The sequence below is a fragment of the Rosa chinensis genome, chromosome 1, assembly GCF_002994745.2.
Source record: "Rosa chinensis cultivar Old Blush chromosome 1, RchiOBHm-V2, whole genome shotgun sequence".
NCBI classification, from domain to species: domain Eukaryota; kingdom Viridiplantae; phylum Streptophyta; class Magnoliopsida; order Rosales; family Rosaceae; genus Rosa; species Rosa chinensis.
In genome coordinates this window covers 59881052-59950947 of record NC_037088.1, presented here as the reverse complement: position 1 = coordinate 59950947, position 69896 = coordinate 59881052, and the positions used below count along the sequence as shown (strand labels likewise).

At 38.1% G+C, this 69896-nt stretch overlaps 8 protein-coding genes across 11 annotated transcripts in view; 4 read left to right on the top strand and 4 right to left on the bottom strand.

Annotated features, from left to right (window-relative positions):
* LOC112182999 (anaphase-promoting complex subunit 1) overlaps positions 1-8231 on the top strand; it is a 14436-nt gene extending 6205 nt beyond the window's left edge. Inside the window, exons 17-37 of the mRNA XM_024321589.2 lie at positions 274-414; positions 585-665; positions 1154-1225; positions 1491-1562; positions 1876-1969; positions 2049-2128; positions 2263-2316; positions 2453-2530; positions 2630-2751; positions 2831-2991; positions 3688-3764; positions 3841-3951; positions 4029-4130; positions 4595-4735; positions 5073-5246; positions 5629-5692; positions 5825-5964; positions 6044-6201; positions 7032-7110; positions 7307-7405; positions 7589-8231. Coding sequence (XP_024177357.1) covers positions 274-414; positions 585-665; positions 1154-1225; positions 1491-1562; positions 1876-1969; positions 2049-2128; positions 2263-2316; positions 2453-2530; positions 2630-2751; positions 2831-2991; positions 3688-3764; positions 3841-3951; positions 4029-4130; positions 4595-4735; positions 5073-5246; positions 5629-5692; positions 5825-5964; positions 6044-6201; positions 7032-7110; positions 7307-7405; positions 7589-7990 — 2502 coding nt within the window. The 3' untranslated portion in view covers positions 7991-8231. The remainder of the gene's footprint in view (positions 1-273; positions 415-584; positions 666-1153; positions 1226-1490; positions 1563-1875; positions 1970-2048; positions 2129-2262; positions 2317-2452; positions 2531-2629; positions 2752-2830; positions 2992-3687; positions 3765-3840; positions 3952-4028; positions 4131-4594; positions 4736-5072; positions 5247-5628; positions 5693-5824; positions 5965-6043; positions 6202-7031; positions 7111-7306; positions 7406-7588) is intronic.
* Positions 8232-8369: 138 nt separating this feature from the next.
* LOC112183000 (protein ESKIMO 1) lies at positions 8370-12011 on the bottom strand. Its single transcript, XM_024321590.2, has 5 exons — positions 11232-12011; positions 10971-11142; positions 10384-10583; positions 10128-10286; positions 8370-9039 (listed from the first exon to the last, which is right to left on the bottom strand). The coding sequence occupies exons 1-5, from the start codon at positions 11831-11833 to the stop codon at positions 8691-8693; spliced, it is 1482 nt and encodes a 493-aa protein (XP_024177358.1). The 5' UTR covers positions 11834-12011; the 3' UTR covers positions 8370-8690.
* A 2913-nt stretch (positions 12012-14924) lies between these two features.
* On the bottom strand, positions 14925-16887 carry LOC112182998 (1-aminocyclopropane-1-carboxylate oxidase). Of its 2 annotated transcripts, XM_040510058.1 has the most exons (3): positions 16055-16887; positions 15254-15624; positions 14925-15164 (listed from the first exon to the last, which is right to left on the bottom strand). In XM_040510058.1, exons 1-3 carry the CDS (start codon positions 16835-16837, stop codon positions 15155-15157), a joined length of 1164 nt encoding a protein of 387 aa, XP_040365992.1. In that variant the 5' UTR covers positions 16838-16887; the 3' UTR covers positions 14925-15154. The 2 variants fall into 2 exon arrangements, with proteins under 2 accessions (XP_040365992.1, XP_024177356.1); XM_024321588.2 differs by having other exon boundaries at positions 14925-15624.
* A 9430-nt stretch (positions 16888-26317) lies between these two features.
* On the top strand, positions 26318-34774 carry LOC112189069. Of its 3 annotated transcripts, none has more exons than XM_024328341.2 (24): positions 26318-26566; positions 26851-26966; positions 27251-27335; positions 27484-27537; positions 27679-27770; positions 27885-27988; positions 28325-28400; positions 28885-29344; positions 29630-29965; positions 30161-30370; positions 30508-30606; positions 30697-30769; positions 31202-31329; positions 31438-32086; positions 32223-32464; positions 32545-32669; positions 32854-32971; positions 33158-33213; positions 33335-33422; positions 33513-33702; positions 33779-33847; positions 33923-34029; positions 34117-34179; positions 34341-34774. In XM_024328341.2, the coding sequence occupies exons 1-24, from the start codon at positions 26516-26518 to the stop codon at positions 34446-34448; spliced, it is 3699 nt and encodes a 1232-aa protein (XP_024184109.1). In that variant the 5' UTR covers positions 26318-26515; the 3' UTR covers positions 34449-34774. The 3 variants fall into 3 exon arrangements, with proteins under 3 accessions (XP_024184109.1, XP_040364673.1, XP_040364692.1); XM_040508739.1 differs by having other exon boundaries at positions 26319-26566; positions 33926-34029; XM_040508758.1 differs by lacking the exons at positions 26318-26566; positions 26851-26966 and having other exon boundaries at positions 27263-27335; positions 27662-27770.
* A 1315-nt stretch (positions 34775-36089) lies between these two features.
* Positions 36090-38793, top strand: LOC112182995 (omega-3 fatty acid desaturase, chloroplastic). The gene is made up of 8 exons (XM_024321584.2): positions 36090-36805; positions 36904-36993; positions 37094-37160; positions 37280-37372; positions 37491-37676; positions 37771-37851; positions 38069-38206; positions 38296-38793. The coding sequence occupies exons 1-8, from the start codon at positions 36324-36326 to the stop codon at positions 38467-38469; spliced, it is 1311 nt and encodes a 436-aa protein (XP_024177352.1). The 5' UTR covers positions 36090-36323; the 3' UTR covers positions 38470-38793.
* LOC112182996 (N-(5'-phosphoribosyl)anthranilate isomerase 1, chloroplastic) lies at positions 38689-40379 on the bottom strand. The gene is made up of 5 exons (XM_024321585.2): positions 40208-40379; positions 39858-39923; positions 39415-39770; positions 39159-39322; positions 38689-39048 (listed from the first exon to the last, which is right to left on the bottom strand). The coding sequence occupies exons 1-5, from the start codon at positions 40215-40217 to the stop codon at positions 38823-38825; spliced, it is 822 nt and encodes a 273-aa protein (XP_024177353.1). The 5' UTR covers positions 40218-40379; the 3' UTR covers positions 38689-38822.
* A 2375-nt stretch (positions 40380-42754) lies between these two features.
* Positions 42755-45770, bottom strand: LOC112182990 (zinc finger CCCH domain-containing protein 29). The gene is made up of 2 exons (XM_024321582.2): positions 45519-45770; positions 42755-45090 (listed from the first exon to the last, which is right to left on the bottom strand). Exon 2 carries the CDS (start codon positions 45078-45080, stop codon positions 43059-43061), a length of 2022 nt encoding a protein of 673 aa, XP_024177350.1. The 5' UTR covers positions 45081-45090; positions 45519-45770; the 3' UTR covers positions 42755-43058.
* A 20395-nt stretch (positions 45771-66165) lies between these two features.
* Positions 66166-68932, top strand: LOC112182989 (probable 2-oxoglutarate-dependent dioxygenase At5g05600). Its single transcript, XM_024321581.2, has 3 exons — positions 66166-66761; positions 67245-67575; positions 68552-68932. The coding sequence occupies exons 1-3, from the start codon at positions 66271-66273 to the stop codon at positions 68801-68803; spliced, it is 1074 nt and encodes a 357-aa protein (XP_024177349.1). The 5' UTR covers positions 66166-66270; the 3' UTR covers positions 68804-68932.
* The last annotated feature ends 964 nt before the right edge of the window (positions 68933-69896 follow it).

Genomic DNA, 69896 nt, shown 5'->3' with positions numbered 1-69896 from the left:
AAATGTTCTTATTACTTCATATAGTACTTATAAATCCAGAGGCATATGTTACGAGATGTGTTCTGTTTTTGAATACTAGCATTTGTACATGTACTTTTTACCTTGGGACTATACATAAACGATAGACATGTTTGCCTGCTTATGGTTACAACATCTAATTTCATGCTTCTGTTCATTACCCCACATAACATAACCGATACACATACATACAGTCTTATTATTTATATTTTATTTCTCAAGTTTCCTCTCATATTCCTGGCTTATTATTTCCAGGGAAAGATGTCAAAGACGTGGATCAAATATAATAAACCAGAGGAGCCAAATGCTGTTCATGCTGGACTACTCTTTGCTTTAGGATTACATGGTTACCTACGTGTTTTGAATATTACTGACATATTTCAGTATTTTCGACAGGTGCTGTATTCCATGACTTCCAATTCTTTCTTATTCCGTTTTCACTGCTTTTCAGTTCCTTGAGTTGCCTGCAGTTGCATTTGATTCCTCCTGATAAAGTTGAATACCTAGCCTTTTGTTTGTACTTTTGTATATAGTTAAGTGTCTGATTCCACACTACAATTTCTTAGGAACATGAAATCACAACTCTAGGACTAATGCTTGGCCTGGCAGCTACCTATAGAGGGACTATGCAACCAGAAATATCTAAGGTATGACATATGCTTGCGAATTATTTTCTTGCTCCACAATTAAAGCGCTGGGTGCTATTATTTGTGCCTTATCAGTTGAACATCGAATTATGTATTGAAAGGTTTCAATATGATGTCTATAAACTGTTTTTTGCTTGACATTATAGTTGGGTGAGTTGGCTCAATTCCTTTTTTGCTGTTTTCTCAAACTGCATTGTGTTTGTTGTCTTTCAATATACTTTCAATTATTGAGTATTAGTAGTCGGAGCATCACTATTTTTTAATCTACTTGGGAGGGAAGGTGGGAGGGAAGGGGGGTGCATTTGAATGAGCTAATTGAACCTGATTAGATCTGAAGGTTGTGTGGATATTATTTCCATCGAATCTGTAGGCACGGATTAGTCATTCATCAATGTAGCTAGGTTTTTCTTAGCTTCCTTCTCTTCATGCTCTATTGATATGCCTATAATCCTGTGGTATAACCTTATCTTGTTACAATTCCATGACAGTGTCTTTTTGTTCATATACCTGCTCGACATCCATCTTCATTTCCAGAATTGGAGTTACCAACGCTTCTGCAGGTATTTTGTCGTGCAATTATAATTATGGTACACACAGAATATGCCTCGTACGTATCCTGGGATATTTTTTAACCAATCATAACTCATAAGTATATGTAAACTCATCCCTTCCATTGGCAAACATACATTTGCTAATTTTGCTTTCCTCAGCTTCTTATCTTGTTTCACATGATGATGATGCTTTGCTTATTAGTGTGTCAGGATAATTTGGTATTCCTTCAGGATTTTATTCTAACACTGAACTCTTTTCTCTTGTTGTTAACAGTCAGCAGCTCTAATGTCAGTTGGGCTTCTTTATGAAGGATCAGCGCACGCACAAACAATGCAGATTCTCTTGGTTTAATTCTTGTTGCTTCACTAGTTTGATTTATTTTAATTTAATTTAATTTAATTTTATAAATTTTCATACTGTTCTTTTACTTGTATGGTGAAAAGCATATAGTATGACAATATGTTGTTGGTGTCTCTGCAGTTAAATGTCTATAACTTTAAAATCTAGTGAATGTATGTGCGTTCTACAAGATGTGTTCCTGCTTTGCATGTCATTGTGCTTTTTTGTTACAGTCTCTTTCTCAGTGATTGATTGTAATTCTATTGTTGTATCCTGCTTCAACTTTCCTTGGTGCTGACTTTTGTACATTACATTGCAGGGGGAAATAGGACGTAGAACTGCAGGTGATAATGTACTAGAAAGGGAAGGTTATGCTGTTTCTGCAGGATTTTCCCTGGGTCTTCTTGCATTGGGTATGCACAGTTAGATAATTGAATCAATTATTATGAAATGTGGTCATGAGTCATGACTAACTATGGATGTTTAATATAGGTCGGGGAGAAGATGCTCTCGGTTTCATGGAGACAGTGGTCGACAAATTGTTCCATTATATTGGTGGAAAAGAAGTTAATGTATGTTGGTAAATGGATCTTTTTATTTATTTATTATTTTTATGTGAATTTTATTTAGTTGTGTATAATCTGGAATTTCCTAATGTTAGTGCCATTTGATTCTAACTTGGGATTTAACTTTTCACCTGGAGCAGGATAGATCTATTTCATCAACACTATCAGTAGATGACAATCGTGCTGCTGTGCAGGTTGATTTCTTCCCACTAGCTTCACTAAACTCCAATATATAGCAATGTTTCTTTTAACATACTTGTATACTGTTCCTCCCCCCCTCTCTGTAGCAGCTTATATGATCCTCTTTCCCATGTTAATATTGTCTTGTAGATGATGGAAGGGACTGCAGTGAATGTTGATGTCACAGCACCTGGAGCCACAATTGCTCTTGCTTTAATGTTTTTAAGGGTAACTTCCACTAGATATGATACTCGTATGAATACTATATACTTCCACTAAATGACCTGTCTGCATGAAGAATTTTCTCACCTAGCTTTATTTTTGTAGACCGAATCACAGGCAATTGTGTCTAAGCTCTCCATTCCTCGAACACAATTTGAGCTGCAATATGTGAGGCCTGATTTCATTATGCTTCGCGTCATTGCTCGAAATTTGATAATGTGGAGCAGGTACCGCTGGACCACTGTTTTTTAAATCCAGATGTATATAGCTAGTCTTCAGACAAAATTTGACAACCTTTTGTTATAGGATTCATCCTTCCCAAGATTGGGTACAGTCTCAGATTCCGGATATTATCAAAAATGGCGTTAAATTCCTTGGGGATGATACTGATGATATTGATGAAATGGATGCTGAATCATTTGTTCAGGCATATGTCAATATAGTGGCTGGAGCCAGCATTTCTCTTGGTAAGATGTCTAGATAGGTTTTAATTGGTCTAAGATAACTTCTTCATCCTTATTTTTTTTTAATTTTAATTTTTATACTTTATAATTTATATATTAAGCCAATTCCCCTTAACATGGTTAAATTTTTGAAACGCCAATAATACCCTCACATAATAATTAGCTATGTGATAAAAAGGATTTAATAATCAGGATGCAATAGTAAAATAATAAAAAATTACAACATCTCCTACAAAATATGGAGAAGTCCCCTCATATAGGATTGGGAAAGACTATATAAACATGGTTTTCAGTTTTTTATTTTTTATTTATAAAGGCAAAAGCCAATTGACATGTGCGGAGCACTTGTTAAGGGGCTAGTTTATATATGATTGTATCAAAATTGGAGGCATATTGATCAGATTTTTTACTTTTATTTAGCGGGAAGTAATTTGTCTAATGCAGCTTTTTTGGGAAGGCTAGAAAGAATATTGCCTCCTGCAGATTTTGGTTCAAATTGTTCAATGATAAGATATCTGGGCACATTTAACTTTTTGTATACTATTACTTTTTTTGTTTTTCATGAAAATATAATATTGCCTTTAATTGGTACTTTATTTATACTTGTATATTCCTGCAAAAAATTTATAAAATGTAAACTTCTATACAGAAATGGCCATGTATCTTATCTGGAATTCCATTATCTTTTATCATGGGCAGGTTTGAGATTCGCTGGTACAAAGGATGGGCACGCACAGGAGTTACTTTACAACTATGCTGTTTACTTTTTAAACGAGGTTGGACAAAGCAAGACTGGTCAAAGTTAGAATTAAACGTGAATTAGTAGTGACTAGTTTATTTATGTGTTTGCAGATCAAGCCAGTTTCTGCTACAAGTGGAAGCTTCCCAAAGGGATTGTCTCGCTATGTTGATCGGGGGACTCTGGAAATATGCCTGCATCTCATTGTTCTTTCCTTGTGTGTGGTAAATGGATTTTGGTCATCTTCTGTCTTCCATTAGATATGTGAAAAATGTCTGGCGCTAATGCTTTGAGTGAACAGGTAATGGCTGGTTCTGGGCATCTACAAACCTTTAAGCTGTTGAGATTTCTCCGCAGCAGAAATTCTGCTGATGGGCATGTTAACTATGGCGTTCAGATGGCTGTAAGTTTTTGCACTCCATATAAACATAAATATTCTTGTTCTTCTTTCACTTCATATAATTACACACTGCAAAGGGACAAGCAATGCAATCTATGATGTTTACATACTTTTCCTCTTAAAAATGATGCAAAGTTCATTAAGCCACAGTAAATAAGGAATTTTTTGTCTTTTCATTTTTTATCAACAGAACATACGTTGATAAGAAAAGCTGCTTAGTTTTATCCTGTAATGTGTAACAAATTCTTATCATTTTTGATGAGGGATTCTCCATAGTAGAATAATGTGAAATGCATTGGAAGTTATCCTATTTGTCACCTTGACTTGCTGAATGCATGACATTGGTTACTTGAGATGAAATCAAGATTTATGTGGTTGCAAGTATACGTTTTGATTTTTGAAAGTCAACTGTGTTCCGCTGTATTCTCTACTAAGTATTGTTTCCTTTGTGACTCCGGTGACTCTAGGTAAGCCTAGCAATTGGTTTCTTGTTCCTTGGTGGAGGAATGCAGACATTTTCAACAAGCAACAGTTCAGTTGCCGCTTTGCTGATTACTCTTTACCCACGCTTGCCAACTGGACCAAATGATAATAGATGCCATTTCCAGGTACAGTAAAGCTGAAAGGGTTGGTCAGGCTTCACATACGTCTATAGTTGGCTCTGATTTGATAAGTGCAGTCAACTGGCTTTTATTAATCCTATGCAACAATGCTTATGTTGGAACATTTGGACAGTCCTGAAAATATGAAGATTTTCCCTTATAAGGTTTTGAATAGAATGTCTAGAACTAAATAGATTTTTTTTGTTGGTCAAATAACTTTGCTCCACAGCTTCAAGTCTTTCTTATTGGTCATGCCAATAGCAATAGATTGCTCCTTCACCCCTTGATATCTGATTGTCTGTTCATTTAGTATTATGAATTCTGAGGGGAGTGTACTTTTCAGGCATTTCGACATTTGTACGTACTGGCAACGGAAGCTCGCTGGATCCAGACTGTTGATGTTGACACTGGTCTACCAGTGTATGCCCCCCTTGAAGTTACTATAAGGGAAACTGAGCATTATGCAGAAACAAGTTTTTGTGAGGTTACACCGTGCCTTCTGCCAGAGCGTGCCATTGTAAGCTTCAAAAGTTCGGGAATAAGGAAATCAATAGTTGTTCATCTTCCTTCTCTCTCCGATATTTATTGAAATGAACCTGAGACATTCAGAAGATAAATCCGCTGCTGGCTCTGCATGAAAATTTTCCACACCTATTGGAGTTCTCAAGAAAAATATTTGAAACAAAATATAATATATAAAATTTGGATTATATTTTTTCATCTTTTAACTAAATGATGTTTTTTAGTAGAGCTTTTACGGATATGTAACTTAAACTTTCCTGTGAGACTTCTATGGTCGAGTTCATCCTGGAATGAATTTGCCTGCCTTTTGCATATGTCAAGTAGAGAACTTACAGTTTTGGGGATTCACTGATAACTTGAGATGCTGCTGTTTGCAGTTGAAGACACTACGTATTTGTGGTCCTCGGTACTGGCCTCAAGTCATAGACCTCGTCCCTGAAGGTATAGACTTGTTCAGTGACTTATCTTTGCTAAGCTATGATGTTTCAATTAATTTAATATAGTCTTTGCTCTCATTGATAGTTAATTCATAGAGTTGTAATGTTTGACTTAATCCACATTGTGTTTAAACAGATAAACCTTGGTGGACCTCTGGGGACAAGAATAGCCCATTTAATTCTGGTGTTTTGTATATCAAGAGAAAGGTTGGAGCTTGTTCATATATTGATGATCCCGTAGGGTGTCAGTCGTTGCTGTCACGTGCAATGCATAAGGTTAATAGTTCTCTACAGCTGGTTATGTTTGTAATTTTCCTTGGATGATACTGTGGTTATCAAATTATTCTTGATCCAGGTGTTTGGTTTGACAAGTTTAAAAGCACCTAGCCCATCCTCTAGTGGCCAAAATGGACTTGGTTCAGTTACAGTTGATCAGTTGGTTGGTACCTTCTCCTCCGATCCTAGCTTAATTGCATTTGCACAACTCTGCTGTGACCCTTCCTGGAAGAGCAGGCAAGTTTACAGATTTTATTTATTTATTTATTTATTTTCCGGTTTTTATCTTCACATTTTGCTCTGTGGTTTTGACTATGTTTAGAATATGTGTCTGGTATTGAAGTTAGGTTCAGACATTATCCATCTATTCTCATTGTCAACCATCCCTTAATGTACCATAACCTTAAATCCTCTCTTTGTCAACATTGAAACCTTTTTGGTAAGATTGCATTAATATTTACTATGATGTGCCCTGCCCTGTTTGGTAGATTTGGAAAAAAAAAATTATTCTACCCAAAGAAACAAAAAAAAAAGTACTTATTATCCCTTTGGCATACTCTGGTGCCATGACAAAATATCTCACATCCCCGTCTATATACCTTAAAGTTGAAAGAATTATTCCATTTTAAAATGGTTGGAAATTAATTTTTCTTGATATACAGTAATGGTCACTACTCACTAGATTTATTCAGGGAAACTGAATTTTACTTTTCTTGAATACAGGAAATGGTAGCTTTATATGTTGATGGCTAAATATTATATTATGTTTTCCAATCCTTACTCCAGTGATGCATTTGATGATAAATAAGTAAAGAGATGCTAGTCATACTTGGTTATTATACTGAATTGGAAGAGTTAAGCATATAGTCCTGTACAGGGTTGTTTACTGTTACGTATGTTTGAGCATAGATAATCCTTTTTTCTTTTGTTTTTCCTTCTGATAATCAGTTTTCAATGATGGTCGTTTTTTGTTTAATAAAAAAAAATATATGCGAAGTGGTTTTGTTTCCTTTGTAATTTTCCATACTCTGGTCTGTGAAATAATCAGTTTCAAAATGTATATGCAGATCTGATATTGACTTCCAGGAATTTTGCTTGCAAGTGTTATTTGAGTGTGTGAGCAAGGACAGGCCTGCTCTTTTACAGGTACCCACAAAGTCTGTTTTCTGTTTTTTGTTTTGTTGTTTTTTTTGGGTACCATAGATGTATAGATTGACAGGTTTACAAGTGACACTTTCCAATGCAAGTGGATATGCTTTTCATCTTGATCCAAAAATTATTTGATGTTCCATTTATGTACTCTGAATACTAAACTCATTGTCATCTCCCGACACTTATGCAGGTCTATTTGTCATTATACACGACAATGGGGTCAATGGCAGGTCAAGTAACTAGTGATACTGTTGTTTTATGTGACTCGTTATCTATCTCCAATCTTAAGGTAGTTTGTTGACCTTTACTTTTGTTCTACCGATAACTTCCAATGCAATATAATCAGATTACAATAACCTTATTGTATTAATTGCTTTAGAGTTCAGAGTCAGTATCCATGTTACCTGCATAGCACATGACACTTAACTCATAAGCCATTTCATAAGAATTCAATTACTTCCTCTACTTACAGCTTGCACTAGCGTACAATGAGGCTTTGTTGAGTGGAATATTGACCTCTTCGAGAGGTGGCATTGTTCAATCCAACTTTATAGCATGTCTTCGGAAGCAGGTGGAAGCACTTCTAGATTGTTCTCAGGACTTGAAGGATGATTTTTGTAATTATATGTATTCTGGGAAGTGGCCAAATGCGGAAGAATCCCAGGGAAATAAACGTTCAATACTTCTTTCTTGGTACCTTCAATGGTTTTGTGTACCAGTACCATCTGCAATTAAGACAGCTGTGGACAAAGTCAAGCCCAAGCTCAAGTCATCCTCATCTTTGGTCCCTTTTCTGCGGTTATTATTTCCGAAAGCTCATGTCAATGCTATTGCTGAGATAGATAAGCTCTTCTCATCCACTAACGGTAGATAAGGCATAGATGGTATGCTGGAGATTTGTTCAGAGATTTTGATGTCCAGATTCCAGGTAGGATCTGTTCTATTCTGTTTGTATAACCAATGTAACATCTACATTGTTCAAGCTATATATGCAAAATGACAACTAAAATAGGAATTCTTATTTATCTTGGTAATCATTGGCTGTGTCTTTAGAAGTTCTGGCACCAATTTTACAAATAGCTTCTAGATAGAATAGATATTCAGATATAAGTAATATAACTGAAATACTCGGCAGTATGAGAGCTTTGTTGTCAGTTGCCGTAGCTATTAAATTGTTTTCGAATTGGTTCAATTAATGGTTATTCTTGGTTATTACCATATGAATACTTGGGGAAATAAGATTTAACATTTATCATACAATTTTCTATTTTCATTATTTTCCTTTCCACATGAATTATACAATTCAAACTGTTGTATCAAACTGCCCCCTTTTCGGCCTTGGCAAGTATTGAGGTTTTGCAGGAATGTGGGTGTTCTCACTTAGCTCTCACCCTCAGTCAATTTGGCTGAGCAAAGAACCAAAAAATAAAAAGGTCCAGTCCTAGGTTTGAAGCTATAAAACAGTGAAAGAAGAAACTGAACAGAAATTACATGAGATGAGGTAGTGATTATGGAACCCCAAAAAATTAAAACAAAAATTATACAACAAGACTTGTATGATGATCTACTAGGTGTCAAGACCGCGAGATGATACGCGTGTAAAGAAACTCGTTCCATGTGTCCGGCAGCCCGGGGAGGCACCAGTGGATGCAATCGGCGTAATTCTCCGGGTCAGCTTGCTGCTCCGGCGTCAACATCTTGCCTTGCCTGATGGTATGGACCGAGGTATGTGCATCTTTACGAAACTCTGATAGAGTAGTAATGTTGAGAAAGTAAACAGGCACTTTCATTGCTTTCACTATGTCGCTTGAAATCACAAAGAGCCTTCTGTCTGTGCCCACTTCCAACGGTGTCGTTCTGTTCAGGATTGGAGTGGTCTCTTTGGCACATTTTATGCCATCTGGGTTGTCCCAATCCAAGCTCCTACATGCACAACAACAGTACGTTATTTCATTAATGTTACATTGGATGTGAAAAAGCACCAAGGTACATATGATAGTGCCATTTGGAAAATGTGTAGTGGTTACCGACCAAATATTAGTGTCAAAGCAAGCTTTGAGGTTCATGGTTCATACACCCACTTTCAACCACCAAGGCTCATCCTCACCTAATGGGATGTCGTTATATTCTTTTTTACACTTTCCCTTAATTTATGTCAAAAATTTATACATAAAATAAATCGTAAAGTATCGTGTATGTATGAAGGAATGCTTAAATTTCTAAAATTGATTTAAATTAAGTTTAATGTTAAAGGAAAAATAGATTATGTGCATTCGTCAAAGCAACTGACGGAGAGTGAATCAAGGAATCAACGATTACCATCAATCAGCACAATTAAAGATTAATCAGCATTCAATGTATTTAATGTAATGCATACTTCCGTTGTAATCCTCTCCCTATATAAAGGGACTATGAAATAAAATGAGTAGACCAATTCCAATTGTTATCTTTACTTTAACATTCAAAGAATTTTTTCATGTGCAATTTGTGCTTAAACATTGATTTGATAGAAATTAAGCGAATAATAATTATAGAATAATTGAAGAAACAAATTGAATCGGTGATGTAGGCATGAGTTCTTTTTACCTAAAACACATTGACCAATAGTAATTAAATCCTTAAAAAAGTGATCATTAGCTAAGCAAAAGGCACTTTTTCAACGAATGTACTAGGCCTACAGTCTGCAATGATTTTGGGCCATTTGGCTGTGAGAACAACTGGATGTGCTTAATCTAATACTAATACAAATCAAGACATAAAAAAGCCAACAAGAACGACTAAACTAACCTGTGCACAATCCATGTTGTGTACACATATACTTCCAATTGTTCTTGTTACTGTCTTAACCAATGAGACAATGACTTGTTTATACAAAATCCCTAGTGGCAGAAACGTCATGATTTCCATCGATGCTTTTGTTTTACGTTTTCTTTTTGAAAAAATTGCAAATTATGGCTAAACTTTGAAGCATTATAAGAAAATTGACTTATATGGTATGGTGTGAAGTTTACTTGATATGGAGAGGAGACATGCTGGTGAAGAAGACAGTGGTACGATTGGGGTCAATATTTTTGTCCACCCATTTCGCCCATGTTGTCACAACTTTCCGGTAAGCCAACGGCCGGTCGATCTCATCGTACTCCGTTGCTCCTTGATCGAACGATCCTCGTCTTTTCGAGTAAACCCAACAAAGAAAAAATGAGATCAATTTCCATGGCGTTGATGTTTAACTAATGAAATTATTCAGCAAGTTAGGTAGCTACTTACAGAACTTTCATGTTGAAAGTGTTCATCCACCATATGTATGTGTTGAAAATGAGGTAGTCCACACCTATCCAATTTTTACCATGCTTCTTAATCGATTTGGGCATGATTATACGGTTTTGTATGCTGTGCATCAATGGATCATCTGAATTTGACTCCACCAGAAATGGTGCCCAGTAGAACTCCACCGTAGCATTATAATCCTAAAACGAAGGTATTAAATATCAATATTAGTCGAAATTTTTTTGATCCATATATTATTGGTACATGTAAAAAATGAAAATTTATCAAATTATTACCTATTTACCCAAACCCCATTAGTAATCTATGCCAATTTCCTATACCTCATGTTTAGTCAATTTCTTGTGATTAGTACTTGAATACAAACTACAAGCATGCAGGACATGAAAATACCTGCACCTCATTTCTAAATTTATTTACAATAAAATGGGATTTCATTTGCTGACATAGTTATATAATGTAGTTGATTACAAAGTTTGGTGGGTCATGCTTGAATAAGTTTGCTCTCCAAGTCAAAACAATCAAGAACAAATTGGAAAAAAAAGGCATAGAAGAAAATGATTATGTACCTCAATTCTGAAAACAGAGAGGGATCCATTCTTCACCAAGGTCTTTCTCCCAGGAGGAATTACAGACTGCGCAAAACATATCATTGATTCCCACTGGTTTCTATTCAATGAATCCCCCACAAACATGAGCCTCTTGTTTCTTAGTTTCTCTAGCAACAATCTTGCATTGAACCTAAAAAGGAAATTAAGATGAAACTAATTAACAGCAAAATTTAGGATGAATTTAGTTGTGGGATTTGATTAATTTAACTAATTGCTTACTTTGGAAGATTACAATCTCTGGGCTGCCATCTCCAATGTTGATACAGAGAGTCCTTTCTTCCATTCCTCATACAAGTCACTTGGGCCGTCAAGAACTCACATTCGTCTTCTTTATACAAAGGATGAGTCACAGGATCGAAAACCCAGTCCCCATTAAACAAGTCACAATCTTCAGGAGGCAATTCAATCTCTTCCATATCATCTTCTTCATTCACCTCAATCTTCTTGTCCAGGTCTTCATCTTTCTCGGTCTCTTCAGAAACCGGATTCTCCAACTGGATTTCCTGAATTTCCTCCAATTGGGTTCTTGAAGTGGCGCTGTGAGAAACCCTGTTCGGGATTTCGGAAACAGAGTCGCTCTGTTTCGAAACAGGGGTGCTCTGTTTCGTTTCTTGCTCTTCTCGGAGTTCTTGCGCTTTTGGGCTCGAAGAGAATGGGAATTCGGCGATGGATTTGACGTCCTCATTGTACATGAAAATCCCAAACAGAAAAATCGAGAAGACGACGACGAAGATTGGTAGATTATTGTTCTTGCGGCTCTTCATAATTGCGAAAGCTTCAGGTGAAGAAGAGAAGGGTGTTTTTCTGCGAGGTATCTGCATGAATCAGAGAGAGAGAGAGAGAGAGAGAGAGAGAAGAACAAGAAAGAGAGTTGGAGATGATTGAAATGAACTGAGGGAGAGAAAGAAAGAAGATGAAATATAACAGCAGCAACAAACATGAAAGCTAGCTTAAAGAGAGCTTTGTGAATTTGGTGCATTAGGTTAAGTTTGTTTCTGATTTTAATTAATTGAGTGGTTTGGTGAAATGGGTTTGTCTTCGAAGAAATTATCTTGGCATTTGGTGTAGGGAGACTTGTCTTTCTCAGGTGCAAATTACTTGTTTCTAATAGAAGCCACTGCTAATTAATTCATATTCCTTCATTCAAAATTGGCCCAGGAAAGAGTATTAGAGGGAAAGAGAAGTAATTTTAAAGTTTTGGGGTCTTGGTCTGAGTTAGATGAGGCCATGAGGGTGATATGAAGCTGGTTGTGGTGGTGATATGGAAGTACTCTAAGGTGGGCAGTCTGTTCGTTTCTATAGATTTTGATAGGGAAGCTTCAACAGTCACAAAGTTAAAAGGAAAAGGCCTCAAGCTCATACAAGTCAAAATTTCACTAATATAGGACATGAATGCGTGCGAAATGTGGATTATCATCCTCCACTATTGAACAAATCAATGCTCATAGACTATGATTAAATTTTGTTTGAAAGAATGCTTGAAATTCTTTTGTTGCTATCATTTAGAGAAACATGTATCTAGAACTTGTTTGTCATTTACATGGCACAAATGGAAATACGTAATATATGGTAATAATGCCTGGCCTATTTAGTATAGAAGTCCGATTAATATTAGTTGGATTTCAGACAAAATTTGTTTATATGTATTATAGCAATTCAATTAACTGTGTTTGAAGAAACATATAATCACTTTACTACGATAAAACCGTTCATTTTTTTTTTTTTTAAAAGATGATTCAAAGGGTTTCACTCATGTCCCCATGGTGACTCGAACTCATGACTTCGTACATAGATAGTAGGTGCTCTAATCACTGAGCTAACACCAGTACTTCGTCAAAACCGTTCCTTTATTAACAAGAATTATCAAACAACTTTGTTCGATCATGCAAAGAATTAACGAACAATTTATTGTTCGATTATCCTTCGCATAATTGATATTCGGTACTCTAGAAAATGAACCCTCCCGATTATGCAAAAACATCAAATAATTTTAAAGTACTCTAATATAAAATGAGTACATTATTTATCCAAAGATGCTTATGGCCAGAGGCAAAAAGTTGGCCACTTGTTCCCCTACAGAAAGAATGGTATCATTATACTAGAAATCATTATGATCGTTTGTTTGCACAAAGTCATCTAATCATCCTTGTTAAAACAAAACAGCACCTAATCATTTTGTATTGCAATCTAGTAAGTTGTGCTGCTTGGAGAAACTTAATATTTATTTTTTTCGTAATTCCCATATATACAGGTAGAATTCCTGGCCTAGCATGTGAGCTTTCTTTGTCCCCAACAAACACAAGCTTCAACTGCCCTAGTGAAGTTGATGGATCATTAAGGCTCTTAATACTCTGATTTGTTTTACAGCAACAGATTATTCAAATTATAATTAATGACTTTATGTTTGAGAAAAGTAAAGGCTAAGGAACATGAATTTTTTCTTCTTCTGTGCAGTGAGTATACCAACATCCTCTTCTGTACTTCCTTTGCTTATATTCTAAGTCAAGCCAACTGCAGCAAAATCCTTCTCAGACCACTTCAGCAAAGGCATGTACAGCTCATGTCAATTCACAAAAATAAAAATAAAATCCAAAACCAATACACAATAAAAAGGTTCAAAACTGAGAAAAGTAATTACTAAATTCAAACCTCACAACAAGAAAAAATAATTATACTAACCTGAAAGAGATGGTGACGGATATAGCTTGCTAATACCTAAAGTATCGGGAAGACAATGAACAAAGCCGGACGTGAGGTGAGTTGGAAGAGGGAATAGAGATAATTTGCTAATATCTGAAAATTTTGGTTTCATAGGAAATACTGTTTTGGAAGATGTTTTAGGATAGGGACGAGTAAAATGCATATATTTTGAACAAAATTAAGGATTAATGTGTGCCGTGCATGGATATATAATTAAAAGAGTTGACTAAACAACTAGATTAAGAAATATATATGCAGTTGGAGGGAGGCGTAAATGTGCCTTGGATATAAAAGGTGATTTATCGAGATTAAATTGTTTATAAATTTTAGGTAGGTGTAATAACCAACTGGTCAATTTGACTTTCAAATTGTTTGAGGGTTATATTCAAGGTCTAAAAACCTTGATAGCTATAAATTTGGAAATGTTTTGTATGTATGTTTTTCATTGTTCCAATGTATAGCACCGTTACGGAAAGCTATAGAGAAAGCAAATGGTACACAGCTATGGAGGATGTACAGCTAGCTAGCTAGCTTCCTCTCTATTAAGGTCTGCCCTGGTGAAACATTTAACTGAAAACAAACAAATTTTTCAGCGTCATCGTTAAATCTGAATTGGAATGTTGACATGATTTGATGTGCTATTTATAATTAATCTTAAATTATATAGGCCGAAATACACATCTACAATACTCGATCATTTAATGTTCACTTACGTGCTTTGTATTTTGTATTTAATGACCCATTTAAATGTTTGTAGTCATTCAAACTATATCAACACTAAGGCCTCGTTTGGTTCGCGGAAAGTAAGCATCAGGAAAGGAAAGTTGTTCTTCATTTCCTGTGTTTGGGATGCAAAAGGAAAGGAAATACTTTCCTGAAGCAAAGGAAAATGGGGGGAAAAATGGTTCCTTCCATACTCCAAATGAATCACTTTCCCCCATTCTTTCCTTGCGTTTATTACTCACAACATATTATTTTATTCCATTAATTACATACTTTTTAACAACTTTCCAGATAACTTTCCTTACATTACCAAACATCGGAATGGAAGGTTCTTTGGAAAGTTCATTTCCCTTCCCATGGGAAAGACAAAATAACTATTTTCATTTCCGCAAACCAAACGAGGCCTAAACGCCATGCACGTCTTTAAATTTATCAACAATAAACATCATGAACCTCGTTAAGTTGATAGTCATGCACGCACACAAATTTTTCTCCAATTCCAGGAAGAATATATGGGCCAAAATTCACTAGCTAGCTAGTTGAGATAAAATAGTTCATCTAATATTCAAATGTAAACAAGAACTGTAAGCCTTCACATTCTGAAGACATAATTGCTCGAACTATCTGTATTATGGAAGGACAAACCATGCAATCTTCAAGGCATCATCAACTACAAGTCTCAGCCACATCTTGAGTTTAAACCCTAAACCGTACCCTAGCTAGCTCCACCCTCAAAAGAAAAAGCACAAAAAGGAATGAAATAAAGAAAGAACCTTTATGACAATATATCATTCAAATTTCAATTCTTAATGCGAAACCTATCGAGCGGGTCTTTGAAATGCAGACGTTCATGATACACTCTCCAAGCATAGTCTTCCAAACAAAAGGACTTTAACAACCTTCCTTCAGTTTCTCTATTTTCACCAGTACTGACTATACTGCTATCATTGATTTGATGATCTCCCAGTTCATCAACATTTCTTCCATTTCCATCTTCATCATTATCATCATCCTTGTGACTGTGATCACCTCCGCTTATGGCTGCTGCCGGAAGAACAGGGGAAATTTTAGTGTCGATAGGAAGAGTCACCAACAACGACATCGATATGCACCGTGACTTGTTGTTACCCTCTCCCAAACCTGCCACTGGCCTTCCTCTCACTTTCTTCAACTCCCCATTGCTCCATACCTATAACGTTTTGAATTTGGTGTTTAAACTCAAAGAATGTCACAAATTAATTGCACATAACCGATCAAAGTCTATGCATACAAAAACGTACTCAGTTTGAAATCATAACACAAAATGATCTAATATATATGGCATTATCTCAAAATCTCGATTAACTCCGTTAAAATTGTTATAGTGTAGGTTCAATTTGGAGATCAAAGTGTCATTTGAGTGCCACTTTTTGTTTTTTTGTTTATGATATCCATAGCTTCTCTTTATCAAAGGAAGGTTTCAAGGTTATGCGGCCAGATCTGACATATGACACATTGACTCTAGAATTATCAAAAGAAGGTTTCAAGGTTATGTGGCCACATCTAATATATGACACATTGACACTAGAATGTGAAATAGTGAAAATGCAAATAGTAAATTATTGAACTTTGAAACTTACTTGAGCAATATCACCAATAGTGACCAAGACCGATTCCACCAGTGGCACCACCGAGACCCAACCGGAATCTGCCAGCAAAGAATACTTCTGGCCACCCCTGATTTGATACTGCAATCCTACCACATACGGGTAAAACCGACCCGCCACCGGCGTCTTACTCTTGCCCGATAAACCTTCCGCCACCCACATCATCGAACAAACCCGGGTCGGACTCGGGTCACCCTTCCCTAGAGGACTTTCAAAGCCGACTGACCTACAAAGCAGCTCAGTCACCTCCAACCCTACTTTCTCCAGAGCACGACTGAACTCGCTTAGAGAAGCCAAGGACAACTCAGCAGACTCGGTATAACACGATTCGTCCAGACAAAACGACTCGCCGAGTCCGTCCACGTCATCATCGTCAACTTCATCTCCTTCCTCAAACCCAACAGGCCAGTTCCTCGGAAAACACGCTTCTTTCTTCTCCCTGGATAGGTCAAAGAGCGACAGCGCTTCCGACTCGGCCGAGTCAGCGAGTTGGGGAGGGATGGAGTGGTCGGTGAGCTGGAAGAACCCGAGTTTCGAGGAGAAGAGACTAGGGTTGGATCGAGCTTGGGACAAAGACACCACCGGAACCGGAGGACACGTGGCTGGCTGTGCGCGGCGAGTGGGGAGGGAGAGAGTGGGTGGAAGACGGTGGAGCATGCTCGAGAGGGCGTCAGCCGCGGCTGACGTGGACATGGGTTTGTCCGACTGCTGGGTCGATGGCGTCGGTGGCGGAGCTGACGTAGCGCCGCCGTGCATGGTTGGTACTTGGTAGCTGTAGTTGAGTGTTGAGCTGAGGAGGAAGGGAGGGCGTGATATGGTATATATAGGTCGATGAAATGCATGTACTTGTGATAGTTTTATTTGTGGGACACGTGTCCATGGATGGTAATTATGCGGGGCCATGGTTATATTAACAAAGAAATTAGTGTCCGCGATCTCTGTTTTATGACTAGAATAAGGAGCGCTGTCAAGTACTGATTTGTTGCGTTGTGTGACAGATTATGTCATCAATTTTTTAATTCATACCTTGATGATTCTAGATTATTTTCCATGAAGATAGACAATTTTTTTTTTTAAGGCTAATTTATCCAAGATTCTTTTGACATTCCTTTATACTGATGAACTGTTAATATTAATTTTGTATAGTTCTTATATCGTTGATTAACCGTACATTTGATCAATATAGTTGATTAACCGTACATTCAATTTATTTTATAAATAGCAAACATTATCATCGTTAGAATCAAGAAAGACAAATCCACGAAATTATAAAATATTTATTTATTTGATCGATTATATATCTATCTGATGATCATTTCCCCTTATATATTTGGTTGCTAATGCCCCAAGTCCATGAGTCTGCTCCACGAGCGTGCTACATTATACTCTTTCTGCTGCCTTGTTATGAGGGATATGCTGTGCCTCTCTGCTGGTGGCAGGTCGCATGGGTGAGCCTTAAAGTGTTTGTTTATTCATAAAAAGTACCAGATATACTTCTAATTAATCCATTGTTTAAGTTTTGATTCAACACTGTGGTATTTTCCTAACTAAATAAAAGTTGAAGATAATAATATCTGAAACATGCTCAAGGTATTCACCAACTCATAGATCAGTATACATTCTCGTTACGTATGCTTCTACTAAAGAAAAAGAAACGTGTTCTTACATGTTTCATTTAACTGGTAACATTTTGATATCCTTGAATTACATATTGCACTCTACATATACATGACTCGGTGCTACGTACACAAATGGTTCACATTCATTTCTCAGTTCTTCAAACAAGAATCTGCTACAGGTGAACACATTATATCGCCTTGTGCTGCTTGATAAAATGTCTAAATGCCAAGAAAGTATACCTGGTAACTTGGCACAAACGAGTTATTATTTAGCTTCTGATAATCTGCTTTGCCTCGCTCGACTAATGTCAGCAGCATTGAAAGCATTTTGTACATGGTGGAGGTCCCTGACGACATCCTAGCCTCCATAGACATTCTATTCTTTGGTGACTCCTCTGAGCACACCATTCCTATCTCAAGGATTGAATGTATATATACACTTCAACAGGTGTGTCCATCTTGCTTAGGTTCTCATAATCTCGATTTTTCTCTTCTACTTCAATTTCATTGTTATGAGTTATGACCTCTAAGCATGTACTTCACTTTGTTTTCTGCTGTCTCTTGTACGGACCGTACGGTGGGGAGAAGAGCAGGGTGAACGATCTACACAATTCTTCCTGGTATTGCCATTTTAACAAAGTTGTGGAGATTCAAACCATCTTTGAACTTTTCATCGATGGGTCTTCTTCCTGTGAACATTTCCAAGACCAGGATCCCATAACTGTATACATCACCTTGTCTTGATGCCTCAACACCACTTGCATGCTCTACAAACTCAGGAAACAATCCAATACATGACTTCAATCTGTACATTATTCATTAAATTGTTATGTATTTCTTTTTTAGAGTCAATTTAATAATTCATATGCAAGCAAAAGTTAACTAATTCATAAAGATATCGAAGAAATTTTCTTAAGAAAATCATATATATTCTATGCATGCTTGTGTATGTATTTTTTTGAAAACGGGTGTGGAATCCAGTCAAGCTTGGAGGCTCATCTCCACGTACGCTCATGGAACTAATCCTAGTTTGATTAGGCACACATAAGTCAATTTCCTTCAACACTCCCCCTTGTGCCTCTCAAACTTGGTGGTGACGCTTCATCCGTTGCCTCGTTAAAAACCTTGCTCGAGTGAAAAACCATGTGGGACAAAAACAAGCTCGAGAAAGAGAAAAAGAGTACAACACGTCCTTCACTCTTCCAGATCGAACATGTAGACATCATAACTCCCCCTGATGTCGATATCTCCCCTTGATTGCCACAATCGTGAGAGTTCGGATAACTTTCTCAATCCGATGCTCTTCACATGTTTCTCGAAGGTAGATTTAGGTAACGACTTAGTGAATAAGTCTGCTACATTATCCTCTGATCGGATTTGATTCACTTCAATATTTAGAAGTGATTGTTGTTGCTGGTTATAAAAGAACTTAGGTGATATATGCTTAGTGTTGTCGCCCTTGATGAAACCTCACTTTATTTGCTCAATACAAGTTGCATTATCCTCATAAATGCATGTAAGTTTATCTGTGGTAGACTTTAAACCACAACTTCCTCAAATATGTCTAATTATACACTTTAGCTATATACGTTCGCGCACAGCTTATTCATGTAGAGCAATAATCTCTGCATTTTTTTAGGAAGTAACAACAATGGTTTGTTTTGTAGACCTCCAAGATACCGCAGTGCTTCCCAAGGTAAAGACATAACCTGTTTGGGAGTGACCTTTGTGAGGGTCAAAGAGATACGTTGCATCAGCAAAATCCATCAAACATCATTGTCGTTTTGATGGAGTGGAAGAGGGTGAGGTCGGCCACCTTTGGTGGTGGTGGCGGCAATGTTGCCGATCGTGGTATTTTGGACGGTGGTACTTGGGCCAATTTGGTCTGATCTCATCCTTCTGTCATTCATTTTCTCTCTATAGGGATAAAATAGGCCCGTATCAATCGTACCTCTTAAGTATCGAAAGATTGTCTTTACACCAATCCAATGAAGGCGTGTTGGCGCAGAGCTATGTCGAGCTAACAAGTTCACTGCGAATGAGATGTCCAGTCTTGTGCATTAGGCTAAGTACAATAATGCGCCTATTTGCACTAAGATATGGCACTTCGACCTCTAATAATTCTCCGTCCTCACCATTTGGATGAAATGGATATTTTCTGGGCTCAAGACTACGACCAATCATGGGAGTACTCACAGGCTTTGTTTTATCTTCATTAAAGTGCCTTAGAATTTTCTAAGTATATGCAAACTGATGGATCAAAATCCCATCACTAAGGTGCTCGTATTCTAAACCGAGACAAAACCGTGTTTTCCTAAGATCTTTCATCTCAAATTCGGATTTCAAGTACTTAGCAGTTTCCTTTAACTCATCTAGAGTTCCAATTAGGTTCATGTTATCGACATAAACTGCTACTATTGCAAATCCGAAAACTTGTTCTTTTAATGAACACGCATGAGCATATTTCATTGTTAATATATCTCTTAATCAAGTAGTCACTTAGACGGTTATACCACATCTGTCCGGATTGTTTTAATCCATATAGTGAGCGTTTTAATCTTATTGAAAACGCGTTCCGTGGTTTAGAGCCACTTGATTTAGGTAATTGAAGTTCATTTGGAACCTTCATATATATATATATATATATATATATATATATATATATGAATCTAGATCCCAATAGAGATATGCTGTAACCACATCTATAAGTTGCATGTCAAGTTTTTCAGAAACTACCAAACTGACAAGGTAGCGGAACGTTATAATGTCCATTACGGGAGAGTATGTCTCCTCGTAGAAGATTCCAAGGCATTGAGAGAATCCTTGCGCCACGAGGCGGGCTTTATATCTAATCACCTCATTTTTCTCATTACACTTTCTAACAAAGACCCATTTATGGTCAATTAAACGAAATACCGAAGATTATTGGCCTTGCTTGTTGAAGATATGGTTGTGAAGGAGACGGTGGTTTGTGGTTTCACCATTGAGAGATTTGTGGTTTGATTGAGACAGTGGCTACAATGAGGCGGTACTGATGAAAGATGAGAAAAGAAGTTTTGGGTTTGAGATTGGGGAAATTATTAGGTGTGAGATAAGATTTTTTCATTTCAATTTCTAAAATCCAAAACTTTGTGCCAAAAAAATGTCCGGTCTTCAAATTTTTAGACTCAAAATTTTGAGGTTGCGCCCAAAAGATTAGAGGGGCTACATTCCATTTCTAATACTATTAGAGTCGAATTTCAATCCGCCACCACTGTCATTAGAGACAATCATAAAAAATCTGTCTCTATTAAAATCACTAGAGACAATTTTCTTAATCCGTCACTAAACTTTGTCACTAAATATCACTTTTGGTGTAGTGATGCTTTACATCTGGGGGTGTCTGCGTTATAGGCCCAAATACCTGTCTCTTTGCTAGTGAATCTAATTCAGCCTGGATCGCATCTTTCCATTTCTGCTCTTCGTTGACAATCTTCAACAGAGCGAGGTTCGATATCATCATATTCTATAATTCCTTTTGCAATATGATATGCAAATGCATCATCAATAGCAATCAAATTTCTATCCATCATCTCATGTACACTAGTGTAATTCATGGAGATCTCCCTATTCTCTAGAATTGGTTCTAATATTGGAGCATCCCTCAATGATGTTTCTTGGACATAACCATAATCCGGAATATCCTCATGAGATTGATTATTTACATCGATGATTAATGGATTATTTTGTGCCAAACTCGCTTTCTTTCTTGGGCGAGAATCCATCGAACCTATGGGCCTCCGACGCTTCCTAGCAGAAGCTGTGGACCTGACCACTGCGTCACCCATATAGGGGATGTTGGCGCCATGCTCAGGTACTCTTGAGATGGCGTCATGTCCTCTAATTTTAGGGACATCAATCATTGCAGGCACGTTTGCAGCAAGTATATGTGATCTCGTCACTTTAGCGATATCAGAAAAAGCATCAGGCATCGATTCTGCTATGTTATGAAGATTAAGAATTCTCCGCACTTTAATATTAGACTGTGCGGTTCGAGGATCATGATGAGACAGAGTAGGGACAGACCACAACAATTCCTGTCGTTCCTTTAAACATTCATGTTCTTATCTCCCCCTAACGACGGGAAGACTGTCTTATCAAAGTGACAATCCTCAAATTTAGCGGTAAAGAGATCGCCTGTCAAGGGTTCTAAGTAGCGAAAAATAGTTGGAGAATCATATCCAACATAAATGCCTAATCATCGTTGAGGACCCATTTTGGTGCGCTGTGGTGGCGCAATTGGCACATAAACTGCACACCAAAATATGCATAAGTGTGAGACATTAGGCTCATATCCAGTCACCATCTGGGATGCAGAAAAGGGCTGAGTGGTAGTGGACCTTAGACGAATAAGCACAGCTGCAGGCAATAATGCATAGCCCCAAGCAAAAATAGGGAGATTGGTGCTGATTTCCAATGCTCTAGCAACCATTTGTAGTCATTTAATGGCGGCTTCTGCGAGACCATTTTGGGTGTGAACATGAGGAACAAGATGTTCAACTTCAATCCCAATGGACATGCAATATTCATCAAAAGTTTTTTATGTAAACTCCCCAGCTTTGTCTAGTCTTATAGACTTAATAAGATGATCAGGGTGGTGAGCCCTTAACTTAATAATTTGAGCTAGGAGTTTAGCAAACGCAACGCTCCTGGTGGAAAAAAGCATGACATGTGACCAGCTAGCGTGTCGATGCATCAACCAACACCATAAAATATCTAAATGGTCCGCAAGGTGGTTGAATAGGTCCACAAATATCACCTTGGATTATTTGTAAGAATGGTATATTTTCTTTAGTGTCCTTTGCATAGGATGGTGTCGATCCTAATTTTGCTAAAGAGCAGGCTTTGCAGAACGGATAATGGGCTTTAGAAACAACCAATGAGGATTTTGGTTGAGTCGTGAAGTCATAATTGATTTTAGAAGTAGGAATTGGAGACAAAGGAGCTGCAGTGGCTTCAAAGCCACCTTTGGGCCTCAAGGGGATGTCGGCGTTGGCCATGGATGGCCGATTTTGGAGGTGAATGGCAACATGAGGTGCAGGGGCTCCTTCGGGGTCCAAAATTTGATTTTTACTTCTTTTTGTTCTGAAAAATGGATGTCCATGTGAAGTCTTTAATATACGGATCATCATATCACGACCTGGGTGTCCCAAACAGTCATGCCAAAGCCTATATGTGTCGAAATCCCATAAATCATCTCTCATAACATGATTGGATTCAATTATTCGAATAGTGGTTGCATACAACCCACTAGAACGACACATAAGTTTCTCTAAGACTCTTTTATGTCCGTAGTCATTAGTGGTGATGCATAGGAACTCTTGTCCATTCTCACAATGTGTTTCCACATGAAAACCATTGGTTTTTATATATTTGAAACTCAATAGGGTTCTTCCTGCACTAGGAACATAAAGAGCTTCAATGACATTTAAATTTGTGCCATTTGGCAACATAAATTGGGTTGGCCCTCTACCATGGATCAATTGAGATGATCCAGCCATCATAGTCACAGAAGATCGAGTAGGTGTCATCCATAGGAATAATTGCCTATTTTGAAGAATAGTATGTGTAGTTGCACTATTCAAAAGGCATTCTAGCTCTCTGAGAAACATACTGTAAAATAATAAAGTTCGAAATTAAAATATGCCGAAGACATTGAATAAAATAAATAAAGACTTTTATTAATAAAATAGACAATGATTACATCAAAATTTTGTGACCATAATCTAATCCAAAAGAGAAATCAAACCGTAGAAAAATCATAGTCACTCAATCTGTTTAGTAACTCCAATTTGGTAGTGACTAGGTAAGGTAAGGCGAGATTGTGGTGGAGCAATGCTCACTTTTAAAACCGTTCTCTCAGTTCAACCTTTCCTAGACATCACAATTACTCTTGGATGAGCCTAGTGAGAAAGAGTTAATACAATAAGTCATTTTTATTGATTTAAGGCATAATTTTCAGTACATAATTCTTGGAAAATTAAAGGACTATACTAATCAAAATCTGCGGCATCCTTGTGCACTACTTTGTCAGATTTGAAGTCCGCTATGGTGAGATTGATGTTGGCATCATCACCATCATCTTCTTCTTCATCGGCAAAATATGCCTCTTGATCTCTTGCTTCTCTATATGCTTTATAATGTGCAGCCAATTTGTTGCTTGCATTGCATTGTTTGAACCAATGTTCAATGGATCCACATCCATGGCATGCATCATTACTATTTCCTCCCTTGAATTGAGATGTATCTTGTGCATGAGGACGAGATTGACGTCTTTGTTGAACAATGGCGCCACCCCTATGGCCGGCAGCCTTGTGTCCTCCTCTCCCACGTGGGCCTTTGTTGCCACGTGTTCCCACTCCATTTTGGCGGTTTCCTTCCTTTGTAGGGTGGTTATATGGACCAAAACGTCAATTTTGTCCCTTAACTTTAGGGTTCCGCTCCTTGCGCCCTCCTTTGGGTGCACTATTATAATTCGCCTCTTGAACGCTTAGTTCCGATAGGCCTTGAATTATAATTCTTCACAAGGATATTATCATGTTTTTCAGCTACAGACATAATATTGATTAGCTGATGAAACCTTGTGATCCGTCCAGTATTGTATTCATTTTGATATTGCTTTGATACCAAGATTGCTGAGACAGGGAAGGTGGAGAGAGTTTTCTTAATTAGCTCTTGCTCCGTGACGGGTTGTCCACAGAACCCCAACATAGTTTTGAGGCGTAGAGCTTCTGAATTATATTCAGCTATGGACTTGAAGTCGACGAATCGTAGATTGCTCCATTGAACTTTCAAGTCGGGGAGGAGGGAGTCCTTGACATTGCCAAATCGCTTTTCTAGCGCAACCCATAATTCCCTAGCATCCTTGATCGCCATGTACTCCAATCGGAATGATTTATCCATGTTGGCGTCTCATCAAGATGAGAGCGGTGGCATTATTTGTAGCCTTACCCTAAAATATGAGCTCAGGGTTTGGTGCCTGAATTACGGGTAGGATCCCTTTTGAAGTGAGATGGTTCTCAACATCCGTGACCCAACTATGATATTCCGAGCCAATTGAGTCAAGTATAGGAAAGTCAAGCTTCGGCTTTGACATCCTGAAAACAAGAAGAATAAGGATATTAGTTTCGAAGTTAAAACTTCCATGACAACTAATAAATAATAAGATTTCTGAGCTAAGCTACCAAGAAATCGATTTCCAAGAATAATTGGATTAGACCGAAACAATGATGTTTATATGGTCATAAATCGATGCTTACAGACGCTCTTAGTTTGTAGTCTTACGAACGCTCTTAGTTCGTTAATAGCGTGAATCCTCACTATTCTGCTTTCTCAAGAATCGAACACACGTTATAAGAAATGTGGGATGTAGAAGAATGGAGGTTGCAAGTCCACGGGAAAAAGAAGGAGAAATTTAAATTTCAAAAGCAAGAACTTTAATTTAAAACTTACTTGTTAATTCGAAGCTTGAAACCTTCATTCTTGAACTTGGAGTTGATGTCTTCGGTTGGAAGACCTTAGGTGGCTTGGTGGTGTGCAGCAGGTGTGTGGGTTGCGGCTGGCAATTGCCGCCGAAGACGGGAGTCGAGAGTAGCTTAAGATGGAGCGAAGGCGCTGCAAGGACAGCGGGCGCGTGGGCGCGTAGTGGAGGGCTGCCTAGTTTGATAGGCACACATTAGTCAATTTCCTTCAACACTCACCAAATTGTTATATGCCAAGGAAAGTACATTGATTGAAGAAAGATTTCCCAAAGAAGGTAGGATGCAAGGTCCCTACCTAAGAATTTCTTTGTAAGAGTATGATTAAGAAGAAAAAATCGGCAGCTGTACCACGTGGATAATGTTTTTATTTTTTTTTGACTTTGTCAAGGGGAACTCAAAGGCTTCTTAAGTCCAAGATAAACCCCTTCAGCGCATGTGAAATGCTCCAACTGTTCATTGCAGCACAGTGCATGGCCACTTTGACAGTTTCGGGGTTCGAACCTAGGTTGGGGAGCACACCCAACTAAGCAAGAACCACTAGGTCACTTGCAGTGGTTACCACGTGGATAATGTTGTTGCGGATCAAAACCCAACACATAATTTAAAATTTCAGAAATTGTCTTACTTATCCACTATACAGTACCAAAATCATCCCACTGTGATGCTTTTCTTAGTCCATTATACCATCCACATGGCACAGCGAACGTACTGAAAATTTTTCTAATCCAATTTCAGTATCGGCACGATATATCAGCCAAATTTTTTTTTTTTAATTTGGAATGTCATTTTGTTGGACTCGATCGTACTGAAAAACCATTCCATTCAATTTTTATTTTTTCGTCTAAAATGTGTTCATCCACCAAAAACTCTTTTCAATCTCACCACTATTCGTTGGTCCCAGTATCATCATCAATTTATTATTTTCCACTAATTAATTATCCCTAATCCCCAATGAATATGAACTTTGAAGTGGTTATGCCTAATCCATGACAATGAGACTCAAACGACAACACTAAACTTCTTCTCAAAAAAAAAAAAAACGACAAGTCGACAACACTAAACTAGACCAAGTCATATATATAAAAACGCCCTCGTTTTTGAATCAATGAATCGTACGGTCAGTAAGTCCTCCTCCGCCCTCGCATCACCGTCCACCTCACACTCAATTCGCGCCCCACCATCGTCGTCGTCCGAAACGTTTCAGAAACCGAAACCAAACGCCATATTCTTGTTTTTCCTTCCCTCCTTTCAAATCAGACCAAGAAACAAGAAACAGTAGCTGCATCGTCATCACTATGTTGGCTAAACTCTTCAAAAGACCCTCACAAAAACAACATCATCCTCAGGTTCTCTCTCTCTCTCTCTCTGTAATTTGATTTCAGTTACCAATGCTGCATTTCTTTATCTGAGGCGAACAGAGCTTCTACGGAGCTCAATGTCCATCATGAATTATTTGAATTTTTATAACAAATCAGGATCGAATGAGATAATGTACCAAATGTGATTGGTTTTCTCTGGAAATGCTTAAATTTTTGATTTTTTGGTAAAAAAAAAAAAAAACAATGCTTGATTGGTTAGGAGGGAAAAGAAAGTGCTTGATTGTATAGTTTTGGGGTTACTGATGCCACAGGCAAGGGTGTCACAAGCTGATTTGGATCCAAGAATTGTTTTTCACTATGGGATTCCATCTACTGCATCGATTCTCGCACTTGATCGCACGCAGAGCTTGCTGGCAATTGGAACCCTGTGAGTTACTAATTTACCATCCCTAGTAAAAAATTTCCGAATTCATTTCGTCTATTCTAAATGTCCACAATGAATGCGTTTTGTTTGCCACATTATGTTGTTCAGTTTAGTTGAAGCGTTTATTGATCAAATAGCAGAGTTCTTGAATGATGAGGTGGTTTCGCAATTTGTTAGAAACTTTTTGAGTGTGGACTGTCTAGAAAAGCTAATGAGTATGTCCGGCGGTATTGTCCAAAAGATAGGAGCTTTTTAACTTTGGTGACTTTATTCTGGACTGAATGCAGGGATGGCAGGATAAAAGTGATCGGTGGCGATAATATTGAAGGGCTTCTGATATCTCCTGAGCCATTGGCCTTTAAATACTTGGAGGTTAGTGTTTTAATTGCAGTTAGTAGTTAGTAATGCTGTTTTCTTCCTGTCAATACTCTTCTGTTCGGTGTACCATTGTCGCCTTCTATTCCATCTTCCTTTTCTCTGACAAGTTGACAGTCTGTATTTTTATTCTAAATTTTTGCAGTTCTTAGAAAATCAAGGTTTTTTAGCTAGTGTCTCAAGTGAAAATGAAATTCAGGTACTGATTTTTATCCAAATTTATAGTTAATAATACGTTTGCTACTAGGGACTGTCCAGTATCAATATAATTGTGTCGTCTTCAACATCTGCTACGGTACTAACGGTATTGACTGGTTTAATAGGTTATTGATGTTGGCAGGTTTGGGATTTGGAACAGAAGCAAATAGCCGGTTCTTTACAGTGGGAATGCAATATAACTGCCTTCTCTGTTATTTATGGCACCAATTACATGTACAGCACTAGTAGAACTGGTTATTGTGGATACATCTTCATTTATTATTCATTGGCTGCATATACAAGTAATTCTAGGTGATAGAATATAACACCACATATCATTACTGTCAGGTATATTGGAAGCGAATATGCAATGGTGTCTATGGTGAAGTATGATGCTGAAGATCGAAAAATCAATTTACTGCCATATTATATTACTGCAAACTTCATAGCTGGTAATTTCATAATCTCTATATATGTGGTTGATGCCATACTTTGTTGCAATGCAAACCTCGCATTAGTCTCTGATTGGGGAGCAGGGGGTGGGATAATTAGCATTACTATTTCATCAGCCTGACAAATCAAGTAACATCTCTTACACGATTATTTTGTGTAATTAAAGAAATTCAAATTTTATAAGGTTACTGAGAACCACAAGAATTTAGAGATGAATTTCATTGCCTTTGACTACAAGAATTTCAACACTATGGCCATTTGTGCTATGTCAACACTTCTGCAGCTATGTATTGTGTACTATATTCAAATGCTAAACTTATCCATCAATATTGCAGAAGCAGCTGGAATGTCATTGCCTGATAATCTTTCTGTTGTTGGAGTTCTCCATCAACCTAGTTCTCAGGGAAACAGGCAAGAAAAATCCTTATGAAAACAGTGCCGAGATTTTTCTATATAACCAATGCACTAGGCTGTCACATGTTTTTCTACTGTTGCAAACTTAGTTTCTTGTTGAGATTATAATGCTTCTAATCCAAAAGAAAATTGACAGGCTGAGCTGGAGGGGCAAGAACATGAGGGGTTGAGCCTTTTAGGCATATAGTTTACAAATTGAATTATTCTTTTAGTGATTATCAGAGTCGATATGGCCTCCTTTTAATTTAGGGCCTAAGCTTGATGCATCACTATTTCCCTCAGTTGACAAAATATGTTTTCACAATTGACGCATGCGCATATACATACATATAAATTTATGTGTATAGCTACTGTCATTTACATTTTCTTATTCACATCAACTAAAATACTAATTCATAGATGAAACAAGATGCTGCAGTTTCATATGTAGTTGGGTTATTTGTTCTAGTTAGCACATTTAGAAAATTATGTCCTTTTGCAGACTGCTGATTGCATATGAGAATGGTCTGATTGTTCTCTGGGATGCTTTAGAAGATCAAGTTGTGCTTGTAAGAGGTTCCAAGGACCTGCAAGTGAAGGAAGAAACAGTCCATAATTCTTTTGAAGGCACAAGAACTGAGCTGACTGATGCTACATCAGACAGCAAACAGGTGGAGAAAGAGATAAGCTCTCTTTGTTGGGTATGCGATGATGGGTCAAGTCTTGCTGTTGGCTATGTAGATGGTGATATAATGTTTTGGGATATATCAACTGCTGAGTCTACCCAGGATCATAGATCTAAAAAGTTAGCTAACAATGTTGCGAAGCTAGAGTTATCATCAGATGACAAGAGATTCCCTGTCATAGTTTTACACTGGTCTGCAAATAGGTTAAGTCATCATCCTAGGGGCCAACTCTTTGTTTATGGAGGTGAAGGAATTGGGTCTGAAGAAGTTCTCACGGTATGATTTCAACTCAATTGATCTTGTTTTGTACTTTGTTGTTAGTTCTGTTACTTATATCTATGTCCTTGTGATACTCAATATTACTGTTAGAGGTACTGGTAAACAAATAGTATTTGTTAAAGACAGATTCATTTCAACCCTTGACAATAACAGTTAAGAATTCATGTAAAGCATTTCGCTCTGGAGACTTGCATAATTAACTCTGCATGTCTGCTCCTGGATCTAGATATTTCATTCGTCTTCTCTAATTCAACTTTGCAATAATTTCTCTCTAAATCACAGGTTCTGAGCGTGGATTGGTCTTCAGGAATAGAAAGTCTGAAATGCATAGGTCGTGTGGACCTTACACTTGTTGGTTCATTTGCAGATATGATTTTACTTCCAGCAGCTGGTGCAATGGAGAACGGTGAAACATTGCTATTCACTTTGACAAATCAGGGACAACTGCATGTCTATGACAAGGCTTGCTGGTCTGCCTTAATGTCTCACCAAAAGAAAAGGACTGATGGGACTGCAGTGCAGTCTCCTACGTTTATACCTACTACTGAACCGTGTATGACTGTGGCAAAGCTTGCTTTGGTGGATAGAGATGGGAAATACTCCTCAGCTTTGTCCAAGGTAGTGTTCTTTTGTGACACAATCAACTCTAGTTACATTGCATCTTGGTACTATCATCAACCATCACTTAGGTTTTCTATAATAATGAGATTGACTCGGCTGAAAAACTTCACGAAGCATATAGAAGGAGAATTCAAGTATTCTTCCTCTTCCCTGTCTCTTCCTTTGTTGATTTTGTGTCTTTTGGTCATTAAGGAAGTTTCAGTTGACAAGTCTAATGCGAAACACACTTTGAAGAAGGGGGGTGCAAAGTGGCCTTTGACTGGTGGTGTTCCCAGCCAACTTTCTGATGCTGAAAATTTTCATGTCGAGAGACTATATGTAGCAGGATATCAAGATGGATCTGTTCGACTATGGGATGCCACCTATCCAACTCCGTCGCTTATATATGCTATAGGTCCTGAGGTTGGTATGCTGTCAAAACTTTTGTCAAGTCTACACAAACAATTTTTATGTTATCAAAATCATTATTTTCATTTGACAGTGTACTCGAGACTAAATTTCAGAAAGTCATTTTTTTTCTTGTTTTTTATGGATGGAAGGTAAAAGGCATCAGATCTACAGGTGCAAATGGAACAGTCTCAGCATTGGAATTTTGTTCTCTTACTTTAAAATTAGCTATTGGTGATGTGTGTGGTCTGGTAAGAGTCGATTGACCTTGTAGATACCTTTCTGTTAGGTGATCATTGTATGATACTTCAATGATTTTGTTCTTGTTTGAGATGATGTAGGTTCGTCTATATAAACTAATTGGGAGTTCAGATGAGACAGAATTGCACTTTGTGACAAAAACAGAGAAGGAAGGTTGGTTAATTACATATCTATTTACTGAATGTAGATGTCTTTACATATTTCTTATAAATAAAAGAATTTAGATATATAAAAATCCTCGACATTTAACTGCACACAGAGAAGGATGCAATATGCAGGTTTAAAAACTTTGTTGAGAGCTATGAGATGACTCTCTCTCCCTATAGGTGTAGATGTAGATTAATGCAATGGGCTCCGAATGGTTGTGATGGAACCAATCTGTAATAAACTCATATTACATCATGTAAAGATGAAGATTTATCATCTTCTTAAGATACTATGTGAAATAAACTCACACATAGTTTTTCATGCTAGTATCATGATTGAAGCAAGCTCTCTCTTCAATAGTGAAACTTGCTGGTGTACCTTATTGCTTTCACTGTACCTGTTTATTTTCTTTTCTAATAAGAGCTATACTGGTTGCAGTTTATACTTCACAACAAGGTAATGGGCCTCGGTGCACAGCTGTGTTTTCTATTCTTGATTCTCCTATATCCATACTACAATATGCAAATTTTGGAGCAAGACTGACTGTGGGATATGAATGTGGCCGGGTGAGAATCATTTTTGAAATTTACAATACTAAAACTGTGCTCTTAGATGTCAATTGAAATTGCAAATGAATATATTTCAAGAATTTATGTTTCCATTTCACAATACAGGTTGCAATGCTTGATATTAGTACATCGTCAGTTTTGTTTCTTACAGACAGTGTCTCCAACTCAAGTTCCCCAGTCATCTGTCTGTCTGTGAAATCATTTTCAGATACTAATAGCATATCACAGAGCCCAAAGGGCTCTGAATCCAAGAATTCGACTGATCCTCAAAATGGAATGAATCCAAAGGATTCTGAATCCAAAACTTTAAGTGATTCTGGAAATGAGTTGGCAATCCCAAAGGACTCTGAATCCAAGAATGTGGCTGACCCTGAACATGGAATGAGAGTAAAAGATGCTGAATTTAAGACTTTGAGTGATTCTGGAAATGGGTTGGCAATCCCGGAGAACTCTGAATCCAAGAATGTGGCTGATCCTGAACCTGGAATGAGTGTAAAAGATCCTGAATCCCAGACTTTGAGTGATTCTGGAAATGAGTTGGCAATCCCAAAAGACTCTGAATCCAAGAATGTGACTGATCCTGAACATGAAGATCCTGAATCCAAGACTTTGAGTGATTCTGAAAATGGGTTGGCGTTCATTATGACCAGAAATGCACATGTTGTTATTTTAGATAGTGCCACTGGCAATATGATCAGGTCTTGGCCCATGCATCCAAAAATGGATTCTACTGCGATTTCGATGTACATTATAGGTGAGTATTTTCAGTCGAAACATAGATATCTCATGTTTTTTTTTCTTTTGCTTTCCTTTTTGTTATTTTTTGGTTGGGGGCAAAGGTGCTGTTTTAGAAATTTAGAAAAAATAAACATAGATATCTTCCTTTGCAGAGGATGGTGATGTTTTATTTGATTTGTCGAGTGCAAAAAAGGATTCTTTAGACTTACCTCAGAAAGGCGTAGCTAAACATGATGACGTACCACCTAATGCTGACTCTGGAGGGACACAGCTTGTAGTTGACCAGGATACCTCCACCAAAACTGCATATTTTTTGCAGAGATCGGTGAACATGTGTGTTTTACTTTGTTGTGACTACACATTGCACTTATGTTCATTGAAGTCTCTGCTTGAGGTGCCTTTTAATCTTCTTCCCATTTTAATTTTCAACATCTCAATATCTCTTTTTACAAATAACTGAAATATTCGTTCTAGGGTGATAGTAACTGCATTCTGAAGGTGAATCTTGTAAAACCGTGTTGTTGGACTACAATCTTCAAAAAAGATGGAAAAGACAGTGGATTGGTTATACTAAATCAGACAGGAGTCTTTGAGATCAGGTGAAGCACAGGTTACATGCCTTCTGTGCTTTGTTGCTGTGAAATCTGATTTCTTCTTTATCAGCAAATACATATAACATGTAGTGAATTTAATGCTTTCGGCACTGATTCTTTTTATCATTATATTTGGATTATATTGATATCATAAATTCTACTATGGAAGTTGAGACCGGTTTTCAAGCAGGTCTTTTCCAAATCTTGAAGTGGTCAGAGATATATCATTAATGACGATTCTAAGATGGAACTTCGTGATCAACATGGATAAGACATTCTGTTCCTCTGATCGTGGGCAAATGATTCTGGTGGGTTTACTTTTTTCATTTTTGTTAAGAATTTATATTAGGTGTAGGATATCATTTACTACAGGGTTGCATCTGCTTCACTATCTCGACACTCTTTAACTGATTCACAATGCAAATCGTATCCCAGAGGTTGGCACAGTTTTGTGTTGGACTCTCTAACATGAATTTGTTAATTTTTTTTTTCAGGTACATGGGTGTGAATTAGCTTTTGTATCTCTTTTGGCCTACGAAGATGACTTCAGGTCTCTCTCTCTCTCTCTCTCTCTCTCTCCCTCTCTCTCGCGTGCTTCTCTCTAAACTTGGAAGAATGAATTCATTGCAAGATAATACACTTATACCTACTCAATGGAGTTTGTCACTTAGGATTTCGGAGTCCTTCCCTTGTCTTCATGATAAAGTGCTTGCAGCTGCTACAGATGTCATTGCTGATTTATCTCAAAGACAGAAACAGGTTCAGTGTGTAACTTCAACCTTCATCATCATTTGTTCTTTTGGTGATATGAAAGTCTAATTCTCCTTTGCTGGACATCTTTCACTACAGAGTGCTGCCCATAGGATTTTAGGAGGTATCATTAAGGGCTTAAAAACTGGTAAAACGGATCAAAACATGGACCCGACTGGAAATCATGAAAAATATTGTGCGAATTTGGAGAGCTTATTTTCAAATCCCCCATTCTTAAAACCTTCCACAGATGTGAAGGATGGCCAAGAACCCGTGGTGCTTAACCTAGGTACTCTATCTCGTGTTCATCATCCTTCCCTCTACCTTCCTTCTCTTTATAATTGCTTTCAACTGTCCTGGTGCAGATGATATTGTAATTGATGGCCCTATTACTGTCTTGCCTAAAGATCCAAACAAGAAGAATGAAAAGAAAGGTATTTATGTGTACCATATTATATTTTCCAGGTAGACAGTTTATTTAGTGCTGCTGATGTTTCATGTTTAATTAGCAGACAAGGGATCAGAGAAGAAAAAGTTATTTGAAGGCGCAACTAGTGATACAAAGCCAAAAATGAGGACAGCTGCAGAAATCAAGGCTAAATATAGAGAAACTGGGGTAATCACCATCATTTAAATTGGAAAAAGTTTAAATGCAACATTTCTATGATCTTATGTTCTGATCATCGGTCATCAATGGTTGCAGGATGTCTCTGCAGCAGCTGCACGTGCAAGAGATATGCTTGCCGAACGTGGGGAAAAACTTGAGGTATGGCTTTCCACTGATGAATGCCTCAGCTCCCAATTGACAAATCTGGTTTTTCTCTTCATGTGGTTTTATTCAGTTGTATAGCTTCTTTTCAAGTAGTAGGGCAATCCATGATTCATCTGGCTAATGGGCATCTCATGCCTCTTTTTTGCATATATCAGAAACTCAGAGAAAACACAGAAGAACTATCGAGTGGAGCTCAAGACTTCGCATCGATGGCAAAGGAACTCGCCAAGAGAATGGAGAATCGTAAATGGTGGCACATATGACAAGTTAGCACCACCTTCTCTATCAGTTAGTTACTTAGTTTAGTTGAATCTCACTCTTCTGAGCGAAGAAACCCCCACTGAGCGTGTACTTATTTTTTTTTACTCATATCGCACTATGCATATGATCCATGTTTCTTTGTACATGGGGCATAACCGAGCGTAGGCAGTGTGTAAATAATAGCTTAATAAAACGTTCTACTCGTTTTCTATGTTTCTGGTTTGATCATTCCGACCAAAACGAGTAAAACGACTCGAGAAAAACTGGAAAAAGGAAATCTTCTTTTTGGATTTTTCATGAAACACGTGCGATTGAAGTTGAAGTTGAAGTTTGAACCTTTTATTGTGGACCTTTTCCAAACTGGATGATTGATACTCCATTACGGAATCACCTTTAGTTATAATATTGGGACAGCCGGTTGGCTGAAAGCCACCACATGAAAATTGGTGGCAACTTCATGCCTAACTTGTATATTTTTTTCCAAAAGTTATGAAACACTCAATTGATCATAGTCTTGTAAAGAAAAGAGGTTCCCTTATTGCTAAATTATTGGAAGGGAATGGTTCAGTTTTCATGAGCTGAAGTGTTCATGTGCACGAGGAAAATATATAGATTGAAGTACTAGTTCAATTCTGTGGTATAAAAATAATAATAATAATAAAAAAAACGTTTGAAGTATAGCAAAACTTTACTGTACAAACATGTGGTCAAACGTTACAAATGTACACTGCATAACGCATTTTTAGTTTAAATACTGATGATAGGGATAATTGAGTAAACTTGTTCGATAACTCACATTTGCAATTGGCGAGTTTTCATCTTGAGTTTTTGTATCCAAACCATTATGTTTTAGAGCATCACATGAAGATCATCTATAAAACTATTTAATCAAATATGAAGTCTTTTAGTCATCATTTTTGTAGAAAATGAATGGACTGTTCAATTTATTAGTCTTAATAATTTTCATTTATTTGATATGATTTGATCAATCACTAATATGAATAAATTTATTTCAGATTTGATCTTTATATTAAACTCTAAAACATGAACAATTTTAATTACAAAAATTTAAGATGAAATCATCAATAAATGAGTGGACGAGCAAGTTTATCCCGTTCCAATAAAAACTTTCCCCATAATAGCACATCAATTTATCACTCACAAATTGTCAAATTGGATAGAAGTCAACTTCAAACGAGGAAATCACAATCACTCTTTGTTTCTCTCTTGCTCATCGCAAAGCTATGAGAACACAAGAAGCCTGAAATAATTATTCTCCTTAAAAACTGACACCGGCCAAAAACAGAGAGGAGGAAAATAAAAAAAATTAAAAAGTGACTCTTTGATGGTTCAAGTTCAACAACAACGTTTTTGACATGGACCAAAAAGAGGAAATCCCCGAGAAAGAGGAATTTCAATTAAGTTCCAACCCAAGAATCTCACATTCCCCGCCAGAATTTGACCGCGTCTCCAATTTCACATCCATGGGTCCCGCTTTACATAAGTCCCATAATGAAACCTATATTTGTTGTTTCATTTCTGTTTATGTTTGAATAATTGAACTAGATTTTTTTTCTTGCTTTCTATACCAAAGACTGTTTCACGCGCACAAATTGCATATATAAACAACTCAAAGTCTGAAGCAAAGTGGTAGAATAATAGTACGATAGAGAGGACAAGCAACAAGAAGCACAAGTTGTTGGAAGTGGAGGAGAGAAGCCCTTAGTCCTTGTGTTATCTTCTCACTTTTCGATTTCCCTAGCTCACGTTGCTCCACGTTCATTCACATTACTTCATAAAAGATTGAGGCACCCAAAAGATCAAGTCTTTGGGGTTTGCTGCAACTGGGTCTCTCTCTCTCTCTCTCTCTCTCTCCAATGGCGAGTTGGGTCATCTCAGAATGTGGCCTAAAGCCTCTCCCTAGAATCTACCCTCAAACCAGAAATGGCCTGGCCTCAAAACCCATTAGGCCATTGCTGCTCAGCAAAAGCAAGAATCTTGGTTCTGCTTTGAGGCTCTCAAATGGGTTTAGAGGGCAGAGTTGGGCACTCAATGTTAGTGCTCCACTGAATGTGGTAACTCTTGGAGAAGATAGTGTAAATGGGGTTGATCAAGATGGTGGGGAGTTCGACCCTGGTGCAGCTCCTCCGTTTAATTTGGGTGATATTCGGGCAGCAATTCCGAAGCATTGTTGGGTTAAGAATCCTTGGAAGTCTATGAGTTATGTTGTGAGGGATGTGGCTGTGGTTTTTGGCTTGGCGGCTGTGGCGGCTTACTTTAACAATTGGGCTGTTTGGCCTCTTTACTGGTTTGCTCAGAGCACCATGTTCTGGGCTCTCTTTGTTCTTGGCCATGATTGGTAAGTAAAATTTGGTTTATTCTATTGAGTTTGGTTGAAATGAGTGGTCTTTAAGCTGACTGATTGAAGTGAATTGTTTTGTTGTTTTGTTTTTGCAGTGGTCATGGAAGTTTCTCTAACAACCCAAAGCTAAATAGTGTGGTGGGTCATCTTCTTCATTCCTCAATCCTTGTCCCATACCATGGATGGTTAGTTATATTTCTAAAAACCCTGAAGAAGCTATTCTTCATTGTTATATTATGCTTCATTTTTCATTCTTCATTCTAACATGTGTCATTGTTATTATAGGAGAATAAGTCATAGAACTCATCATCAGAACCATGGTCATGTCGAAAATGATGAGTCTTGGCATCCGGTAAGTTCACATTTATGGTTATATGTTTGTTCTTATTCTTTTTTCAGGCATTGAGTTACTGAATTAGCAACTATGCTTGAGTTACTGAATTAGCAACTATGCATTATCTGATTTTGCAGTTAACTGAGAAAACTTTCAAAAGTTTGGATAAGGTTACTCAGATATTGAGGTTTGCCTTGCCTTTCCCTATGCTCGCTTACCCCTTTTATCTGGTAAGCCTTCTGCTGCTTGCTTCTTAAGTTCCTAGAGTTTTTGATTACTAATGTGCTTGGCAATTGAGAGATCCTTTTCTCATTTCGAGTGTTTGATTAATGCTGATTTTGATCACAGTGGAGTAGAAGTCCAGGAAAGAAAGGTTCTCATTATAATCCGAACAGCGATTTGTTTCTTCCAAATGAAAGGAAAGATATTATTACCTCCACTACCTGTTGGACTGCAATGGTTGCCGTGCTTGTTGGTCTGTCCTTTATAATGGGTCCAATCCAAATGCTTAAGCTTTATGGAGTTCCATACTGGGTAGGTTCTAATTCCTCATGCTTTGATGCGCTTTGGTATCAATCATCCTTATCTGATTGTCACATTGGTTTCTTTGAATTTGGTGTAAATGCAGGGGTTCGTCATATGGTTGGACTTGGTGACTTACTTGCATCACCATGGCCATGAGGACAAGCTTCCATGGTATCGTGGAAAGGTATAGTATTCAACATACTGAGTTAGATGTTATTCACCCGTCCTTAAGTCAATTTGCATTTCAAATTCAATTCTTTTTACTTTCAATACTCAAAGAATGAGTCCAGAATGACTTCATAGCAGCACGAGTAATGTCGCTTGTTCCCTACACTGCAAATGCTTTCTTTTTCTGTAAAATGTATGATGCTAATATGTGCTTCTCTGCTAATAACAAACAGGAATGGAGTTATCTAAGAGGAGGGCTGACAACCCTTGATCGTGACTATGGACTGATCAATAACATCCATCATGATATTGGCACTCATGTCATACATCACCTATTCCCTCAAATCCCACACTACAACTTAGTGGAAGCAGTGAGTAACATCTACTTTCACCTCAACTATTTGGCTGAAAATTCGATTAATTTTGTGTCCAATTCTGATGTGCATCTTGTTACTTTCAGACGGAGGCAGCCAAGCCTGTGCTTGGGAAGTACTACAGGGAGCCAAAGAAATCCGGGCCTCTCCCGTTCCATTTATTGGGAGTCCTTGTAAAAAGCTTCAAGAAGGATCACTATGTAAGTGATACTGGGGATGTTGTATATTATCAAATTGATGAGAAACTCTCCGGATCTTAGGATCTAGGACATGAAGTTGTGAAGTTTTCAGGGTACGAGAATTGAAGGATAGCAAGCTCTGAATTCTTTCTCCAACTTTGAACTACTTACTACTGCCATGGGCAGCCATTCTGCCCTCACGTACATTGTTATTGTATCAAGAGGATAGGTGCCTAGCCTAGATGACCATCAGGCTGTTAAATTGTAACAACGGGCATATATGTAGTATACTATATTGAATTGTGAACGAAATAACCTTTCTTTATTTGACAAACCACAAAGTATTAAGATCAATTGTTTTTTAGCATACAAGGTTTACATTGTTAAGATAACTTATATCTTAAATCGTTTCCTCTCCGTCTAACCTTGACGGATCAATAGATTACTGTATGTACTGCACTCATGAATGAAGATATTCGCAACGGATCTTTCTGGATGCCATCTGGGCCACAAATGCCACTACTAACATCAATTCCTTGGGGTTTGAGGGTAGAAAGAGCCTCAGAAGCATTCTCTGGTTTTATCCCTCCTGCCAAAAGCCAACCATGCTTGCTTCTAATACTTGGTAGCTTAAACTGTGTCCAATTGAATCCTTTGCCACTGCATCAGGCATTTCAATGGTGAAATGAATCAAAACAAGATCATATTATGTTAAACAGCAAAAGATGGAATTTATTTATGTGACTTGATTAAGTAAAAAGGTTTGTTACCTGCCACCCTTTGCACTATCCACAAGAACCCAATCAACTAGAGAACACTCTTCAGTAGAAATTTGATTCAAGAGTGTTCCATCTTCATTAGCATGAAGAACATATATTATACGGTTCTTTTGGACTAATGCCGGAAAAGCAGCACGGGAACCATCTCCATGAAGCTGCATAACCTCAAAACATTACCTTCATAAGCATTTTTTTCTTTTCACCTACTATGTGCCAGTAATCATATTCTTGGCTAAAAAATGTATACCTGAACAAATTCAAGGTCTGCTGCATCAGAGGCTCTTAGTATTGTGTCCGCATCGTCATCCACAAACACCCCAACAGGCTGTGCCCCATACTCCCTTGCAGCTCTCGAAATCTCCTTGGCAACCGGAAGTGAAACTGAGCGTTTAGAGTTGGGCCAAATGATCATCCCAATAAAATCGGCACCAGCTTCTGCTGCCATTGCTGCATCTCTTGCAGATGTAATGCCACACATCTTAACCAAAGGCCGTTTCTTTCTAAGCTCCTCATGCTTATAGGAGGCATCATCCTCCTTGACAACTCTGCATGCAATTCTAGACACCTTGGCACTTGACAAGCACAATAAGTCCTGCTTCAAACCTACAAATACATAACAACACCGACAAATGTTGCAAACATATACAGAAGATTTCATATAAGTTCCAACAACGATGGCATTAGTGATACCAGGAATTTGCCTTTGGCCACCAATTTTGACGACTCCAGGCTGAAAGTAGCTTCCAGTAACTAATCCTGAAAACAAAGAGAACAATAATAGAACCCAAGAATCCCATTTTCAAGAGCTTTGCATATGTCAAGTTGGGGGTCACAAATAACACATGAAGCTAGTGAACTGAAACGCACAACCATTCGATGCAAACATTGGATTTCATGGCAACCAAACTCATTCACAATGTTCTAAGAGCAACGAATACAAGGTAGCAATCAAAATTACGAAAGTATCTCTCAGGGGCATTTCATCGAACAGTTGGAGTGCACTTGAGCTAAGCACGTTATGCAGAGAGAAAAAGACAGACCTGCGAGCATGGTTTCCCAGTCAATCAATTTTGTGCGAAGATTACCGCAGGGGAAACTAATGATTGGTTCCCTGTTCAATTTAGAATGTCGGCAAAATCTAGTTTTGAAATTTTTACCTTCTAAACCGAACAAAATTCTAAATTGAATTTGGCATTTCAGATATCTAATTTAGAATTTTGTTTTATTTCGAAATGCCTTAATATATTTTTGAATTTTGTTCCATTTAGAAATCTTTCTTCTATCTTTCAAAAAATAAAAAATAAAAAAAAATCTTCTAACAACGTCATGCTGACACTATATTTGTATGTAAAGGTTTTTTTTTTTTATCATTTTAACAACCCTATCCGACGAAATTTTATCGGTAAAAATAATGCAAACAATATATTCATTATTAAAAGTCACATCCATATCATTTTAAAAATGCTATTCGACGAAATTTCATTGGCAAAGCATCACCCAACAGCAAACAAAACATTTACGAATGAAATTTTGTCAGCAAAACCTCTAACAACTAAAAAAAAGCCGACAAAAGTTGCTTTCATACCACTTTAACAACTTTTTTCCCCGGCATGAACTGCTTTTATATCATTTATTTATATTTATTTTTTAAATTTTCGCTTGTAAATTCTAGTCGTCAGATGAGAGACAGCTTATTGACATTTAATGATAATTTTTAAAAATTAAATAAGATTTAATGTCATTGCAATCTGTCCCCCCCCCCCCCAACACTAAATTATGGCAAGTCTCATATTTATTTAAATTTTTACGTTGCTTAATCTCACTTTTTTTTTTAATAAGAGCCAGTGTGGCTCCTTTTAATTATTGATTAATGAAACTGCAAAATACATTTTTTTTCTTTTTTTTTTGGGGGGGGGAGGGGGACATGGTGCCTAATCTCCGATTCTCCGGATTACAATATGCATCAAGAGAACTTCTTAAAATAATAACAAGAGTCTCAATTAAAAAAATATATTATAGCAAGCACCAACTAACGAAGAATGATCTACTAACTACTCCATTCACTTTAAAATTATGGTGACATAGCGGAAATATAACTCTATTACAAAGATGCATCATTACAAATAGCACAATTTTCCTACTGTGTTACCATTAGAATATAAATCATGTAGCATTTAGTTTCACACTGCCACTAAGAGGATACGACTATTTGACCAAGCAAGGAACTCGCCGCCTACCTAAAGTAGACACGTTATTATCACCAGGAAGTTGCAACCATTTTTCCAATGCAAGGAACTCACTTCCTACCGGACAGACAAGGCACACAATGGGCATAAATAGGAACCAAGCCCATCTCATCGCCCCAAATAAAGGTAGCAACTTATTAACCCAACTAACAAATAAACATAAAAATAACTAAAAACAGTAAAACAAAAAACAACCCATCTTGGATCCAAAGTAGTTCCCTAGGCCCAGGAAAGGCCCACAACTGAGCTAGGGTAAAGAAGGCCCAATATGTGATTTGAGTCCAAGAAAGTTGATGCACGGACCGCACCACCACAAAGGCACAAACCCAAAGCTCGAGTGCCCAATTCCATGATGAATAAACCTGTGCTCCCAGCGTCTCCATCCCCAAGCCCACCCTAAAGGGTCAACAGCCCTATTGCAGGATCCGAATTCCCGACTGCCGCCACACACTCGGTCACCACCATCAGACGAAAGCCAAACAGATCGAAATCCCACCGCCCCAGTCTCCAGCCCGATCACCTCCAACAGCATCCCGTCACGTCGGAAAGACCAGAGCCGGCATGCGCCAACACGGCGGACGAGAACAAGGAAAAGCAGCGATAAAGTTATCTCTAGGGTTTTCACTGTGGAGCTTCTTTCTGACCTAGTTTTTATCTTGATCTCACTGTTAGTAAAATATAAATTTTTATTACCAAAATCTCTGTTTTTCGTGGAAGGCCGTTCAACAGATAAGTTGTATTATTGTTTGGTTGAGTTGATTTCAAAATTCATGGGCGGCTGGACCGCTGGACCACAATCCCAAAACTTCCTTGCAAGGACAAAACGTCAAAAGCCACTTGTGCCCCACACGATATTGGCCTCCAGCTCCATCTTTTCTTTCCTGCCACTCCATTAGATTAGTAGTAGGACTAGGAGCCTTCCTGGCACTCATTCCACTCCAGCAAGGATGTGGATACTTTCCTAATCATGCTCTACAAATCTATAGCAGAAATGACTACCCAACTCCCATTACAGAAGTTGGTGCTCGGTCGTAAGCAATTAGCAATTGCGTAATTTAGCATCATTTGGTCTACTGACATAAGTCTCTATCTCTTCTCTCTCTTATAATTGCGTAATTCAGCGTCCATGATCATTTGATCTACTCACATAAGTTAATGCTCCAAGTGCAGAATCTTCAACTCTGTACAGTAGATTACGAATCGAGAACAGCTGACCAAGCAAGAATGACAAAGATTGAGACCCTGGAATAACTCGAGCAACTATGAAGTCAAAATGAAATTATTGATGGATTGCAAAACAGATAAGTCTCGCATATTAATTTTCCACATGAGTTACAAGGCTGAAAAAATGCATTCCTGCAACTGATTCATTTATCTCTTTGGAGAACTGACAATTAACATCTCCCAGATGGAAGAGGAAATAAATAAATAAATACAATATAATATAATAAAAAATACAGTTGCTCTTCAGTTCTTCTATCTAACTTCATCTCCTTCCTCCTGTCCAGAACTAAAGGGTCTTGATTGAATTGAATTTGGTTTTCGGTGTAAACTGCCTCCTCTTACATTACAAGTAAACTATGATTAATTAATCGAATACTAGTAGGATCTCCAAAGTATTAGCTTTCTCCAGCAGCATTGTTGCTTATGCCCTCTGCTCCTGTTCTATATACATCTGCTCCGCCCATGACGGAAGCATTTCATGAACCCCCTTGTTCAACTGACGATAGTTCTGCCTCTCTGTACCAAACATCTCGGACCTCTCAGAAGAAACATCTTTCACCAGAGAATTGACCCAAGACACATCTGGCTCGTCAAGAGCTGATGGCATCATGTTGTTTGGCGTTCCAGCATTGTTGCTTCTGAACCCAAAAGAAGCAGACTTCCTCAGCTTGTTCAGATCATCTCCTTGAATTCCCCAATCCAATTTCCCACTTGGGGAGTTCCAATCCGAAGACGACATCATGGTGTTTGAGTTAGCAGCCGATGTAAACCCTGGATGATGGGTTACTGCTCCACGGTCAATGAAACTATGGCTCCGCTTTGCAAAGGCTGCAGACCTTGAATTCATAACTGCTGCTGCCAATGCTGCAGGTGAGTCAAGCCCGAATGACGAGGGCTTCCTCACAGGAGACGATGACAAGTTGGATGGGTAACTTGAACGGAGTTGGTTCATGTTTTGGCGACTCTGAAGCCCAGGTGAAGATTGTAACTGGGTTTGTGTTGAGAGTGCCTGCAATTGGGACAAAAAAGAAGGATCAAATGATCCAAAAAGGTCGTCAAGGTTAGTTGGCTTCAATTCTCCAATCCTGCTGTTATTATAGCAGGATGGAGAGGAGAGACGAGACATCTCATCCCACATATGCTGTTGCTGTTGCTGCTGTTGTTGGTTAGCGTGATTATCACGCCCTAGAAATTCCATCTCCAAGTCCAAATCACGAGCGCTTGAGGCACTCTTTAGCCTGCTACCTGGAAGCTGCAAGGCAGGTGGGGTGAGGTTAACCTTGTTCTGCCACAGACCTCCATTCTTAGGAGAAGAGGCTGCAATTGGAGACATGGGTGGTGTTGATGCGGTAGGCATAGACAGAGATGGTGAACCAAGAGCTAATGGGCTCATGGTTGTCATATCTCCAGCGCTGGCTGACATAGACCTAGGTGAAGGCATGGCTGAACCCGTGGAAACATACACTGGGCGCAACTCTTCAGGTTTGTGAGCAAAGAAGCACACCTTCCTTGTGCATCCAGTTTCGTCCTTGCAAAGGCGAGTGCGGTATTGAGCAGGATGAAGCCAGGACTCGAAAACACCATGAGCATATTCACAGACATCTCCCTTCTGGCATGAGCCTTTGCGGAACTCAGGGCAGGGGACACAGCTGTATGGATACTTCCTTGGGTCTCTCCTCCTTGCATTCTCACCGGGGTGAACAAAAGGGCACTCGGTCCAGTCATGAGAGTAGGCCCTGGAGCACGGCTTCACCTTGAAAGTGTACATTCTGAACTCATCTGAACCATAAATCCCATTGTTGATATCTGGCAATGCAATATCAATAGGATATTCTTTCTTCTCGCTTCCCTCTTTCAGCAACTGAAGGCTTGGAACCTCTTGATCATCAATATCACTTCCCAAAAGTGACATATCGCCTTTCAACAACATCTCCATGGCCTTTCTTCTTGAGTTGCAAGGAGACTTCAAAGCGGGGGCAATCAAGTCAACAGGCTTGTTTCCATTAGCGGTGACACAATCAGCATCAGCAGATGCATCAAGCAAGAGCTTGACAACCTCAAGCGAAGAAGAGGAACCGCCAGCAGTGGCACAGTGAAGGGCAGTAACCCTATCAGAACCACAGGACCTATTGACATCAACCTTGCCAGAGTCAATTATATACTTCAAAACCTTGGTGCTACCAAACATGGCAGCGATCATAAGCGGTGTCCTCTCTTCGAACCCCATCTTCTTTGACCCAATTCCTCTTCCATACCAAAAGCTGGCCTCATCAACATGGAAACCTTTCTCTTCTACTTCACTCCTGAAAGCATCGAGATTGTCCGAGGCAGACAACTCAACCAAAACCGAAGACTTATACAGGCTGCCACCGTTCTGATTCTGAAATTCATTTTCCATGATGAAATTTGAGGAGATAACTCTACTCTTAGAACCCTTGCACATAATAAAAGTCCTGCATAATTTCAACAATAAACGATCAATATCCCATTCAATTGAAACAATTTGACACAGTACTATATACAGACTAGTTTGCTTAGCTGCACAGTGTGAATCTAAGATTCTAGCTGAACAAGGAAATCTAACCCAAACACCCCAAAAACAACCCAAAACTACATCTATGTGCTTTCACGTATTGTGAAAAATCATCATAAAAAAGGAGTGAACTTCACATATTCCTACTGCTAATATTGCACCAAAGAACAGCTCCAAACAAATAAACCAGATCCCCAATATCAAAACAACTGAAAACCCACAAAAAATTCACAAAACCCATATCAATTCATGCAAAAGGGTATCAGAAAATCCAATCCAAACATAGAAAGCATCAAAATTTAATCTTCTAGCAATCCCAAACAAACAAATCCAGAAGCTTTTGCATACCTTGTTCAAGAATATAGCTTGATTATCAGAGACACGGAGAGTGAGAGAGAGAGAGATAGAGAGAGAAAGAAAAGTTGGAGAGCTGTGTGTGTTTGTTAAGAGTGGTTTGGACCTCGAAGTAGAGGAGCTTGAGATTGAGGAGAAGGGTTGTGAGGCTTTATATTCTTGGTGTGGCTCAAGGAAGAAGAGAGGAAAGTGTGACTTTTTCTTCGTTTCTCCGCGCTTTCTTTCTCTGCGTGTGTGTGAGTTCTGGTCCAAGTCAAACCTTCAAACCCAAAGGCCAATTCTTTATGACTATCCTATCTTTCTTCACCTAAATGAAACCCAAATTCGCCTCAAATCGAAATTTACATTCAACCTTGGACTGACTGCCTGACTCCAACTCGGTTGGATGTTGACTGCAAAACCCTTTCGCGAGTTTTCTCCCACACGTGTGATTCTGCTTCATCATTCGCACGCCTGCACATCTCCCTCTCGTTCCTAGTTTTCACTCATTTTTCTTTTTCAAATGGAACTCTCAGCATTCTTTTTTTAGAAAAATTCCATTCGATTAGTTAAGAGATTCGAAGCACATGTCGAATTTCAACTTTCAATTTAGAATCGAGCTCTAAACTCTAAATCACACTCATCGATATTAACAACGCTCTAATCTTCTAATGACAAATGATCTTATTTTCTTTATCAAATGTATAAGATCCATGGAGAGGGAAGAACTGAACTTCAATATCGGATGTAGGGTTAAGCATTCCCAACTTCAAACTTGAATAACATGTTTCATAGGCACTAACAATCTTGCAAATTACAGTCGATTCTGTAAGAAAAAAATGTTCATCCAATCATAAGTTTAAACATGTGTTTTAATAAATAAATTTTGTCGCAGATGTTTTTACAAACTGAAGACATTGGCCGAGAGTTATTTGGTTAACTTCTCCTCTAATTTATGTCATATTTATCATGCCTTGATTATCTCCAAGTATAATAAGCAAGAATAGAGTGGATAAGATGAAAATGTGTGAAGGTGTTAAACCAACCCTATAAGACTGATGGATTAGGAAACAAAATATAAGAAAAATCAGCATGAGGAGGAAGCTGTCACCATTTTAGCGCGTTGTTTTTTTCTTCAGCGGAGGTGGACTTTAGGTGGTGAGGGGAGGGGACAGCAATTTCATTATTGGAATCCTCTGACTCGGCCTTCCACTATGGACGCTCCAAATACAACTACTTTATGTACTAGTTTCTACTTTATACATCCCATGCTTCTATATAATTGAATAATTTATATGTTGGTTTTGTCCAATCCACTCATTCTCAAGTTTCATTCTTTTGGGTTTTGCTTTCTTTAGGAGGGAGCCTTGGACTTGTGCTTTTCCAGCCGTTTGATGATTACACAAGGCTAAGAAGTTGTCAAGGTTGACACAGAGACATGGAAAGGGCTTTCAGGTTTTCCCAACCTTCTTGTCTAGTGTGGAGATATTTTCAATGAGTAGAGCCGTAGAGGATTCTTGTGTTGGCACAACCGCACAACTCTTCTTATATGGATAGCTTGCTACCTTTGCTAGATATGTACAGGACATGGCATGGTCTTATGGGCTAATATGTGGGCTTAGAACGCCCATCATAGTTTATTAGGCCAGAGTTTTGTTACCCTCTTTCACTTAATTAAAGTGGAATGATCATTGAACTTGCAGAATCGGTTTTATTTGGACAACAACCAAATCTGTGCATCGAAGAGAAATGATTGGACTAGTGCAACATGCAGTTTGGTGCTTGTGGAAATCACTCTTCCAAACTGAATCACCGCTTCAAATTTCAAACATCTAGAGCTTTCAATGTTGCAATTTTTCATGAATCTTGCAAAAATTAGCCAAACGAACAATGAAAACATGATGATTTTGGTTGTCTGTGTTATGTATTCCATGCTTGAATCGAACCATATATGATTGATCAGTTTGATGTACGATATAGGATAAAAAATCGAACCCAATCAAACAATGCTCATCTCTGCATCTAACAAAAAGTCGATTATAAGTCTTTGTCAAAAGCGATGCTCAGATGAGTGTCTTACCATTTTGACCTAAATTTTACAATGCACTTGATGTATTGATGCTCTATTTAAGACGACATCATCTTTGTGTAAGTCTCTATTTTTTAAGTTCTAATTAGTAATTCACTATTTATTTTTATTTTTTTGAGAATGATAATTTACTGTTTATTTATTCTCAAAGTAACAAAAAATTATAAAATTAACTAGAGTTCTTGATGCAATCTCGTGGAAACTTAACAGCTTAAATTTCTCCAACGAAAAGCTTGATCAGTTTGGAGGAAATGGCATGATCGTCACCTATGTGTGCGCAACCAACCAGTGTTCATTGCATCAGTTTCTTATGAGTCCGATGAAGATCGGTGTTTTGAATGTAAGAAGGCTAATGAGTCCAAAGGGTGTGGTATGAAAGAGACGCAACTTCTTATGGAAGGGTGAAGTTTAACACAAACGGTGCTTTTGTGCCCACAACAAGAGATGTGGTACTGGAATTGTTTTACAAAATAACAAAGGATCGGAGAAGTTGTGATATGGTTCATATCATTCCTCTTTCCAGTATCTCCTCTCTCAGACAAGCTGAAATCATGGCGATTTCATACGGGTTACAACTAGCATTAGGTGTTGTGCAATCTATCCATGAAAGTGAGGAGAGTTTGGCTGCCGACGGGCACCTAATTGAAGGGGTCAAAGCTCTGTTTATGGCACATTCTCGTTTATATATATCTTGCTCTTACGTGCCACGCTACTGCAGTTATGTTTCTCATGAGCTAGTTTCCTATGCCGTCAAGTATAGAGGACGGCAAATTAAGTTGGTATGGAACGATACCTTATATTAATATGATACAAACATGTCATCAAGTTATTCATCCTCAATCCTCCGTACTTTTGCTTCCCGTAATCCCGTTAATGGTTTTCTTTCCAAAACCATGATTCTTACAAAACTTATCCTACCCTAAACTCGACTTTTGAAGTCAGATTACAATAAAATTCTTTAAAATTTTAAGATTTCGTCATTTAGAAAAATATTCTTCAAATTGTAAGTTTATACCATATAGCAAGTCAGATCCATATATCCAACAAAAAGGCAACCAAGTCCTTGTGAATTACATTTGAAGGCCTGCATAAGTACCGTAAGAAATGGGCTCAATAAGGGCCTTCCAGTTTATTGGGCTGAATTCCTTAATAAGGCCCCAAAATTTACTGTGATTATCAATCAATCTTTCTTTTGGGGAAAATGGGCTTATATGAATCCAAGAATAAACAGTCTGTTTACTTTCAAACTTTTCTTTAGAGTTTTTTGTGGCCAGAATAAAATAAAAAAACCAACAATGGTTTCTTTACCTGGATAAGATGTATTATATTCTAGGTCACCTCCAAATTCCAATAATACTGGTTTACAACTTGCAATTTAGAATTAAACACGTGTTGGAATAGACAGCAGAAGAGAACAAGTTGCTCACATAAGAGAGATGTTTGTTTGTTTGTTATTGTTAGGCGATATATAGCCAGCACGAGTTGGTTAGTCTCTGTCACTGTTCGATCAAAAGAGTGGAACTTTGCAGCAACCATACCCATTTCACACCTCTGACAGTGACCACATACTGATGATTCACTCAGACAACAACCCAATAAATCCAGTATGCGTCCATCATCCCATCCAAGTCTCGATCGTCCGACGAGCACTGTCATTTAACGTGGGTGCTGAACGCGCTTGTAATCGTGACCACTGAGGGCCGTGATATCGACGATCAAAAGCAATGAAAAACGAGTTTCAGACTCATGTCGAACGACATGAGCAATCATTAGTTTCGTTCGTTTATGGCGTGAGAAGCAAGAGTTAAAACATTTTTCAACATCAGCAATCGCCCCTAAACCGTGTGAACGTCATGAATGATGAAAATATCGATTATTTTGCCTCGCTTTCTACCTAAGTAAATGGTAAATGCCGGCACTTTTAGGAGCGATTCGCAGGTACTGATTTGTACTGAAGGGAGTACTACTATTGCTAGGTCTATGAACTATCCACGTGTTTCTTTGTCATTTCCACACACTCACCTACAACTCTACAAGATGTGCTAGCTAAGCTTAATTACAGAATAATAGTATAGCTTAATCAAAATGGCTTGGAGAAAAGCAGCTTTGCATGCTTCCCATGAGCTTTAGTTAATTGAATTAACTAATCTCTACTACTTAATTTCCATTGTTAGATTAATGCGTCGTGCATGCGATGACAGGAACATGCATGCATCCTAAAAATAGCAAAGAATCGAGGCATAAATTTAGTTCGCACCAACCAAGATCGAACTTATCTGAGATATTACAAAAAAAATTAAGCAACTACTGGTTTAATTAATTGAAGCAAAGGCAACTAAGAACGCATAAAGGGGTTTGTCTAACATATAGCCAGATATAGGAAAATAGATTTGTAATTTAGTGGTATTTTCTTTTTTATGAAACGGATAAAATCTCAAGTTATTTTTATGAGTGTTAGCATTGAAGTCACTCTCAAGTGCAAGACGATATCAAATCTATGAGGATTGGCAAATCATTTCCTAACTAGAGAAAATCTAAGGAAAGCTAGAAATAATGCACACAATTCACAAATTCACCAAACTAAAACTCATTACAAAATATGGCATGTGAATGATGATATGCACAAAAGGATAGTGAATATATTGTATGTTGAGATTTTTGGTTGAAAAGTTACACTAATTGCAATGAAAATAAACAAGAGTAGACTAAGCTAAAATTATTATAAAATGGATGGGAATTAAGGTTTGAATTGTCTACCCCACCTCCCTTGATGCAACAATGCAATTGAATGTGAATAGTGCTAAATCAATTATCCAATTACCCTCTTAGCATCCAATTAAAACTACTAAGTCCTAATCTCCTTTGATTTGATCAATTCCAATAAGTTGTGTTTAGAATTAACTACCTAATAAGAAATCCTATTACTGGTTAAGTCTAATTAAATTCATTGTTCCTAGATGCATAAAGATTAGAGTTTAGATAACCAAGCAAGCAAATCAATCATAGTTCTAGATGATTTTAACTCACCACCCTCAAAATTTAAGGGACATCATTTGGCCCGCGGGCCCAAAAGCCAATGGGCAACCGCCAGGCCCAGTGGGCAAAAACTCAGCATAGCCTGTAGCAAAGCCTATCTCGGCCCTGCCTGTTGGGCATGAAGCAAGGCTAGGGCAGAGGGTTCAAAGCCCAGACCCGAGCCGCGGCCTGGACTTATAAGCTCAACCCAAAAGCCCATGCATTCAATTCTAATATTAATATTTTTTTTATGTCGTTATTAGTTGGATATGTGAACTATTATTGCATAGCATATTTTCCTTTAATTTTGTATTTTATCTCATTCAATCATTAACAATTTTTTTTGAAGACTTTTGTATTATTTTTAATAAAAGAACTTTACATATAAATATAATGGGCTCGGTCTTGCCCACCCAAAAAGCCCGGCCATAAAAGCCGTAAGGCCTTGGGCCTTGATTTTTAAGAAAAAGCTCAGCGCTGCTCGACCCTAAAATAAGAAAAATATGTTGCGGCTCACCCCGAGCCCTTTGATTTTGGGCAGTGTGCTTGCATGCTCTTAATGTCTAGAGGTGACTAGGGCTGGGCATTTTAGCCCGTAAGCCCGAAAATCCGAACCGGCCCGTCAAGAATTGGCCCGTACGGTCCGGGCCCTTTTTTTTTTTTAGTGAAACGGTCCGGGTTCGGGCCTAGGTTTTCAAAAAACGGTTCGGGCCCGGGCTTAGAGATTTGAAAAGAAAAAGGCCCGGATTAGTTAATAAGAGACATGTGTCTCTATGTGATTGAACCGTTCACTTAAAAAAAAAAAACTTAGGTGTACCTCCCCACACCATATTACTCTCTTCTACTATATAATTCCTAACCCTAATCTATTTTTCCCTTCACTCTGCCGCACAAAGCTCAAAGAGAGAACTCTCTTTGTTCTTCTTCTAAAGTTCTCTCTCTTTCCTCTCTTCTCTCTTCACTCCTCACTCCTCACTCCTCACTCTGCCGCACAAGAGTTTTCTCTTTCTTCTTCTTCTGAAGTTTTCTCATGATGCTCTGAGATGGGGTCATGATTTTGTCGCAATCGAGGATAGAGAGGGGAGATCGACTAAGGTGAGACGCGGCTTGGAATCTTGAATTAATAAAGGGCCAACGGCGGGGTTTTGAGCTATAAGGATTACCTAGCTTCTGAGTAGAAGACGGCTTGGAATTTCTCTAACCTAGAAAGAGACATTTCTCTAATTAAGTTCAGTGAGGATTTGTTCAGTTTCTTAGCTGTTGGTATCAAAGAGAAAAATCTCATTATAGAGGATGGAGCCATGTAAAGCATCTCATTGTTCTGTTTTTTTTCTTCTTTTTTTTTTACCATTTTCAGAAATTTTGTAGAATGGGCTGCAAATATGGAAATGGAGATAAAAACATGTATTTTGGGCCCGCAAGCCCGAAAGCCCGGCCCGAAATGAAACGGGCCGGTCCCTGTTGGGTGTAAAACGGGTTTTAGACCCGAACCGTAAAAAACGGGCCGGGTCCGGGCCCAGTAAAAATCTTATTGGACCCGGTCCGTGCCCAGCCCTAGAGGTGACTAATCTCAAAACACTAATCATGAGATGACTAATGCATTATACTTAAACTAGTCAAATTCAAATATAAGCATTCAATTTTTTATGTAGCATGTGAAAGCAACAACATGAATTTCATCAAATCATGAACGAGACGTTAATTACTATAAAATCAAGTTTGGCTATGACTTTCAACCCTAGTCCTAACAAATTCATCACTACTTACTCATAACTAAATAAACAAGGTTTGACATGCATACTACAACACATCAAGTAATGAAAGAGAGAGTGTGACTATTGATGGTGGTGGAGATGGGTCTCTCATGGCATGGTGTGGTATTATGGTGGTTGTCTCCTCCTCCTTGCTCCTTAAGCTCCTTGATGTCTCCTCCTCCCACTTAGCATCTCTCTCACTTAAATTCTATGTCTTCTCCTCCCACCTTTAATTTTTCCACTTTCAAGTTATAAATTGGGCATTTTTCTCTATGTGCATCGTTTCCTACAAACTAAAGGTAATGGATTAAAGATAACAAGATAATATGGAAAATAAGGCAATTTCCATAATTTTGGAGCACAATTACACAAGTAAATTGTGAGTTAACAATGAGTCTACTATCAATTTATCAAAATATTGTCTTAAATCACTTACACACAAAATACGCAAGATTATCAACTATCAAAGACCCTCCTTGCGAGAATATTATCAAATCGAACTTGAGACTTCTTTGGACTTTAGAATTAAAACATGTAACTAGTATCATTATCGCAAGACTATCAAATGGAACTAGAAACTTCATCCGAGATTGTGAAAACCAAACATGCATACATTAATTCCTGATATTTCAGCACCCACTCCATCCACCTAATTAAAATCTTCTTTTGGGCGGTAGATCAATATTGATACTTCATGTGATAGCATGTGATCTTCATGCAGGTTGTTATGCAAATGCTTGCGTATGGCTTTGCGTCAGAAAACGTATACTTATATGCTTCAATCATCATATATAATCCATATCATGGAGAGCTGGATTTATGATAACTCGAACTTAATTAACTTAGCCGACTTTCCCATAGGACGCGGGAATTGGGATCCCTAATATATATTTAGCACGTGTCACTCGATCTAGGGTTAAATATTAAATCACTAAAATTTCAGATAGTACATATCATATGTGCTCAAATTTTATTTATTTTCATATTTTTTATGAACCCGAACAATCTTGAATCTGTTTCTTGCAATAAGTGATCTTGAGCCAAAACAAAAAGAAGGTGGGTAAGGTGAGTTTTGCTTGTTGTATATTTGATAAGATATCAATATAAATGAATATAAACTTTAATACCAGCTAGTAAGAGTGTAACTATGATATGCTTTATGTTTGATAGCTAGGTTCCACCTGTATACATGCGAGTATAAACACATATATTAATTATGTGGGAACTATTGGAACATGTCAGCATGTGTATGGAAGAATACAAAAACAATTGTGGAGTATATCGTCATAAAATAGATTGATTGTATATCACTTGATTTTCTTTTTATCCAAATTGCAAATAGTTAACAAAGATCTCATGACCCATTCTTTCTGATTTTTTCTTTCTATTAGTTTTTGATTGGAAGAATCCCACTTCCTAATGATTGAACGGTGGAATCGATCGAGCAAGTGGAAATGGTCTCTAATGATTTCAATGATTAATAAGTTGCACTAAACTATTAGGATGGAGAAAACCATGGACTCTATTAGGCTAATTTGAATTGCATTTGCATCTGTTTTTAATTTGTTTTCTTTAAATCAAAGGAGTATTTGCATGTGGTTTCGTTAGAGAAACAGCAACCAATTAAGCTGAAGCATTTGCTTAGTTAACTCATAAGCTATGTGCCTACGTCCCTTTAATGTAGATCCAAGTAAACATCATTTTTTTTTGGAAAATGATTTGTGGCCTCAATGAGGCCTAAAATTTGTGGCATCAATTTTAGGTGTCATGTCATGTCATCTACACAAATCATCTATTTGTCAAATCATGCCACGTAATTCTTGAGAAAAATACAATCTTATCATTCCAAAATCTAATAACTCTAAATTATTTTGGTTTTCTACCTCAAAAATTATTTTGGCTTTCTTCTAAAAAAAAAAAAAGGCTTTCCTTCATTTCTTTTTCATTACACTCATGCTTAGATTTAAATAACAATTTTTTTTTCTTCAATCAAGAGTAGAAAAAATTTCATGAAATTTAGTCAATAGATTTGCACGTACATTCGACTAACAGACTTGTATAACACATGTATATGAATTCAACCTTTGTTGGGTTCCTGCAAATTTTGAAAATATAATGTGAAAAATACATATTCATATAATTGTAATTTTTCTTTTGTTCATTGTTTTCTCTTTATGTAGCTAGGGTTTAAAAGTTAGATATGAATTTATTATTTTTTGTTTGTCTTTCCCTTATATTTAGATTGTAGATGTTAATTAATGGTTGCTACCATGTAATTTTTTCTTACCTCTTAATTTAGACATAAGTATTTCCCAAATTCAATTTACTAATGCTATATTTTTGTGGATGAAATTAATCAATTTTGGAAAGAAAAGTTAACGTCTATTTATTGACACATAATTCAATATATTAATGCCATTTGGGAAGAAAAATTAAAGGAAAAAATTTAATTAAATGAAGAAAAATATTGATCAAAGAATCTGTAGACATATCCCTTAAATTAATATATAATTAATAGCTGATATTTTTTTTTCACCTAATTAAATTCATTAATGTAATTTATTCACCTCCTAACATCTAAAAGGAAATGTAAAAGGGTAAAGTTGGTGTTGAAATAGTATGATGTGGCAAGATATATTATATGGAATTGAAAATAAATTTTTATTTACTTACATAGCATGACACCTAGGATTTGAGGCCACAAATCTTAAGCCTCATTGAGGCCCTATACCATTGCCCTTTTTTTTTTACAAATATCAAATTTTCTTTAAAAAAAATGATTTGTGGCCTTAATGAGGTCTAAGATTTGTGGCCTCAATCTTAGGTGTCATGCCATGTTACCTACATACATCACATATTTGTCAAATTATGTCATGTAATTCTTGAGAAAAAGAGACTTCTTCTAAAAATCTAATGACTCTAAATTATTTTGGCTTTCTTTTAAAAAAATATTTTTTGACTCTTTTTTTTTCACGTTTTCTTTTCATTACACTATGCTTAGATTTAAACAATAATTTTTTTTCTTCAATCAATAATAGAAAAAATTTCATGTAATTCGGTCAATAGATTTGCACTTACATTCGATCAATAGATTTGCATAACATATGTATATGAACTCAACCATTGTTAGGTTCCTGCAAATTTTAAAAATATAATATGAAAAATACATATTCATATGATTATATATATTCTTTTGTTCAATTTTCCCCTTTTATGTAGCTAGGGTTTAATCGTTAGATTTGAGTTCATTATTTTTTTTTTCCTTATATTAGATTGTAGATGATAATTAATGGCCACTACTAATATGAAATTTTTTCTTACCTCTTAATTTAGACATAAGTATTTCCCAAATTCAATTTATTAATGCTATTTTTTTATGAAATTAATCAATATTTGGGAAGAAAAGTTAATGTCTATTTCTTGACACCTAATTCAATATATTAATTTTATTTGGAAAGAAAAATTATAGGCAATAATTTAATAAATAAAGAAAAATATTGTTCAAAAATTTGTAGACATATCTCTTAAATTAATACATAATTAACAGCTGATATTTTTTTCATCACCTAATTAAATTCATTAATGTAATTGATTCACCCCTAAAATCTAAAAAGAAATGTAAAATGGTAAAGTTGGTGTTGCAATAGTATGATGTGGCAAGATATATTATGTGGAATTGAAAATAAAATTTGTAGTTGCTTACATGGCAAATCACCAAAAATTTGATGCCATAAATCTTATGCCTTATTGAGGCTCCATATCATTTGCCCTTTTCTTTAAATTATCTTTGCTTAGTCAATAATCATTTTTATTGAAATTCTGCTACACTATAATTTCATTATTGACACAGCATAATTTATAGGATGTTGAAGGAAAACCTAATTTGTGTTTAGCCCAAACTCTAGGTTAATTGACCTAGTGGTAATAGGATTTAATTAGAAGGATCTAGAATCCTAATCAATGTAGAATTACTTTCCTTGTATGATTGAGATTCTATGCATTGTAATCCTCTATATAAAGAGACCCCTATTATCAATGAGAATACACAGAAAATTTCTCCCAAATTCAATTTCTCAACAACACGTTATCAGCACGAGCTCTAACCCTGAAATCCTAAATTCGTAGCCTTCAAATCTCAGAAACCATCGCCGCCCACCTTGAAGATCTCAACTCCAGGAGTCCAGAACTGGCGGCCCCGCCCCCAGAACCGGGCGGAAAATATCCGAACCGGCCACCAGAAATATCTTTATCCTCCCTGCCCGGTTCGAAGCTTTCCTCCCTGCCTACTGCTACCAAACTTCACCGGAACCTGCAACCAGACCCCAGATCACGTGAGCCGAAAAATATCCACCGGAACCGGCCTAGAACCGTCCGAACCGGCCACCGGAAAAGACAACTACCGAACCAGCAGAAAGAAACAAAAAAAAAAAAAAAAAAAAAAGGGAAGGCAGCAGATAATCCCAGCCCTGCGTCCGGCCCAAAACCTCACAACCCAAGCCCACCTGCAGCCCAAGCCCACCAGCAGGCCCAGCGAAGCCCACGTGCAAGCCAAGCCGCATAGCCGCCAAGCCGCCAAGAAACCTGCCACGTCAGCAAGCCACGCAGGCATCCAGTCAGCAGCCACGTAAGCCACCTGTGCCACGTCAGCAGGCCGGTCAACCCTCCGGTCAACCACCGCCGGCGACTTTTCCGGCCAACTTCTAGTGAATTTTTCGTACACTTTTCCGGCCATTTTCCGGCGACTTTTCCGGTCAGCTACAGTGACTCCGGCAGCTACAGTAACTTTCCGACAACGATTTTTCCGACCATCTTTTAAGGTACTTTTTTCTAAAAGTTCCCATTTTTGTGAAGTTTTTCAATTTCTTCTTCTTTTCTCAGGGACTTCCAAAATCCCTTCTTCTACCCCCCTTTCTCTACATAGGGGAGACCAAAAGCCGAACTGTGGGGGTTCGCGCTCACTCCAAGCTTGGAGCTTGTAGAGTCCTCCAAACTTAGAGTTTGTTGAGAAGAAAACGATCGACCATATATATCGTCATTTCGATCTAATCCAAAACCCCTCTTGGAATTCGATTTTCTTGGAAGCGACTACGCTCAGAAAATCTCTAATTTCTTGGAAGCGACTACGCTCAGAAATTTAATAGTTTTTCGTGGTAGCCTTTTTCGCTCCGAAACTAGCCCTAATCTTGTGTTGTTTTTCAGGATGAGTTACCTGAACAAGTTGAGCTTTGTCCCACTCGAGACAACTGGCGCAGGATACCATAGGTGGGTCCGAGATGTGCGCCAACATCTTAAGGCTGATGGAATTCTGGAAACCATCCAAGAGCCTGGTCAGAACGTGCTCTCAATCGAGCAAGCTACTGCTTTTGAAGCAAAACAAGCTAAAGCCATAATTCTCATGACAAGGCACATGAATGACGCGCTCCAAAATGAATACCTCAATGAGCAAGACCCAAGAAAGCTATTGGTAGAACTAGAGCAGCGATTTGGCAACGTTCGTGACTCCCTGCTTCCTGATTTAGAAGTGCGATGGCATAGCCTTCGCTTTTGTGATTTCAAGTCTGTGCTTGATTATAACTCGGAAGCTCTTCGTATCAAGTCTCTGATGGAGTATTGTGGCCAAGCCATAACTGATACGATGTTGATCGAGAAGACTCTCTCTACCTTCCCCGTCTCTGCATTGATGATTTCAAAGAATTATCGGATTGATGTAAATGCAGGACGTATCACAAGGTTTCATGAGCTTATTGGCGCCATGAACGTAGCTGAAAAGCACGATAATATCCTTGTGAAGAACTATAATGCTAGACCCGTGGGAACTAAGCCTATTCCGGAGTCTAACTATAGTCGCGCCCCCAATGGAAGACGCAAGGAGCGAAACCCTAAGGATAGGGACAATCCTGGACGTTCTGGTCCATATATTAGCCCTAAAGAGGAAGGAAATCGCCAAGAGAGGCGTGCGCGGAACCGTGGAGGTCAACGTGTGAAGAGAGAGAGAGGCGGAGCCTCCGACCATGGTGGTAACGCCACCAAAAGGATAGGTCGTTCAAATCGCGCCCCAATGGCGCCTCGATCAAGGGAGCCTGACCATAATGATGTTTGTTTTCGATGTGGATCAACTGAACATTGGGCCAAAACATATACCGCACCCCAGAATGTTGCAAACGCATACAAGACGTATCGTGAAGCAAGGGAAGCAAATTACATGGCACAAGATGATCAAGATGGTTATCTAGATCTAAGGGTGGAAGACTACAAGGATCAAGACTCAGAAACTGGCGATTTTGATTAAGTCTTTTTATTTTCAAGAGATGTAGGCGATTGCCATATTCCTTTTTATTGGATTAGATTTTCTTTGATCATAGAAACAATGATGTATTTCGTTGGCTTATGAATAAAATTTCGAGTTCTTTTCATTATGACTCAATTTTGATTCTGAGCATATGACTTTGTGACTACGATGGCTAGACCATCAGTATTAATTTAAGGACATGGAATAGCCCAAGTTCCACTTGCCAAATGGCACCTTGATTACAGTTGTCACAGAAACTCTCTACGCTCTTAGGTCAAATAGTACCCTATGAATAGCCAAAGAATTCCATGCGAAAATGCATGTAGAGAACGAAAATGAGTTCCTTTGCATTACCTTTAATGATTGCGAACAAAGACGCATCTTAGAGAAGTTTATGTGTCTCTCTAGTGGACTCTATGTCACTATTCGAGTTATTACATCCAATAAAGTTATGAGAGAAGATATCTTGGATTTAGACACATATTGGCTTTGTCACGACAGGATAGATCATCCTAGTCATGATATGATGATCCGTCTACAAAAGACTTCACATGGACATCATTTCTTTTGAGCAAAATGAAGCAAGATGCCGCCATAAAAGGCGCCAACCATGGGCATAACGCCATGGTTGTTCCTCCTTGTGGCCATGACGCCATACATGCTTATTTCCATGGCTCCCACGCCATGATGGGAGATGTAGTCACACATTTTGCTTCTAATAGCGCTACAGACGCTTAGGCCTAACCAAAATCCTCATTGGTTGCTTTTAAGGCCTCTCGCTCGTTTTACAAAGCCCATTCCTTAGGGAAATTAGGACTGAGACCGTCCTATGCAAAGGATATGACAATACTCATTCTGTTCTTACAAAGAATCCGTAGGGATTTTGTGGATTGATTCAACCAACTTGCGGACGCTTAAATATTTCATGATGTTGGTTGACACGCAAACACGCCGGTCATGTGTTGTGCCATTGTCCACCTATAAATACTACTTATGCTACACTCCTAGCACATATCATGTGACAACGGGCTCACTCCCCGAATCATCCTATTCAGTCAATTGGATTTGACTATGCTAGAGAGTTTACATCGAAAGACTTTCGATGGATATTGCAATGGGTTTGATGTTGGACATCACATTCTCATGTACACACCCAATTGGTCTCGCGGAAACGACTACGATGGTAGTCCGAACATTGGTAATGCGCACCAATCTTTTTACATCCGCTTGGGGTGATGCGATATCGCATGAAGCCATGCTAATTCGTCTACGACCTACCGCCACTCAATGTCCCTATGCGTTACAGCTAGTGACTGGGTACACGTATTTTGTACTTACGCACATTTGAGTGAGCCATTTATGTGCCAATTGCGCCGCCACAGCGCTTTATGATGGGTCCTTACAGACAAATGGGCAACTACGTTGGATTTGCGCTTCCAACAATCGTCCACCACTTAAATGCCCTTGCTAGGCGATCTCCTTACCGCTAGATTTGCGGATGTCACTTTGATGAGACAGTCTTCCCGTCGTTAGGGGGAGATAAGAACAAGGATGTTCAACAGGAACGACAGGAATTGTCGTAGTCTGTCCCCACCATGTCTCATCTTAATCCCTATTAAAGTGACGAGATCACACAATTATGCTGCAAACACGCCTGCAAGGCAGAAAGCCCCTACGAGAGGACGTAAGCGCCACCCTACACGGAGGTAGGCATGGTGCCAATGCCAAAAAGAGTGGCACTCTGGCATTACAGGCCATGGTCCCAGCTAGGATGCGTGGGAGGCCCGTGGGTTCGAAGGATACTTTGGCACATTCCAATCCTTTAATCATCAAGACTCAAAATCCGTCTCATGAGTATCTTCCGGGTTATGGTTATCGTTGGGGGACGCCTCAACGTCAAACCATATTCCTGAGAATATAGAGGTCTATGAAACTTACACTAGTGTACATGAGATGTGGGATAGAAACTCCATCAGAATTGATGATGTAGTTGCATATTTTGTTGCGCATGAGTTTTTGAGTCCGATGATATCGAACCACGCTCCGTTGATGAATGAATGCCAACGTAGAGAGTTTTTGGCCTAAATGGAAAGATGCGATCCAGGTTAAGATGGATTCTCTAAAGAATAGGAAGGTTTTCGAGCTAGAGATGCCAACACCTCCTAACATAAAACCTGTTGACTAATGGGTCTTCGTTAGAAAGCTTAGTGAGAAAAAGAGATGGTAATCTCGCCTTATGGCGCAAGGCTTCTCACAAAACGCCCTAGAACCGACTACGATGAGACATATTCTCTCGTAATGGATGTCATTGCACTCCACTACCCTATTAGTTTGGTAGTTTCCGAATAACTGAACATGCAGCTTACAAATATGGTCACTATGTATCTCTATAGGGATCTAGATACGGAATATACATAAAGATTCATGGTGAACTTCATTTACCCAAGTCAAGTGGCTCTAGACCATGGAGCGCGTTTACAAAGAGGTTGAAACGCTCACTAAAGTGACTACTTGATTGGGAAGGGATATGCCCACGCGTTTCTATGACAAGTTTCAGATTCTATCGCGGTTCATGTTGGACATGATCTTCTTTAGAAGCCCTTAAAGAGTTAAGGAAAACCGCTGAACACTTGAAATCTGAGTTTGAGATGAAGGATTTTGGGAGAACACGATTATGTCTCAGTTTGAAACTTGAGCATCGTGTCGATAGATGGTTAGGCATTTTGACAAAGTCAAGCCTTCAAGCACCCCCATGATCGTCCGTAGTCTTGATCCTGAAAAGGATCCTCTTCGTCGAAAGGATGATGATGAAGATGTGCTAGAGGCAAAAATGTCTTACTTAGTACAATAGGCGCATTATTGTACTTATCTCAATGCACAAGACCAGACATCTCATATGTTGTGAACTTGTTAGCTAGATATAGCTCTGCGCCAACGCGACGCCATTGGATTGGTGTAAAAGATATCTTTCGATACTTGAGATGTATGAATGATATGGGCTTGTTCTATCCCTATAGAGAGATGATGGATTCGGACCCATCACACACCAGGTACGCCGCCAACCCTGGCTTGCATCCATTATCCCCATTCCAAAACGACATGTGTTTTGGAAGGTTTTGCTGATGTTGGGTATCTGTCTGACCCACACAATGGTCATTCCCAATCCGGTTAAGTGTTCACCATGGGAAAAGACCGTGACATCTTGGAGGTCTACATATTAGACTCTAGTCGCTATATCTTCGAACAATGCAGAGATCATTGCTCTTCACGAAGTGGTTCGTGAATATATATGGATTGGATCCATAATTACGCATGTTCGAACAATTGTGGTTTGAAGTCTACCTCAGATGAGCCTACGAGCATTTAGGATAATGCTACTTGTTTTGAACAAATGAGGCAAGGCTACATCAAAAGCGACAACACCAAGCATAATCAGCAACAACAGACACTCATCGAGATCAAAGTGAACTAGGTTCGATCTGAGGACAGTGAGGCAGACTTGTTTACTAAGTCATTGCCTAATACCACGTTCGAGAAACATGTGGCAAGAATTGGCTTGCGGAAATTATCTGAACTCCCATGATCGTAGTCATCAGGGGGAGGTGCAGACATCAGGGGGAGATGTCTACATGTCCGTCTCGAATCGTGAAGGGTGTGTTATGCTCTTTTTCCCCTTCGACCGAGGTTATTTTTGTCCCACTGGGTTTTTGTTACTCGGCAAGGTTTTTAACGAGGCAACAAGAGAAGCGCCGCGTTTGGGCAACACAAGGGGGAGTGTTGAAGGAAAACCTAATTTGTGTTTAGCCCAAACTCTAGGTTAATTGACCTAGTGGTAATAGGATTTAATTACAAGGATCTAGAATCCTAATCAATGTAGAATTACTTTCCTTGTATGATTGAGATTCTATGCATTGTAATCCTCTATATAAAGAGACCCCTATTATCAATGAGAATACACAGAAAATTTCTCCCAAATTCAATTTCTCTACAACATAGGATACTTTCCAAGTGATGTACAAAATTTTCCCTTTTTTTTTTTACGATTTTTCAAAATCGCAAACCACCAAAATCTTAGAAAATTTGATATTTTTAATACCAACACTAACATGTCGTAAACATCATTAAAGAATGGACTGTGGCTGAGATGATTTGAGTGAAATCAATTAGCTTCTAGTCCCATCTACACCCATGCCAAATCTGGAATGCATAAAACACATAAATAGGATTTGGAATTCCTTTTTCAGGTCGATCAATATCTGCGTGAATTATACTTGTCTTTTTCATTGACAAGTTAGTAAGTTGGTTCCGGTAAAAGAAGAAACAAGGAAAAAGATGGATGAGAAGTTCTTGTGTACGGCAGTTGGACCACGTGTTTGGTATAGCTAACTAATCAAAGACTTAACATGAGATATTTTAGATATTTTATTTTAAAAAGCATGGACAGTTTCGAAATAAAGATAAAATTTGTTGGGTTTTAATTGAAATACGTAAGAATTTTTTAAGATGTATGCATCGTTCGTCGTCATCTCAGCTCGATTGATAATAAATATTTAAAAAATAGAAAAATCTAGCTAGATGGCTAGGTAGCTCCATAGTTGGAATCTCAAAGTCAGTATTATCCCCATCGCGCTATTAACGTATTACAAAGACAAGACTAGAATTCTAGAAATGAAAAATGTTGATTTGATATTCGAAGGGGCAAATAAAGTCGTTCACGGCGCCGAAATCCCCGGGGACCAATCCCTCTCAATCTAGAAATATGTAATTACAAGCCTAAATTAGTTTAGTTATATATATTAAGCACGTGTATATTTTTTCTCTCGCATGTGTATGCCTGTCAACCTCAGCAAAGAAACACATCCACTGACAATATTAGTCTCCACAAAGCAGTCACTTTGAACATCTCACGGTTAAGATTGAACTTGCTTAACTTTAGAGGTTTGTAGCTTTCGTGGCTAAGAATTTATCGTTTTACGATACGTCGAAATATAAATTTTTATATTGAATACAGTTGCATAAAACAAAAATAAAAGTTTGGATAACAGTTGTGAAACAATTCTGATGACTATGTAATAGTTAATGATGTACTCGTAACGCAGTCTACTTTTATTCTTATAAAAATTGTTTTGAAATTTCGTCTTTGAAAAAGAAATATGACGTTATGTTAGTCACTTTGTTTGTATTATTTATGACTATTCATAAAGGGGAGTGAAATTTGCACACCTCTAATTACAAATGGCACCCTTTTATTTTTTTAATATTATTTCTTCTCACAATTTTTTACACTTCCTAAAATACCCTAAAATCATTTTTTTTTTCTTTCTTTCTTCCTTTTTGGGTCCTCTCTCTCTCTCTCTCTCTCTCTCTCTTCTCCAAAACCACGACCATCTTCTCTCTTTCTTCTCCATGTACGAGCGCAAGCTGGGTTCCTCTTTCTAGCTGCGAGGTTAAAGAACAGAGACCCATTTGCAGAGCCATGGATTCGAGGGCGGCGCAAACGGCGTTGATTTGGGCGAATTTGACATATCCAAGACCCAGGAAAGTTGATTTTGACACCCCGAATCCTCTCTCTGCACCCGGACCCTTCTCTCCGCATCTACCTCTTCACACACACTAGCCCAGTTTGATTCCGCTGCAACAAGTCAACAATCTCGGCAACTCCTCTCTTTGATATGTCGGGTACCACCCAAAAATGATTCTCTCACATCAGTCGACGACCTCCAAGCCCACCCAGAGTTTGAAATTATACCTTAATTAAGAATTGCACAAATTGTGATCTTCATTCCAAATTCAATTGCAGGTTGTATCGATTAGGCCAGTTCACGCATTAGCACACACCAACAACAGTGTGGATGTTCTCTAATAACGCAACCCATGACAATTGGTGGATACCCTTCTCTCTCTCGTTCCCTTCTCCAATTCGAAGTTCAAACCTCCTGACATTGACAACAACCCACAAAACTCAACCAAATTTCCAGAATCCCACAACGTCGAAATTCAAACAAAACTATCTTATAATTAGGACAATGGCAATCCCAACCACAACAGCCACAACACATGAATTCCAAGCCGATTCAACATAATTCCAGCTGACCTTTAACTTACAGAATCAAGTGAATGTCTTTGAGCTGCTGCCACTTCACATTTGCGACACAAAACAACCAACTGAAGAAAACTCTCCCCCAGGTTCACCATCTCCATCACTTTCACCAATTCTATAAATTTAACATACCAATTATCAATGCTCAATGTAACATACAAAATCAAATTGACAAAGGGTATCAGACAACCCTAAACCACCACTGTGCACAATGATTTCGACAGTGGCCGAGGATACCGAAATACCAAGTCTCCCAAATGTAATCGAATTTGAAAATTTTTTATACCAGAACATAGAGCTCAACGAGAGGACTAATTTCCTTACCTTGCATGTCATCATCGGCGACTCCGGAAAACACAAGAAAACCTTCGAAGCCAAAGAAACTCCTCAACTTCGAATTGACTATGCCGTAGCCCGTCGGTGGAAACCCAAGCTATAGGTTTGGTCGCAACGTCGAGGTGGTCCTAAAGCAGGCAGTGTGCCACCGAGAAGAGGCCAGACGGAGCTGGAAAACTGATTGGGAAGTGTCTATTGATACTCATCCAAGTTCTAACCAGCTTGGGCTCGTACGTGGAGAAGAAAGAGAGAAGATGGTCGTGGTTTTAGAGAAGAGAGAGAGAGAGAGGACTCAAAAAAGAAAAAGAAAAAAATCTGACTTTATGATATTTTAGGAAGTATAAAAAGTTGTGAGATAAAACAGTATTTAAAAAAATAAAAAGGTACATGTGCCATTTGCAATTAAGGGTGTGCAAATTTCACCCCCTTAATTTGAACGGGGGAGCTCCTTCGAATGCTCGCTAGTCCATTCCTCTTTCAATATCTATTTTGAGACGCTGGTACGTTTTGGCCCGACCTACTTGTGGTCATCCGCTTTTCTCAATTTCTCAATACTAGGCAAAGTCTGTGTGAACGACACCTTAAACATGGAAAAGGTGCATTAGTGGTCCAGGCCATGTACTGCATTTTGGTCATTGTACTGCGTAATTTTATTATGATTTTAATCCTCATAAAAATGTCTCATAATCTTTCAATGTTTCTTCTATCAAATTTCGACTTGTATTTATAAGTTCTAAATAAATACATACGTTTGTTGGAGAGAAAAAAAAAATACAGACAAATGAGCTGGATTTAGACCGTAGATGGTAACGGAAGTAGACAACATAAACGAAAATGACAAATAGAAACCCACATAGACACTGGTTTAGATTGTATCAATCTGCAAGGACTAATTTTGGCCTAAAACTAAACATGCCTAGAGTTGTCCTAGGGCTTTTGGTCCTTCGGTCCCCTACTTTGGCCTTAATATAGAAATAGCCCCAAACTAAAAAATTCGTATATTTCACGTTTCTCTTTCACGTCCAAATCACTCCCCACTACTAAAAACCCCCCTTTAACTACCATTCCCGCACTCTCATACCCATATCATCTTCTCTCTTTGAAAATTATAACTTTGTGTTATGTATAAATAGGATCAACCTTAGACGCCAAAAGCAGCAGCATCAGCTACTAAAATACCCATCATGAATTGCCCACAGGATTGGCCCGAGCCTATTGTCCGAGTACAGTCCCTGTCAGAAAACGGCGTCGTACCCGATCGGTACATCAAACCACCGACGGAAAGACCAAGCTCCGATCACCCCACCGACGCCAACATCCCCATCATCGACTTCCAACCCTTGCTATCATCAGATAACGGCGACGATGGTCTCCGTGCCGCCACACTTGCTAAAATCTCAGAGGCTTGCCGGGAGTGGGGCTTCTTTCAGATAGTGAACCACGGCGTCAGTCCAGAACTGTTGGACCAGACGCAGAAGGTTTGGCGGGAGTTTTTCCATTTGCCGATGGAGATGAAACAGGCCTATGCCAACTCGCCCAAGACTTATGAAGGGTATGGGAGCAGGCTTGGAGTTGAGAAAGGCGCCATTCTTGACTGGAGTGACTACTATTTCCTTCACTTTCTTCCGTTTTGTTTGAAGGACTACAACAAGTGGCCTTCCATCCCGGACGGCAGGTAATTCAAACATATCCAAACTCTCCGACCTATTCTAGTCTTAACTCATTTTCATACTTTGTCTCGTAAGCAAGAGGTCAAAATATATATCTTATTTGGTCTAAACAGTATAAGTTTGTGCATGCAGTAAACGCTGTCATATAGGTCTCAAGGTAAATGAGATCTACTATTGGAGTTTAAATTCCACCTGAGGGATCTCTCATAGTACATGTTAAATATGCACATGCTACAAAAAAGTGTTATGACATGGACATGCATTACGTACGAAGATAATGATATAATATGAATGGTTGAGGACTTGAGGTGCATCTGTGATCTCAACTGTTGATAGAGATAATTTTAAAGATTTGTCGGTTTTTCATTATTCCTAAAACCAATTTTATTAGGATGATGGACTAATAAATATCATGTATTAATTATCGTATCAATATCTTATTTAAGAATCAACATGAAATACTTATAGATGTTTTCATGGCTTTTCAGGGAAGTGATAGATGAGTATGGGAGGGAAGTAGTGAAGCTGTGCGGGAGATTAATGAAGGCTTTATCACTAAACATTGGATTAGAGGAAGATTTTCTTCAAAACAAATTTGGAGGGCAAGACATTGGGGCTTGTCTAAGAGTGAATTTCTACCCAAAATGTCCTCAGCCAGACCTCACTCTTGGTCTCTCATCACACTCCGACCCAGGAGGCATGACCTTGCTACTATGTGATGAACATGTCGCCGGTCTTCAAGTCCGAAAAGATAACAGTTGGATCACTGTGAAACCAGCTCCCCATGCTTTTATCGTCAATATCGGAGATCAAATTCAGGTGAATTTTCATTCTTGGTTTTATTTGTATTTTTTTTTTTATGGAAAAAAAATTTGGACAATTTCTCGATTCATTTGTATTCTTTTAATTTATTGTAGTACTTTCTAGACCAAAATTAATTTCATGAACCAGAAGCACATGGAGGGGTCATATTTGTTTAATTTGATGGAGTACTAGAAGCTAATTACGAGTCATGTAGACTATTTTTGGTCAAAACGTGCATAATCATTCAATTTATATTCATGTGATGGAGTCGTGTTTCTGAAATCTGAACATGCCCATAAGAGTAGGGTGGTTCATGAACAAGTTGTTGTTCAAAGTAAAGTTTTTTTGGAACCTAAGCGACATACATTATCTTAATATTCCAAAAGAAATGAAACTAACATAATTGTTTCGTGGGGAAAACATATTCATCACGTTTACTTACTTGGAATGGAAAATAATCATGAATCGGAGACAAGTGGAATGGGAGAAGAAATGAATCGGTATTGATTCAGGAGGAATGATTCATAAACTCATCTCCCCCCTTCGTAATCGAATTCCTGAGTATTCAAGAATCGATTCCTGATAAATAGGTGAGACCTACACCAATTCCGATTCCTTCATGTGTTAGTAAACACAGAAATTCTTTTACCTGGAATCATTCCGATTCCTTTATGTGTTAGTAAACACAGGGGTGTTTTTACTCCGTAATCATTCCATTCTATTCCAAGTAAGTAAGTTTTTATCAATCTCTTTAAAGTCTCAAGTTGCTACTTGAAAAATGAAATTCTTTTAGTAATAAAAAGGAAAAAATGGATAGACATTAATTTTTTTGGTTAAAAATACATGCTACATGTGCTTGCAAGTTGCTAAACGTCTACACTCATTTTTATAACATGTTCTATTGTCTCTCGGTTTTATCTTTGTCTTATAATCTTCTGTATTGGGTCAATAAGCTTATGAGTAACTGATAAGCAAAATTTGTTTGACATAGGTTTTAAGTAATGCAATGTACAAGAGCGTTGAGCATAGAGTGCTCGTAAACCCAGCCAAGGAGCGACTGTCACTTGCATTCTTCTACAATCCAAAGAGTGACATACCCATCGAGCCGGTAAAAGAGCTCGTCACGGAGGATAGACCTGCACTATACCCGCCAAAGACATTTGACGAATACCGGCTTTACATAAGAATGAGGGGTCCAAAGGGAAAATCTCAAGTCGACTCCATAAAATGTCCGCGAGGATAATAGTCATACAAATTTAATTTCTTCATTGTAAATTACATGATGAACATCCTCGATCCCTTGATTGAATTAACAGTACAACTTGTAATCATAAGAGTTTTTCTATTGGGACCTCGATATTTGCTCATTTAACCTCTTATGCTCTTTTCACCTCTTATTTGCTTTTTAATAAGTAAAATTTGCTATCTAAACCTCTTTCAAATACCTAACTTAACCTTACTTATAAGGGTTTTTGTCCATTTACCTCATTTCTAGGGATTTTTTTTCTTACAAACCCCATTAAGTTTTTTAAATTCCCTCTTAACCAATACACTCGAAGAGAGTCTTCCCTAATACCCCATTAAGATTTTTTTTTCAAATTTTTTTTAATACCATTTTACCCCTAACCCCTTTGTTACTTAGAAAGAGAGAGAGAGAGAGAGAGAGAGAGAGAGAGAGAGAGAGAGAGAAACCATAGGAGACTTCGCCGGAGCCAGTCATCGATCGCCGGATTCCTGTCACCAGTCACCAAATTCAGGCCAACTTTCACAGAATTCCGTTCACCGATAGCCGGATTCCGATCACACCTGATTTTTCTGAAAACCTCTATTGCCCCTCCAATAGACATCTATTGAGGGGCAATAGACGCATATCAGCCATGTATTGCCCCCCAATAAACGTCTATTGCCCCATAATAGAACTTTTGGAAGTCGGAATGAAAACTAATATTTCTAAGATTAGACAAATAAAATTTTGATTAAAGAAAAAAAACGAAGAGATTATATAATTTAAAAACGTCTATGGCCCCTCAATAGACGTTTATTGCCCCCCAATAGACTTAGCAGACCTCTATTGCCCTAATATAATTTTTTTTTCTTTTCCATTTTTCTTTCCTTCTGGACCTTCTGCCCCAATTTTACTCAAAAAAAAAATTGATTTGGGAAAGGAGAACTAATATATATGAAAGAATGGGGCCAGTTATGAAAGAACGGATGATGATATATATGAGTTACTGTAAGGAAGTTTTTATCCCCCAAAGGTCCACCAAAGTAGAATTAATGCTCAGCCTTACATTTAGTATACTAATATATACGCCTTCTGTGCTTCTGCTATTTTC

Coding starts and splice junctions, on each gene's coding strand:
- LOC112183000 (XM_024321590.2), bottom strand. CDS start 11,833: ATGCAGATACCTCGCAGAAAAACACCCTTCTCTTCTTCACCTGAAGCT. Junction 11,143..11,231: donor AGAGATTGTAATCTTCCAAA/GTAAGCAATTAG, acceptor TTTCCTTTTTAG/GTTCAATGCAAGATTGTTGC. Junction 10,584..10,970: donor TCTCTGTTTTCAGAATTGAG/GTACATAATCAT, acceptor CCTTCGTTTTAG/GATTATAATGCTACGGTGGA.
- LOC112182998 (XM_024321588.2), bottom strand. CDS start 16,837: ATGCACGGCGGCGCTACGTCAGCTCCGCCACCGACGCCATCGACCCAG. Junction 15,625..16,054: donor CTATTGGTGATATTGCTCAA/GTAAGTTTCAAA, acceptor AAAACGTTATAG/GTATGGAGCAATGGGGAGTT.
- LOC112189069 (XM_024328341.2), top strand. CDS start 26,516: ATGTTGGCTAAACTCTTCAAAAGACCCTCACAAAAACAACATCATCCT. Junction 27,538..27,678: donor CAAGTGAAAATGAAATTCAG/GTACTGATTTTT, acceptor TGATGTTGGCAG/GTTTGGGATTTGGAACAGAA. Junction 27,989..28,324: donor TACTGCAAACTTCATAGCTG/GTAATTTCATAA, acceptor TCAATATTGCAG/AAGCAGCTGGAATGTCATTG.
- LOC112182995 (XM_024321584.2), top strand. CDS start 36,324: ATGGCGAGTTGGGTCATCTCAGAATGTGGCCTAAAGCCTCTCCCTAGA. Junction 36,806..36,903: donor TTTGTTCTTGGCCATGATTG/GTAAGTAAAATT, acceptor TTGTTTTTGCAG/TGGTCATGGAAGTTTCTCTA. Junction 36,994..37,093: donor CTTGTCCCATACCATGGATG/GTTAGTTATATT, acceptor TTGTTATTATAG/GAGAATAAGTCATAGAACTC.
- LOC112182996 (XM_024321585.2), bottom strand. Junction 39,771..39,857: donor TGGCCAAAGGCAAATTCCTG/GTATCACTAATG, acceptor ATGTATTTGTAG/GTTTGAAGCAGGACTTATTG. Junction 39,323..39,414: donor CAGACCTTGAATTTGTTCAG/GTATACATTTTT, acceptor GAGGTTATGCAG/CTTCATGGAGATGGTTCCCG.
- LOC112182990 (XM_024321582.2), bottom strand. CDS start 45,080: ATGTGCAAGGGTTCTAAGAGTAGAGTTATCTCCTCAAATTTCATCATG.
- LOC112182989 (XM_024321581.2), top strand. CDS start 66,271: ATGAATTGCCCACAGGATTGGCCCGAGCCTATTGTCCGAGTACAGTCC. Junction 66,762..67,244: donor CCTTCCATCCCGGACGGCAG/GTAATTCAAACA, acceptor ATGGCTTTTCAG/GGAAGTGATAGATGAGTATG. Junction 67,576..68,551: donor ATATCGGAGATCAAATTCAG/GTGAATTTTCAT, acceptor TGTTTGACATAG/GTTTTAAGTAATGCAATGTA.